Consider the following 69,974-nt stretch of genomic DNA (forward strand, 5'->3'; position numbering starts at 1 on the left):
AAACAGCACGCTTCAGTTTCCACCTCTGGAAAATGGGGAGCAAAGTAGCTTCAACCCAAAGGGCTGTATGAGAATGAAGGAAGACAGAGGACATCTCATGCATGATACACTGTGCGCCAGAAATGTCCAATAATTGTTAGCTGTCCCTATCATGAACGAAGCGTAGGGAGCTGGAGGGCATACAGAGAGAGAGGGGGACTCCCTACCCAACCTGCGGGTGGGAGAGGGGTCAGGGGTGTTTTCCCAGAGAGGTGATGCTTGAGGAGGAGTTGGCCAGTTTAAGTGGCCACAGGGGCAGGAGAGAGTGGGAACCGCTTGGAGCAAATGCTCAATAAATATTTGCTCAATAAACAAAAAATAAAATAAAATAAAAGACTGTGCAAGTCCTGCCTGTAACCAGGGGGATAGAAAAGCCTGCCAGGGCAGACTGGGGGGTCTTCAGGAGGCTGGATCCGGGTGGCTGGCCCCACTGGCAGGCTCCAGACTTTTCTGGAATACAGGACCCTCCTTGGCGGGGCCCAACACCGCACCGTGCCCCGCCCAGTGCTCCAGAGGGGATGTGGACACCCCCAGACCTCAGACCTGGAGCCTGCGGGAGGGGGACCGGTGGGGTGGGCCGGCCAGGCGGGGGTCCTCCGGGCCCTTCTCCCCCTAGCGAGAATGGCCAAGTCCCTGCGAGACGCCTCCTGCGCTCCCGTTGTCCGAGCCACAAAGGGCCCGGATCAATGGGAGGCGGGAGCGGCCGAGGGGCCTCCTCTTTGTGCGGCTGTCTCAGGCCTGTTTGCACCGCCGTCTCCGCGCCCCCATTGATCAGGCATGTGGAAAGATTCCGCCTCCCGGGCTCCCTTTGTGGCCGCGTTGCCAGGCTGCGCCCGGCGTGACTGCACCGCGCTGGGCGCTCCCGCCTGCGGTGGGCACCGGGCTTGCGAGACGGGGCGGGGTCCCGGGAGGGCCGGCTTGCCAGATTTAGCAAATACAAACACAGGACGCCCGATTAAATCCGAATTTCTGATAAACAACGAGTAAGAGCAACAAAACAAAACAAAACAAAACAACAACAACAAAAAACCCCAAAACCAAACACATTTATTTTAGTGTAAGTATGTCCCAAATATTGCATGGGACATACTTATACTAAAAAAGTATTTATTTGGGCAACCGTCTGGGGTCCCCTCCCTCTTTGGGAGCTTTGTACTCTATCATTCAATAAACTTTACTATCGCTCAAAAATAAGTATTTGTTCGTCTGAAAATCAAATTTACCTGGGCGTCCTGTATGTTATCTGGCACCTGTAGGATGGGAACCCAATACGACGGCGCTGCCCAGCACTTAACGCTGGTACTTCTCCTCCCTTCAGTCGCTGGAATTTGTTTGCTGCTGCTTTTTGACCATATTGTCGTAACCTCTGAACTACGACTTAGAGATGCTCTTCCTTTAAATGAATTATTTTTTTTAATTTAAAAATTATTAACAGTGATTTCCTGATGCATAGGTTACATACATTAATTTGAACAAACATTAAGTGTATCTCCGGGTGTATTTTTTACCGCCGCAGACACCTCATGTGACTGCACCCAGATCAGGCTATAACGAATCCCATCACCCCAGAAGGTTCCCTTGAACTCATCCAGACCGTCCCCTGTTGGCAGCCACTATTCTGAGTTCCCTCACCATAGATTAATTTTAGTTGTTCTGGAACTTTATATAAGTGGACTCATATAGTATGTGCTCTCTTTGAGTCTGGCTTCTTTCACTCAACATTATGTTTGTGAGATTGGTCCATGTCGTGGCTTGGATCAGTGGCTTGTTCCCTTTTACTGCCGGCTGAGGAGTGTTCCATTGTATGGCTGTACCACGGTTGGGTCTGCCGTTCTCTCGTTGATGGATGTCTCAGCTGTTTCCAGTCTTTGGCTACTATGAATAAAGCTGCTATGATCAGACTTGTACTAGTCATTGTATGGACTTAAATATATTGAACCTAAGCAATACTATTTGTGAATTCATAGGCTTGGATGGTAGTTTCATTTTTTACCCCTGCACATTCAATATATGACTATTCCACATGTTTATGTGAGCATTTTTATCTTTTTGTTTTTAAAGATTTTATTTATTTATTTGAGAGAGAGCAAGAGAAAGCATAAGCGGGGCAGGGGGGGAGTTGGTGCAGAGGGAGAGGGAGAAGCAGACTCCCCACTGAGTAGGGAGCCTCACTCGGGGCTCCATCCCAGGACCCTGGGACCATGACCTGAGCCGAAGGCAGCCGCTTAAGCAACTGAGCCACCCAGGAGCCCTTATGTGAGCATTTTTATACCAACCAAGCTCACCTTCTGCATGGTCATTGGCCAATGCCGAACTGCACAATAAAGGTTAAGAGAACAGACCGGCTCAGGGAGGATCCTAGAGGCAAGTGAGTTAGCTCCTTTGAGCCTTGGTTTCTTCATCTGTGAAATGGGGCATCTGTGAAAATGCTAATTGCTTCACAGGACAGTTGAAAGGTAAAATGGGATAATGCCGTATAAAAGGGCTGAGCACAGGGCTGGCACGTAGTGGGTGGTCTACGTTAGAGCCCCTATCAGGCTCTGGATTGATGCCTGCCCTCATTCCATCCTCCTTTCCAATCCTTTGAGGCAGGTACTATGATTATCAACCTATTTTACAGATGAGGAAACCGAGGCTCTGGGAGGCAAAGTCACCTGCTCATGATGGCACCGTTAGCAAGAGACAAAACCACCACCCAGTGTGTTTTCCAGAGCTGGGGAAACAAGGACCCAGGAAGGATGAGGCTCAGTGCCTGGAAATGAGAGCTGGGTACCTTCTTCTTCCTGCCTCTGTATCCTCTAATAGCACCCAAGCTGAAGGCAAGCAGGTGGCTGTGGGGCCTGGTTTCTCTTTGGAGAATGGAGAGAGCTGGGTTGGACACTTCTAGGAGAGGCCAAGCCTCCCAGCCACCGGACAGGTGGGAGGACAGGCAGGGCGAGTCTGACGGGGTAGGGGGGGCGGGCAGAGGAAGCAGGAAGCAGGAGGAAAAGCCCAACCCTCTGGCAGAACTGCAGCCGCAGCCGCTGGGCAGAGCCCGGCATCAGCTACCTGCCATCTGAAGGGCACGGGAACTGCTGATCTCAGGCGATTAGCATAACAATCCCCGATCTAGCGTCCTCGGGGCCCAAAGCTGGGTCTGCACAATCCCATTTCAAGCCAGCTCTTTCTTTAGCTGGCTAATTATGGGGGTGGGGGGGGAAGGGGGGGGGGGGGGGGGGGACACGATCTTCTTAAAGGGGCCCCTACACCCAAGGCCCAGGCTGGGGCTGGGAGCAGGGAAAGGTTCCCAACAATACCTTCAGCTCCGGCAAAGTGTGGGTGCCAGCACCCTGGGCCATAGGGAAAGTGACTATCCTCACTAGGGATTTCAAAGGGCTTCCTGTTTCGACCCTTCTTGGCCCCATTAGTGCACAACTCTAGGCTATATCCTGTTCGAAGCGGTATCCTGGTGCTTGGCACAGAGTAGGTGTTCAAATAAGTCACCAGCACAGAGCCTGCGGGTCCAGAACTCAAGACTCTACCTACTGATTTAATGAGGTCCCCTGCTGGGTGCTAATGGAGAGCACTGAGAAAGCCTCACCTTTGCAGGTCTGTGAGGGTCTTCCTTCTGCCCATTCCTACCCCCAGGGTCCTGAACCCCCCTTGCCCCTCCAGCCTCCTGGCAACAGAAGTCAAAGAGAGTCACCTGGGTTAGAATGGGCAGAGCACAGAGATAGAGCTGGGTTTGAATCCTAACTCTGCCGCTTATCACCTATGTCCTCTTAGGCAAGTCTCTTAACCTCTGAGGCTCAGTTTTCTCATCCATAAAATGGGGACAACCAAAACTTGCTTCAAACTTAGTCCATAAGCGTGCACTAAAATACCACATGGAGTGTCTGTCACATGGTTGGGGCTCAGAAAATGGGACTCTTTTCTCCGCCTTCCGTAGAAACATCCACTGAGTTACTGACTACCGATGTGGCTATTGTTTATCAGGTGCCCGTGATATGCCAGTCTGTGTTTAGTGCTTAAATTCTCTCCTCGACCCTTGAAACACCTCTGTGAGGTGAGTTCTACACTGTTTGAGAAAGAGGACATGAAGTCAGAGAGGCAAAGTAACTTGCCCAAGGCCACTCAGCTAGAAAGTTTCAAAAGGAGGCATGAGCCCAGCTGACGCTAAAAATAATGAATCCGGGGCCGGGAAGTGATGGCAGTTATTATGGTCACTACCCCTTTCGCACTCAGCCAGCCAGCCGGTCTCGGTTCTTTCGATCATGTACTGTGTGTTGAGCTTTGTGCCGAGATCTGAGGATAGAGCTGAGTGCAAGATAGACGTATTCGGTCATTCTGCTCTCCTGGAGTTGACCTGTGACAGCAATCAAGTAATTTCTGTGAGTGATAAGGGCCTTGAAGAGAGTAAAATGAGATGATGTGCTAGAGTCATAGGGGTCCAAGGCTTCTCTTGAGGAAGTGCTACTTGAACTTTAGGGTAGCCATTGGAAGATGGGAGGGGGCAGGAGAGCATACCTGAGCAGCAAGTGCAAAGACCCTGGGGCAGGGTGGGGCTTGAAGGGTCTGAGGCACTGAAAGGCAGCTCTGTGGTTGGAGCACCAGAAGAGAGGGTAAGTAAGAGTGGGGTGGGAGGAAACTAGGGAAGGAGGAAGGGCCCTAACCAGGCTGGGCTTATGGGACTCGGGAAGAAATGTGGATTCTCTTCCTTCCTCCCTCCCTCTGACACTTCCTTCCTTCCCTTCCTTCCCTTCCCTCTCAGCCTACTATTTTCCAGGCACTGGGCCAGGGGCTGAGGGCCTGTGAGTTTCTCCACCACTTCTCCCTCTCTCCCCATCTCCCCTTCTCTTCCTTCCCCCTCCCCTTCTGAACAGCTGCCCCACCCCCACTGGTCCAGCTCTTCCCCCTCCAACCCATCCCATCCCCTCCCCCTGACAATGAGAACGAACCCTGAGCCCAGCTCTCCATAGTATCGTCCCTTTAAGGAATCCCTAAATCCGGACACCCCTCTCCTCCCCCACCTGAGAACCAATTAGGGTTCCCGAATTCAAGTAGAGGCTTTTGTGTGTCACGTGTTTAGGGAACAAAGCCCTCTCCGGCAGGAATAAAAGCTTCTATTCAGGAGCCAGTTTGTTCTCATTCTAATCGTTTCCACTTCAGCCTAGCCTCCTTCGCGGGTTCCCAGGGTCGCCCAGCTCGGCCTCACCTTCCCGCCTCAGCACCCCGCATTAGAGCCCTACCCAAAGGCAGGTGGCCACAGACCCAGGGCTCAACCCACCTTTTCTTCCTGAAAGATCATATGATGCCAGCCAGCTCTGAGCTGGGCCCTGTGCTTCCTCCTGTAGGTTCAATGCAGCAGAGGGGGTAGGGAACTTGCCTCAGGTCACACAGCTAGTAAGAGGGGAAGTCTAGACTCTCCAGCATTATGCTTCAGTACCCTCAGCTGGTCCTAGAGTAGCAGAGTGAGGGAGAAGAGAGCTGTCATTTTCACAAAGCCCCTGGGGCCGGGCACCTGCTGAATATTAGCGACTCCTCACAATGCCGTGGGAAGAAGCAACAATGGAGGTCAAAGTCACAGAGGAGTGCGTGGCCCGAGGGGAGTTGGAATTCAGGACTCTGAGGACGGAGACATGGGAGAGTATGGGACTTTCAGACAATGAAGCCATTAAGAAAAATGTATTGATATGGAATGGTCATTGATATATTGCCAAGAGAAAACAGGCAATATGCTGAGCGTAACATAATCCCATTTGTGTAAAAGAGAAAGGGAATATCTGCACATAAATACCCACATACACGTACTGAACATCTCTATATGTATATAGAAAACATTTGAAGAAGAATACATACTAAATTGTAGTATCTGTGTTCATTTCCTTTGGGGAGTACAAATGGGAAGTGGGACGGAGGTCATTTAGTACCATTCTGTGCTGTTTAAAAAAATATATTTTATGTATTCATTTGACAGAGAGACACAGCAAGAGAGGGAACACAAGCAGGGGGAGTGGGAGAGGGAGAAGCAGGCTTCCCCGCAGAGCAGGGACCCCGACACGGGGCTCGATCCCAGGAGCCCGGGATCATGAGGAAGGCAGGCACTTAATGACTGAGCCACCCAGGTGCCCTTAAAAAAATGTATTTTCTTATCATGATCATGTGTTTCTTTCATTATTTTTGTTTCACTGAGGTTAACTTAAGCATTTTAAAGTATACAATTCAGGGGCGCCTGGATAGCTCAGTGGGTTAAGCATCTGCCTTCGGCTCAGGTCATGATCCCAGCACCCCCGGGTCCTGGGATCGAGCCCTGCATCAGGCTCCCTGCTCAGTGGGGAGCCTGCTTCTCCCTCTCCCTCTGCCACTCGCCCTGCTTGTGCTCTCTTTCTGTGTCAAATAAATAAATAAATAAAGTGTACAATTCAGTTGCATTTAGTACATTTACAATGTTATGCAACCATCACTTCTGTCTAGTTCCAGAACATTTTCATCACCCCAAAGTCAAAGCCCATACCAATGAAGTAATCACCCCCTATTCCACTCTCCCCCAGCCCCTGACAACCACTGACCTGTTTTCTGTCTCTATGGATTTATCTGTTCTGGATATTTCATATAAATGGAATCATAAAATATGTGACCTTTTGTGTCCGGCTTTTTTCACTTAGAATAATGTGTTTTTTTTGTTTTTTTTTTTTTTTTAAATTTTTTTTTTTTTTATTTTTTTTTTTTTTGAATCAAAATGAAACAGGGGAAATGAGAGAGAGAGAGCACATGAGAGGGGGAGGGTCAGAGGGAGAAGCGGGCTCCCTGCTGAGCAGGGAGCCCGATGCGGGACTCGATCCAGGGACTCCAGGATCACGACCTGAGCCGAAGGCAGTTGCTTAACCAACTGAGCCACCCAGGTGCCCCTAGAATAATGTTTTTGAGGTTCATCCGTGTTGTAGCCGGTGTCAGTACTTCCTTCTCTTTTTTTTTTAAAAAAAAAAAAAAAAAAAAAAAAAACTTGACAGAGAGAGAGAGATAGCGAGAGCAGGAACACAAGCAGGGGGAGTGGGAGAGGGAGAAGCAGGCTTCCCGCGGAGCAGGGAGCCCGATGTGGGGCTCGATCCCAGGACCCTGGGATCATGACCTGAGCCGAAGGCAGAAGCTTAACGACTGAGCCACCCAGGCGCCCCCACTTCATTCCTTTTTATGGCTGAATTATATTCCATTGTATGGATATGCCACGTTTCATTTATCCATTCATCACTTGATGGGCATTTGGGTAGTTTCTACCTTTTGGCTATTGTGAAGAGTGCTGCTAGGATCATTCATGTACAAGTTTTTGTTTGAATACCTGTTTTCAGTTCTTTCAGATATACGGTTAGTAGATGGGTCATGGATAATTCCATGTTTAATTTTTTGAGGATCCGTCTAAGTGTTTTCCAGAGCACCACACCATTTTACATACCCACCAGTAACGTACAGAAGGTTTCAACTTCACATTCTTGCCAACTCTTGTAATTTTTCTTGTTTATTTTTTTATTTTTTCAAGATTTTATTTATTTATTTAACAGAGAGAGCAAGAGATCACAAGGAGGGGGAGCGGCAGAGGGAGAGGGAGAAGCAGACTCCCCACTGAGCGGGGAGCCTAATGCGGGCCTGGATCCCAGGACCCCTGGGATCATGACCTGAGCTAAAGGCAGATGCTTAACTGACTGAGCCACCCAGGAGCCCTTTAAGTTTTTTTTTTTTTTTAATTATAGCCATCCTAGTGGGTATGAAGTGGTATCTCATTGTGGCTTTGATTTGTGTTTCCCTTATGGTTAATGATGTTGAGCATCTTTTCCTTCATTCTTTCTATTTTTTAAAGATTTTATTTATTTATTTATTTTAAATATTTTATTTTGGGGGCGCCTGGGTGGCTCAGTCCTTAGGTGTCTGCCTTTGGCTTGGGTCGTGATCCCGGAGTCCTGGGATCGAGCCCCGCATCAGGCTCCCTACTCCGCGGGAAGACTGCTTCTCCCTCTCCCACTCCCCCTGCTTGTGTTCCCTCTCTCGCTGTATCTCTCTGTCAGATAAATAAATAAAATCTTTAAAAAATTTTTTTTTTAATTTTTTTAATGTAATATCTACCCCCCCGTGTGGGGCTCGAACTCACAACCCCTGAGGTCAAGAGTCCATGCTCTACTGACTGAGCCAGCCAGGTTCCCCATTATTTCTTTTTTTTTTTAATTGAAGAATAATTGACATACAATATTGTATTCATTTTAGGTGTACAACGCAGTGACTCAATATTTATATACATTACAAGATGGTCACCACAGTAAATCTTATTATCATCTGTCACCATACAGATCTGTTACAGGGGCGCCTGGCTGGCCCAGTGAGTGGAGCACATGACTCTTAATCTCGGGGTTGTGAGCTCGAGCCCCACACTGGGTGTAGAGATTACTTAAAAATAAAATCTTATTTATTTATTTTAATGAGAGAGAAAGGGAGAGCATGAGCAGGAAGGGCAGAGGGAGGAGGGGAGAGAATCTGAGGCAGACTCCCCACTGCGCGCAGAGCCTAACACAGGGCTTCATTCCAGGACACCAAGATCATGACCCTAGTGGAAACCAAGAGTTGGACGCCCAATCATCTGCGCCACCCAGATGCTCCTAAAAATAAAATCTTAAAAAAGAAAAAAACATGGGGCGCCTCAGTGGCTCGGTCGGTTAAGCACGTCTGAATCTTGATTTGGGCTCAAGTCATGATGTCAGGGTCATGGAGCTCTGCATGGGGCTCCAATCTGGGCAGGGACTCTTGCTTGAGTTTCTCTTCCTCTCCCTCTGACCCTTCCCCCCTGCACTGCTCTCTCTCTCTCTCTCTCGAATAAATAAATCTTTAAAAAAAAAGAATTGTGGGTGTCTGGGTGGCTCAGTTGGATGAGCGACTGTCTTCGGCTCAGGTCATGATTCTGGAGTCCAGGGATCGAGTCCCGCATCGGGCTCCCTGCTCAGCAGGGAGTCTGCTTCTCCCTCTAACCCTCCCCCCCTCATGTATTCTCTCTCTGTCTCTCTCATTCTCGCTCTCTCAAATAAATAAATAAATAAATCTTTTTTAAAAAATAAAAAAACAGGGCGCCTGGGTGGCTCAGATGGTTAAGCGTCTGCCTTCGGCTCAGGTCATGATCTCAGGTTCCTGGGATCGAGTCCCGCATCGGGTTCCCTGCTCAGTGCAGAGCCTGCTTCTCCCTCTCCCTCTGCCATTCCCTCTGCTTGTGCTCTTCTGTCTATCTCTCTGTCAAATAAATAAATAAAATCTTAAAAAAAAATAAAAATAAAAATAAAAAAATAAAAAAATAAAAAAACAGAATTGTTACAATATTATCAACTATATTCCCTATGCTGTGTATTACATCCCATGTCTTATTTATTTTATAACTAGAAGATTGTACCTTTTAATCCCCTTCACCCATTTTGCCCATTCCCCCATCCTCCCTCCCCTCAGGCAACCATCAGTTTATTTGGGGCATCTTTTTATTTGGTCAGTAGTGTATCTTTTTTGGAGAAATATGCACCAACTCTTTTGCTCATTTTATTTATTTATCTTTTTAAGTTTATTTTATTTATCTATTTAAGTAATCCCTACACCCAATGTGGGGCTCAAACTCATGACCCCGAGATCAAGAGTTGCCCCTTTTTTGCTCATTTTTATTTTTTATTTTTAAAAGATTTTATTTATTTCTTTGACAGAGAGAAACACAGCTAGAGAGGGAACACAAGCAGGGGGAGTGGGAGAGGGAGAAGCAGGCTTCCCGCTGAGCATGGAGCCCGATGCAGGGCTCGATCCCAGGACCCTGGGGTCATGACCCGAGCCGAAGGCAGACGCCTAACTACTGAGCCACCCAGGCGCCCCTTTTTTGCTCATTTTAAAATGGGTTGTTTGCCAGGGCGCCTGGGACACTCAGTCAGTAGAGCACACGACTCTTGTACTAAGTTCATGCCCCATGTTGGGCGTGGAGCCTACTTAAAAATTAATTAATTAATTAATTAAAATGGGTTGTTTGTCTTTTTATTATTGAGTTATTTTTTTAAAAGCTTTTATTTATTTATTTGACAGAGACACAGTTAGAGAAGGAACACAAGCAGGGGGAGTGGGAGAGGGAGAAGCAGGCTCCCCGCGGAGCAGGGAACCTGATGAGGGGCTCCATCCCAGGACCCTGGGATCATGACCTGAGCTGAAGGCAGACACTTAACAACTGAGCCACCCAGGCGCCCCTTGTTATTGAGTTATAAGAGTTCCTTATATAAATTCTGGGTACTAGACCCTTATCAGATATAACACTTGCAAATATTTCTTCCCATTCTGTAGTTGTCTTTTCACTTTCTTGATTATGTCCTTTGATGCACAAAGGATGTTTAATTTTGATGAGGTCCAATTTTTCTTTTGTTGCTTCTGCTTTGGGCACGTAACTAAGAAGCCATTGATAAACTCAAGGTCATGAAGATTTACCCCTATGTTTTCTGTTAAAAGTTTTATAGTTTTAGACCTTTGATCCATTTTGCATTCATTTTTTAATATGGTGTGAGGTAGGGACCTAACATCATTCTTTTATATGTAGATATTCTATATAATTATTTTAATCCTTGTCTTTACTGTCTTAACCAATGACCTCTAAATTTTTGTGATTATACATCCCTAAGAGGAAACAATCTTTGAGCCCATATTGCTAATATATATAGATTTACCTATTCATATAAAGGTGTCCAATTATGCTTTTATCATAACTATGTTATAAAACATACACAAAAGAAATTTTTAAAAGATGAGATAGAGAAAATACATCTAGAAGGTCTGGTCTTTTCTTGGTGGAACATCTTGAGTGCTCCCAAGGCTCTCAACCCTTTCTGGCACCTGCTGGTCCTGATGACAAAGTGAGGTCAGTAGTCCTTCTAAAGGGACAGCTGGAACTACTGTGGTGTGGGGTGGAAAAGAACGCTCCAGAGTGGATCTGTCTTCCCTCTTCTGGGTCACAAAGTCTGATAACAGAAGGACAAGTGCTGGAACCCTGGCTCTATTTCCTAGTTGTCTAACCTCAGGCGAGCAGCTTTGCCTTCCTGAGCCTCAGATAATAGTCCTTACTTCGTAGCGTGGCTGTGAGGGCTCTGTGAGGGTATACGAAGGAATGTGAGCTCTGGCACCTGGTCACCGCTCAGTTAACAATAACATTGATCATTATTGACTATATCAAGGAGCCAGATCCTGACGGACCTTCTGAGCCTCTTCTGCCAGCTAAAGAATTCAAGGCAGGAACCCCTCCCTGGAGGAACTGAAGGAAGAGACAGGAGAGGGAAGCAGGGATATAAGGGCCTGGCCCCACTCTCAGGGAGGCAGTGTGGTATGGGGGGTGAGTCACACCTGCAGAGGAGAGGCCTGGGTGGAAGCCATGTGACCTTGGCCAGGTGGTGACACTTCTCTGAACCTTAGTGTCCTCATCTGTAACATAGAGATAATAATAATTATACACGCATCATATTTATCTGAGTTAATGCAGTAGCATGTGAAAGTGCTTGCCCTGAAATAAGAGCTCGATAAACAACAGTGATTATTATTATCACAGTCGTCCCCCCGCTTATCTGCAGGGGATGCATTCCAAGAACCCCCAGGAGATGCCTGAAACCATAGATAGAACCCAACACTAGGTATCCTGTGTCTTTTCCTATACATACATACCTATGATAAAGCTGAATTTATAAATTAGGCACAGGGAGAGATTAACAACAAGAATTAATAATAAAATAGAACAATTGTAACAATATACTGAAATAAAAGTTACGGCAATGTGGTCTCTCTGACTCTTAAAATGTCTTACTGTATTAAACTCATCTGGGGCGCCTGGGTGGCTCAGTTGTTAAGCTTCTGCCTTCGGCTCAGGTTGTGGTCCCAGGGTCCTGGGATAGAGCCCCGTGTCGGGCTCTCTGCTCAGTGGGAAGCCTGCTTCTCCCTCTCCCACTCCCCCTGCTTGTGTTCCTTCTCTCGCTGTCTCTCTCTATGTCAAATAAATAAATAAATAAATCTTTTAAAAAAATAAAAAATAAAGAATACTTTAAAAACAAAAACAAAACAAAACTCACCCTTCTTCTTGTGATGATGGGAGATGATCAAATTCCTAGGTGATGAGATGAAGTGAGGTGCATGATGTAGGCATTGTGACCTAGCGTTAGGCTACTGACCTTCTGAGGATGGTCAGAAGGAGGATTGTCTGCTTCCAGACCCACGTTTGACCGGGGGTAACTGAAACCCTGCAAAGAGAAACCACGGATAACGGGAGGGGGGGACTACTGTACTTGAGGCTTAAGGAGGGTAATGTGTCATGGGTGCCTGGGTGGCTCAGTTGGTTAAGCAACTGCCTTCGGCTCAGGTCATGATCCTGGAGTCCTGGGATCGAGTCCCACGTCGGGCTCCCTGCTTAGCGGGGGGTCTGCTTCTCCCTCTGACCCTCTTCCCTCTTGTGCTCTCTGTCTCTCATTCTCTCTCTCTCAAATAAATAAATAAAATCTTTAAAAAAAAAAAAAAAGGAGGGTAATGTGTCTACCACAGTATTTACCTATTTGTTCATTCCACCAAGATTTATAGAGTGCCTACTATGTGCTAGCCAAACAATGGCGAATAAGAAAACAGTCTTTAATTTCAAGGAGTTTATGACCTAAGGATTCACAGACATTAACCAAGCAGTCCACACACACAAACGCATGCCATGACAGGTACTACAAGGGGAAAAATGGGGGGAAGGCACAGGAATAAGGGATCAGAGAAGTGATCAGGGAAGGCAGTGATCAGGGAAGTTCTCATGAGAAAGTGTCTTTTTTCTTTTCTTTTTTTTTTGAGAAAGTGACATTTATGCCCCAATCTGAAAGACGGAAAGGAAGTAACCAAGCATGGAAGAGAGAGGGGGGTGTTCCGGTCTGGGGGACGCATGATCAGGCTGGCGCAAAGAGTCCAGGCTAAGATAAACGTGCTCCCTGCTCCGTGGGAAGACTGCTTCTCCCTCTCCCACTCCCCCTGCTTGTGTTCCCTCTCTCGCTGTATCTCTCTGCAGGCTGGTCAAGGGCAGGGTGCTCCAGGCAGAGGGCAGGGTGCTCTAGCAGAAGAAAGAGTGCTCCAAGCTGAAGGATGGATGCTCCAGGCTGGAGGAAGGCTGTTCACAGGCCCCCAGTTGAGAAAGAGCTTGGTGATTCCAGGCTCTGAAAGGCCAGCTGATCAGAGGGTGGAAGGGAGGTAGGGTGTGGGGGACGTGAAACTGTAGAGAGAGGCAGAGGCCAGACTGTGCAGGGCTTTGAGAGAGCCATTGGAGCTGGGACTGAGGGCAACAGCAGGTTCTGGATGATCAGATGTGCTATTGCAGACATCTTGCTGACGACGTAGTGCCTAGACTTGCATGCTGAATGAGAAGATGGGTACAAGTGATTGAATCCAAGAGTGGTTTAGGGGTGTCTGGCTGACTCAGTTGGTAGAGCATGAGACTTGTGATCTTGGGGTCATGAGATCAAATGCCACGTTGGCGGCAGAGTTTACTTTAAAAAAAGTGGGGTGCCTGGGTGGCTCAGTCAGTTAAGCAGCTGACTCTTGACGTCAGCTCAGGTCATGATCTCAGAGTTTGTGAGAGTGAGCCCCATGTCTGGCTTCTCACTCAGCCCAGAGTCTGATTGTTCCTCTCCCTCTGCTCCTCCCCCCACTCTCACATCAGACTCCCTCTCTCTCTCAAATAAATAAATAAATAAATAAACCTTAAAAAAAAAAAACGAGGGGCTCCTGGGTGGCTCCATCAGTTGAGCATCCAACTCTTTTTTTTTTTTTTTTTTTTTAAATTTTTTATTGGAGCATCCAACTCTTGATTTTGGGTCAGGTCAGGATCTCCTGGTTGTGGGATCAAAACCTGCTCCAGCTCTGCACTCGGCACAGAGTCTGTTTGTCCCTTGCCCTCTGTTCCCACCTCCCCCCACCCCACCATGCTCTCTATCTCTAGCTCCAAAATAAATACATTTTTTTTAAAGGGTAGTTTAGAACCTGCCTGTAGTCAAATTCACCATCTTATATCTTTGCTGTGTGTACCTCAGTTTGGGCCGGGGGTGGGGGTGGGGATGCTAAATGAGTCAATTAATGTAAATTGTTTAGCAAAGCACATGGCACCTTGTAAGCATGTGATAAATGGTCATCATAATTCTTACTCTTACTGTTGTTTTTCTACTATTTTTTTTTTTTAAGATTTTATTTATTTGATAGAGACACAGCGAGAGAGGGAACACAAGCAGGGGCAGGGAGCCCGATGCGGGGCTCGATTCCAGGACCCTGGGATCATGACCTGAGCCGAAGGCAGACGCCTAATGACTGAGCCACCCAGGCGCCCCTGTTGTTCTTTTATGTCAGATAGAGAGACCTGGACCTGGGGACAGTTAGTATATTCGACTGAAGTCCCAGGTAAAGCACTTAGCTTTATGGGTGGAACATAATAGACATTTAGTAAATGTCGAATGAATGAATGAATGAATGCACCCTTCTCTCTACATTTCTTTCTTTTTTTTAAAAAAAGATTTTATTTATTTATTTGACAGAGAGAGAGAGAGCACAAGCAAAGCGAGCAGCAGGCAAAGGGAGAGGGAGAAGCAGACTCTCCACTGAGCAGGGAGGCTGACACAGGGTTCAATCCCAGGACCCCAGGACACTTAACCCACTGAGCCAGCCAGGTGCCCCCTGATTGAGCCTTCATGTAGACCCAGCACCATGCCGGACAGTAGAGGCAGGGCAATAGTTGGGCAGATGGGAAATATACAATTCACCCAACACAGGTGCCCAGTGGCTCTCCTTTGGGGATTACCCACTCCTCTATTTCTGCCTTCCTGATCCAGCTCACACACAAATCTTCCCTTTCCTCTCCAACTCACTATACATTCTCCCTCCCCTGCGCCTCCAAAGCTCTCTTAAGTTCCTCATATTTTGCTTGGTATAATTTGTCCCTTTAGACTGGCAGCAAGTCTCATTCAGGATTGTTTATTTTTATCTATCTATCTATCTATCTATCTATCTATCTATCTATCATCTATCTATCATTTTTCTAAACTCTACACTCAACATGGGACTCAAACTCATGACCCCAAGATCAAGAGTCGCATGCTCTACCAACTGAGCCAGCCAGGCACCCCAGGAATGCTTAGATACTTCTAAAATAATGGGGTGCCTTGCTGGTTCAGTCAGAGGAGCATGTGACTCTTGATCTTAGGGTCATGAGTTTGAGCCCCAGGTGGGGTATAGAGATTACTTAAACAAATAAAACTTAAAAAAAAAAAAAGATACCTCTAAAGGAAGTGACACGGTGGAAAAGGCGTATTTAATTCATTCAATGGAAGTGAAGTTGGAAAGATGGAGCCACCAAGTACGACCCGTGTGACCTTGGGCAAGACACCTCTATCTGATCTCTAAGTTTCTCTCTCTGTAGAGCAAGAAAGGGACATCAGAGGCTCTCCATGGTAGCTGTTCTCAACCTTTTGAAATTGGGGCACTCGGATGAATGGCATTCCCATGTGACGCACGCTTCCATGGACATTCAGGTAAAGCTCTACATAACCCACCTCTTCCTCTCTCCCTCAAGAGAACATGTCTTAAGGCCAGGGAGCAAGAGTGATATTATTTACAGACATCACCTTGAGTCCACTCTTCCTCATCTGCTTATTTCTTTCCCTTCTTCATTTACTTATTTATCTGTTATAAACCAAATAAAGCATTTTCAGCTTTCAGTAGAGGAAGTGGTTAAAAATACCAGACCAGAAGCTAGGGAACCTGTGTCGAAACCCCTTCTTTGCCACTCCTGAGTGGAGTGACCTTGGGCAAGTTAACTGAAGCTTGGTTTCGTGGTCTGTAAAATGGGAGGGTCATAAGGGAAATCAACCTCGATAGGGCTGTGGAGAGGTTTCAATGAGATCATGCCGGAAAGTTCTTAGCACCATCCTAAGCATTTGGCAAGGGCTCAGTAAAGCTGTCAGTACCTAATTTCTGTTATTAGTTACATGTTACATGTAACACACTAGAAAATTAGGACACAATACCGAAGACTGAAGACCAAACTCCTTTTTTTTTTTTTTTTTTTTTTTAGAGAGGTGGGGAGGGGCAGAGGGAGAGGGAGAGAAAGAATCTCAAGCAGGCTCCACACCCAGCGCAGAGCCCAATGCAGAGCTCGATCTCACAACCCTGAGATCATGACCTGAGCCAAAACGAAGAGCCCGACGCTTAATTGACTAAGCCACCCAGGCACCCCTGAGGACCAAGCTCTTGATTAGATTCCACCAACTGACCTTTTGTGGTTTTCTAACCCAGTCTTGGGGATCCTGCATGCTGGTGGATTTTCCTGCTATGATGAGAAACAGATTTATGGATGTAATCCATTCTTTCTTTGCCTGGTTACTCTATCCCCACTCTCTCATTTTAGCACTGATTATTATTATTTATTTATTTATTTTAAGTAAGCTCTACACCCAACGTGGGGCTTGAACTCACAACCCTGAGATCAAGAGCTGCATACTCTACCAACAAGGTGAGCCAACAAGGTGTCCTGATTTTAGCCCTCTTTCAAATTTTAAAATTTGCCTTTTTTAGTAAAGTTTCATTCTCTCTTTTATTGCACTATAATTTATACAAAGTAAAATGCACAAATTTTAAGTTTATGATTTGATAATTTTTTATATATAACCACAACTCAGATTAAGATACAGAGCTGTGCTGTCTACTACAGTGACCATTTAGTACATGGGGCTACTCAACACTTAAAATGTAGCTGGTCTGACCTAAGAAGTACCATAAGCACAAAATATACATTGGATATATAAGATTATAAAAAAATGAATGTAAAATATATCATTAATCATTTTATATTAATTACATGCTGAAATGTAATGCTTTAAATATATTATAAAATTAATTTTACCTGTTTCCTTTTACTTTTTTTTTTTTTTTTAAGATTTTATTTGTTTATTTGACAGAGAGAGACAGCCAGAGAGAGAACACAAGCAGGGTAAGTGGGAGAGAGAGAAGCAGGCTTCCCGCCGAAGAGGGAGCCCGATGCGGGGCTCGATCCCAGGACCCTGGGATCATGACCTGAGCCGAAGGCAGACGCTTAACGACTGAGCCACCCAGGCGCCCTCCTTTTACTTTTTAAATGTGGCTACTAGAAAATTTAAAATTGCATATGTGGTTCACAGCCGTGGATTGCATCTTATTTTATTTATTTATTTATTTATCGAGAGAGAGAGAGAGAGAGAGAGAGAGAGAGAGAGAGAGAGAGAACGCAAGTGGGGGGTGGGGCAGAGGAAGAGGGAGATTGAGAATCTCAAGCAGACTCTGCACTGAGCACAGAGCCTGATGAGCTCAATCTCACGACCCTGAGATCATGACCTGAGCCGAAATCAAGAGCCAGATGCTCAACTGACTGAGTCACCTAGGTGCCCCGCATCTTATTTCTATTGGGCAACACTGGTATAGAACGTTTTCGTCCTCCCGAAAATTCTCTTACTTACCAGTCAGTATCTGCTCCTTTTCCTCCAAAGATAAACACTATTCTGACTTCTCTCTTCATAGATTAGTTTTGCCTGTTCTAGAACTTTATGTGGATGGAATCATACAGTACGTATTTTGTGTGTGTCTGGAGTTTTTTGGTTAACACGTGTTTTTGAAATTCATCCATATACCATTCATTTTTTCCTTTTAATTTTTGCGTAGTATTCCATTGTATGCGTATATCATGGTTTATTCATTCTCCTATTGATGGACATTTGGATTATTTCCAAATTCTGACTCTTATGAATAATGCTGCTATTACTGTTCTTGAAAAAAATCTTTAAATAGTCCCTTTCAAATTATTTTTACTATGTTTTTTTATTGTTAAAATAAATCCATATTCAAAGAAAAAAATCCATACGCATAGCAACATACAATATACACCACCCCCTTGTTAATGATTTGATGTTAATGGTTTATGGTTTGATGTAGATCCTTTCAGACCTTTTTCCTCCACATTTAGAATCATGTACTATTGCCATTAATAAAATTGTCATTTTGGTGGTTCCTGTCTTGGCTGCCTCACCCCTGGAGATGGCTGCATAGCTCTTGATCTCTGCCCCTCTTGTTCTAAAGTTTATAGAAGACCAAAACTGGAAAACATGTAGGAAGAGCCTAGGGAAGGCAAATATATGCCACTCCTTCCACTATTGCCTGATTACCTGTATCCATGGCAGACATCGCTAATCAATCATAGCTTTCTGTCTTTGCCCAGCCCCAGCCACTACTAATCAATAGAAAAACTGAAACCAATTTCCCATCTCTGAAATAATCTGGCCACCTTCCATTTTGCTGATGAATAAACTAGGTAGGACTTAGAGAGGGGAAGAGCCTGTTTCAAGGTCAGAAAGGAGCCCCAGCCTTCTAACTCCCTGTCTAATGTTTTTTTTCTGCTCATGGATTCCAAAAGCTAAATCCCCTGGGATCCTGAAAACCCAGTCTCTAGGGAGACGACATTTTGTTCCCCAGACAGGGCTCCTAAATGGACTCTTCCTCTAGCCAGCTCCTCACCTTTATGCCCTGAGTGTAATCGGAAGCCCCTGCCAACAGACTGGCATCCCCTCCCCCACAGTCACCACTGACAGACCTGCGGTTTCTGTTCTCCAGGTCTGCAGTTTAGTTTCCTAAAATAAACATTTAAAAAATAAATAAAAAATAAAGGAGGCATGCTCTTAGCATCTTTGCCTTCAACCCCAGAGTGGTGGAATTATTAACTGACCAGACTAAATCAAATAGTTAATTACAGCAGAGAGGCAACTTCAGATGCTGAAACCATAAAACTCCGAAAGCATCCCCCCTTCACCGACGCATCAAACCGACTCTGGCTGGCATTGGAAGTGACGGTGAGAAAGTGGGAGAGTCAGCCGGTCTGGACAGACTGTGGGTGTTCTCAGCTGGACGAGCAGAATAGTTTATTTAATTCTCTCCCTGCCTGGGCAAGGGGGGAAAATGGGGACAGAATGTAGCATAATGTTTGAGTCAGGTGGAGCTGGGTTCTTAAGACTGCCCCCCCACCACTTGCTAGCTGTGTGACCTTGGGCATGTCACTTCAGGTGTCTGAGTCTCAGTTTCTCCATCTGTAAAGCAAGCATATTGATAGAACCCACTTTATTGGATTATTGCACTGATGAAAATGCCTTGGTTAAAAAGATGTATGGACAACTCTTGTGAGTATACGTCTCTGGATTGTAAGCTCTGTGAGAGTGGGGATCGCTGTCTCCTTCACCATTGCGTCCTCTAACCCTAGCATGGTGACTAGTTCTAGGCAGACACTTAGTAAGCAACTATTAAGCCCCCAGTATAAAGGGGCGCCTGGGTGGCTCAGTCACTGAGCGTCTGCCTTCGGCTCAGGTCATGATCCCAGGGTCCTGGGATCGAGCCCCGCATCGGGCTCCCTGCTCCACAGGAAGCCTGCTTCTCCCTCTCCCACTCCCCCTGCTTGTGTTCCCTCTCTCTCTGTGTCTCTCTCTGTCAAATAAATAAATAAAATTAAAAAAAAAAAGGGGGCGCCTGGGTGGCTCAGTCGGTTAAGCGTCTGCCTTCGGCTCAGGTCATGATCCCAGAGTTCTGGGATCGAGCCCCACATCTGGCTCCTGGCTCAGCGAGGAGCCTGCTTCTCCCTCTCCCTCTGCCTCTCTCCCTGCTCATGCTCTCTCTCTGTCTCTGTATCTCTGTGTCTCAAATGAATAAATAAAATCTTTAAAAAAAAAAAAAAAGCCCCCAGTATAAGGTATGGTCTTGAGGATGGGGATGGTCATGGAAGAGATTGCAAAAAGGCTTAACACAGGGGCCCTGCCATTAAGAAGCTCTCATTACAGCGTAACAGACAGTCCAGAACCATCTATACTAGTAGGTGGATTGTTATGCATTGAATATATAGTTAATACAATATAGTGGTGCATGGTAGAGATTCTGACATCAGACTTGAGTTCAAATCTCAGCTCTCGTACTTGCCACCATTCTGATCTTTATTGGCAAGTTTGCCTGTCAATGCTTCTGTTTCTGGATTTGTAAATAGGGGCTTACTTTATAGGGTTATTGTAAGGATTGAAGGAGTTTCCTGAAGTGCTTAGTACCATGCCTAGAACATAGTAATTGCTCAACAAATCTTAACTATTGCTTTTCCCATCTACTATGTGACTTTGGACAAATTACTTAACTTCTCTAAGACTTGTTTTCCTGGTCAGTAAAATAAAAATACAACAGTTCCTACTTTGAAGAATTGATGGGAGAATGAAATGAGAAAATCCCTGAAATGTGCTTAGCATGGTGTCTGGTATAGAGAAAGTACTTAATAACTTCTAAATGATGATGATGATGATAAAAACAAAGTGCTATGGGAGAAAAGAGTAAATTCATTTGGATGGATAGGCACTGGGATAAGAGAAAGGTTTATAATAGGTAAATGATGGGGGTAACAATTTTATTGAGATATAATTCACATAAAATACAATTTACCCATTTAAAGTGTATATTTCAAGTTTTTAGCATATTTACCAAATTGTGCAACTATCACCATAATCAATTTTAGCATGTTTTCATCACTCCAAATAGGAAACTATACCCATTCATCATAACTCACTCACTCTCCATCTCCCCCCAGAGTTCCCCCTGACCCTCCCAAGCTCTAGGCAACCACCAGCTTACTTCCCATTTCTGTGAATTTGCCTATTGTAGACACCCTGTGTAAATGGAACCATACAATTTGTGAACTTTTGTTTCTGGCTTCTTTCACTTGGCATAATGTGTTCAAGGTTTATCCGTGTTGTAGCATGGATCAGTACTACATTCTCTTTTATGGCTGAGTAATATTCCATTGCATAGAGTTGATAGACATTTGGGGTATTTCCCCTTTTTTTGGCTATCATAAAACAATGCTGCTGTGAACTTCCATGTACAAGATTTGTGTGGATAATGTTTCCATTTCTCTGAGGGCATATATCTAGGAATGGAATTGCTGGATTATAGGGCAAGTCTATGTTTAACTGTTTGAGGATCTGCTTTTCCAGACTTCATATTCTGTATCATTTTACATTCCCACCAGCAATGTATAAAGTTTCCAATTTCTCCACATCCTCGCCAAGGCTTGTTGTCATCTATCGTTTTGATTATAGCCATCCTGGCGGTCGTGTCGCGGTATATCTCATCAGGGCTTTGATTTGTATTCTGGATGGCTAATGATTCTGAGCATCTTTTCAAGTGCTCATCAGCAACTTATAGATCTTCTTCCTTTGCCCATTTTTTTAAAGTTTATTTATTTATTTATTTAAGTCCTCTTTACACCTGACATGGGGTTCATGATCCTGAGATGAAGAGTCACACGCTCTTCCGACTGAGGCAGCCAGGTGCCCCTCCTCTGCCCATTTTTACTTGACTTATTTTTTTTTTTCATTTTTGGGTTGTATGGCTTCTTTGTATATTCTAGATATAAGTCCCTTATCAAATATACGACTTGCAAAAAATTTATTTGTGTGTAGTTTTTCCACTTTCTTGATGGTGTTCTTTGAAGCACAGAAATTTTTAATTTAATGATGTCTGACTGATCTTTTTATTTTTATTATTTATTTATTTGACAGAGAGAGATACAGTGAGAGAGGGAACACAAGCAGGGGGAGTGGGAGAGGGAGAAGCAGGCTTCCCGCAGAGCAGGGAGCCCAATGCGGGGCTCCATCCCAGGACCCTGGGATCCTGACCTGAGCTGAAGGCAGACGCCTAACAACTGAGCCACCCAGGCGCCCCTGACTGATCTTTTTAAATAATTTTAGATCTTATGGGTACCTGGGTGGCTTAGTCGGTTAAGCATCTGCCTTCAGCTCAGGTCAGGATCCCAGGGTCCTGGGACTGGGCCCCTCGTCGGGCTCCCTGCTCAGCAGTGAGCCTGTTTCTCCCTCTCCCTCTGCCCCTCCGCCTGCTTGTGCTCTCGCTCTTTCTCTCTCTCAAATAAATAAATAAAATCTTAAAACATAAATTTGGATCTTACATTTAGGTCTTTAATTCATTTTGAGTTGATTTCTGTATATGGTGTGAGGTAACAGTGCAATTTAATTCTTTTGCATGTGGACATCAAATTGTCCTGGCATCATTTCTTGAAGAGGCTGTTTTTCCCTGTTGAATTGTGTTGGTACCCTAATAAAAAAATCAGTTGATTGTGAATGTGAGGGTTTAATTCTGGATTCTCAATTCTATTCTGTTGATCTGTAGGTATATCCTTATGCTGGTCCCACACTATCTTGAAGGTAACTGAATTTGAGCTGGGCCAAATTAACTGGACCTGGGAATGCAGAGTCCCAGAGCTTCCTTATCTTTCCATAGTGCTCTAGAACTTTAAGGTGCTTTCATACATATGAGTTCGCCCAAATCTTGCAGCAACTGAGATAATACATGGATGCTCAGAAGGGTGAGTGGTATACCCCTAGAATGACTCAACCAGAAACAGTGGCGGTTCCAGGACCAACCTGTCACGTGCTCTCATTACCCTAGGCCATCGCCTCCTGGTTGAGTCCGGAAATTTGGGAGAAGGAAAAAAAAAAAAACCAGAGACAAATTAGGGCCAAAATGATGGGAAGGGTGCAAAACACACTGATTATAAATATTTGACTCCTAATCAGCTTACGATAAAATTTCCTTTCTCCTGTATGGACAAGAAATGGAATGTTCTGGGTAATCCAGGGTTTTGCTTGGGTCTTTGCTTTTTCAAAGAATGAAAACACAGTGAAATACTCTCAACACGAAAACCACATGGACTGTAATTTAATCTTTAATTTTGTTGTTGTTGTCATTCTAGAAGAGTCTTCAGTATATTTTAAAGCAATGTTTCTTCAAGAGTGGTCTGAAGAAAACCTCAGCTATCAGCGTCATCTAATAGAGGCGCTTGTTAAAAAATGCATTCTTCAAAACTCCCATCCACCGTGTGTCTACTGAAAATCACTGAGTGATTTTTTATGCACATTAGGGTTTGGGAACCACTGTTTTAGAGCAATGAAAGTCAAATTATGAATATCAATTATTATTGCACTCAAGAGATGCAGACATTCTGCTTAAAGGAGAGCTCCGGATCAGAACAGTAGATTAATGTACCCATTCCTACAAGTCTTTGCTAAAACCTCACCCCTCTCTATAAATTTACTGATTTAAAATTGCTTATCACCCTCTTTTCCATGCCTCCCACCCTCCCTATCCCCCTTCCTTTCTCCACAGCACTTACCAACATCTGACATATTATTTATTTACCTATCTATTTATTTATTTGTTATCTGACTCCTGTTTCTAGAAAACAAGTTTCACAAAGGTAGTGCTAGGAATACAGTATTCAAGGTAGTGTCTGGCAGGTAGCGGGTGTTCAATAAATATTTGTTGAATGAATGAATGTGCCAAGTTGCATCTTAGTGCTTGGGCATAATGTCATTTGTCCCTTGGCTTTCTGGAAAGGATTTTTTTTTTTTTTTTAGCTATAAAGCAAATTATTCTTTCATTCTCTGAGTGATGCTCAGTGTGCGTAGTAGTAGAGAGAAAGAGCTGCAACAGCGTCCTCTAATCTCCTAATTCTGGAGTCTGGGCCAGTTGCTCTAAAGATCATTTTTCCTTAATACCACTGAGATCCTCAATTTACTACAAGGATCATGGATTTACAGCTGCATTGTCCTGTGAGGGCTACCCCTACTGAGAACAAAGTGGACTGAAGCAGCTAGGCTGAGATGAACCTATGGTAGGAGGAGACTTCTCTAAGTCCACTGTGCCTCAAACCAGGTAGTGACAACAACTAGATGAGATGCTGGCTCCTCCAAGGACCTGAATGAGAACGCTAATAAATGGATCCTATCTCAATGAACTATATAGGCAGGCTTGGCTGGCTCTACGTAAATGACCCTTACCCATTTCCTACCTCCAAGCCACCTATCCAACAGCATCAGCACACAGATCAATGCTCACTTGCCCCCCACCCCCTCCCTGTACTTCCCCACTGGCCCCATTTTACACACAAGGAACCTGAAGTTTAGATCTACCAATACCCGTGCCCTAACACGGGATTCCCTACCTGCTGACCCTCATCTGTGTCACTCCCAGGACACACCTGATGTTCCAGTTTTACTGAGGTGGTGAAAAATACCCTGGGTGAGGTGCCCCCCCCCCCCAGTCCAGGGGATGCTGAGAAACTGTGGGGTAAGTAGGACAATAAAAACAGGAAAAAGCAAGTTTGTTTCTAGTGTTATGCACACAGGGTGGCAGGATATACCTGCTGAGTGTTCCCAGAAGGTCCCCAAGGAAACCATTAACTTGAGTCTCTCACGTTCTTACATGTGTGGTGGTTGGGGAAGGGGGAGGGAAGGTATACTGAGATGAGGGGGATGGGCACCCTTCCAGAGGTCAGGAATACACCCCCCAGAGCTGCTGTACACATTAATAAAAGGTGGATGACTGAAGGATGGATGTCAAGGTGAGCAGCAAAGGGTTTGTCATCAAGGGTTGTCACTGGGTTCTACAGGGTGGATTTAAGGTTGAGAAGGGGGAAGGAGTGGGAGGTGAGTTGGGAGGGAGGGGCTTGTGTGGCACTGAGATACCCAGCAGGGATGAGGGTGTGGGGGGAGTGGCTGTCTTGGCCTCCAGCTTTGACCCTTTCTTGGCTGGTCTCAGCCAGGGAATTGAGGAGAGGAGATGGATATGGCGAGCTGGGGATAGGGAGGGTGGCCTCCAGCTCCGGAGGTGATCAGAATGGATGTTAGGGTTCCCGGGCTGGAGGGAGGAAGATTTGGGGGAGGGCGAGGTGACTCCTAGGAGCCTAGGGTGAAAGTCCGGGAGGGGCTCTCGGAGACCCAGGAGATGGAGGCGAAGGGAGGAGGAAGGGAAGGCGTTTGCCTTCATGGGGAGTAAATCTCAAACTGAGGCGGATTGAGAGAAGTAACTCCAAATGCAGTGGGTAGGCAGCTGAGGGTCTTCCAATCCGATGGGGTTGGGCTTAGAACTCTGCAAAAGAAGGGGGTCATTCGGAGGGGAAGGTGCACAGCTGAGCCGGCGGCCTCCTAAACTGGAAACGGGAGGTTCTAAGCCGCACTGACCTCTCCCCCAGCCTCGGTGGGGAGGGCCGGTGAGCGTCCGGAACCGGCTTTCCCGAATCCAACCAGAAGTCTGAGTAGGGCTGACAAGTGAGCCAGGAGTGAGAGAAACAGTGAAGACTCCTCACACTGGGGGGTGCGGGTGGCAGCAAACTGGGAACCCGGGCTTGGAATAGGGGGATTCCTCAATAGACCATACAGAAGGGATTTGGGGGAGTTGAAGAGGACAGCAGGGGCTGGGAAGGGATTCAGGAAACTGGCACGGTTTCTACTGGGGTGCTGATGGGAGTCTCCCCATTCGAGACGCGAGGCATTGAAAGGGTTCCCCAAATTGGACATAGAGGATATGGGACACTGGGAGTGGACTCAGGGCTACTGAGGGGGAGCCCTGAATCAGGCTCTGAGGAAATTGGGGGCAGCTTCTCATTCCCACTGGGGGGAATGGAGGGCTCCTCCACCAGTTGGAACGCAGGGGGCATGGAAGAGGGGGGCACTGGGGCTATCCCCCTCCCGACCCAGGGAGATTGGGGAGCTCTTAAATTCTGGATAGCGGGGACCTGAGAGGGAGGACTAGGGGGTCCCCGATCCGGAACCGAGCTACCTTGAAGGCACCGGGAAGCGCTTCATTCCGGGAGGGCGTTCCCACGGCCCGGCCCCGCGCTGGGGTGGGTGGGGGGTGCGGCCGCGCCCTGGTCCCGGCCCGCCTCCGGATTCGGGGTCTCTCTCGCCCTCGGGGACCCGGGAGCCCGGTGGGAGCGGGGTCCAGACGCCGCCGCCTCCGCGGGCGCCCGGGCGCGCGGGCGAGCGCGGGGCTTTATGCGCGCAGGGCGGCGGGGGGAGGAGCCGGCAGGTCGGCCCCCGGCGGGCCCTCCCCTCGGCCGTCCCCGCCCGCCCGCCCGAGCGGGGTCGGGGGAGGGGGCAGCATGGCCTGTCCGTCCGGCCCCCTTCGCCGCGCTCCTCATCTGCCCCGCGCCGAGCGCTGCCGCCGCCGCCGCCGCCGCCGCTCCGCTGCCCGCGCCGCCCGCGGCTCCCGATGGAGACTGACGCGCCCCAGCCCGGCCTCGCCTCCCCGGACTCGCCGCACGACCCCTGGTACGGCCCGGCCCGGCCCGGCCCGGCCTGCCCGGCCCGCGCCCGCCCCGGCCCCGCCAACATGGCCGATCCGGGTCGGGCCGGGCCTCCCCGGGGCCCGGGCCCTCGCCCCCTGCGCCCTGGCGCCCGGCGCTCACGCGGGCCCTTTGTGTCTCTCCTCCTCCCGCAGCAAGATGTTCATCGGGGGACTCAGTTGGCAGACTACGCAGGGTGAGCGAGCCCGGGAGCGCCCGCCGGCCAAGGCAGGGCACCCTGGACACCCCCCCCCGGCTCCCCGGAACCGGACACCCCAGCCCGGCCCTGCGCCCTGCTGACCCCGGGCGCCCCCGCGCCCTCTTTCGCGCCCCGCCCGGGGACCCCGAGAGCGCAGGGCGATCGGCGAGCGCGCATGGCCCAGCGGGTGGAGGGGAGGAGATGAGGGGTTCAGGGGGCATCGGGGGGTGGGCTGGGCCCCCGGGACCCGCCGGCGGCAGCGCCAACTCCGCTCGCACCTGCGGCTCAAACTTTTGTGAGGCGGCTCCCGGAGCGGCGGGAACCCGGCCGGAGCCGTCCCCCCTCCAGCCCAGCTCGGCCCTCGGCTTCCTGGAGCCCCCGTGGGCGCCAGAAGGCTCCACGGGAGCTGGGTGAGGGCTATGGAGGGGGGGCAGTGGAGAGCGCGCAGGCTGCTCGGCGCGGGGGCGGCCGGGCCGCGGCGGGGTCACCGGGGGCAAAGGACGGGGGAGGGGGGGGAAGGGCGCGGGGCCCGAGCTGGTCCGAAGGCGGGTGTGTGGTTACAGAAGGGCTGCGCGAATACTTCGGCCAGTTCGGGGAGGTGAAGGAGTGTCTGGTGATGCGGGACCCTCTGACCAAGAGATCCAGGTGAGCCCCTCACCCCCGCCTCCTGCTCCCGGCTCGCCCCCCTCCACCGCCGCTCACTGCCTTGTAACCATCTGCCTCTCCCTCACTACCGCGCGCAGGGGTTTCGGCTTCGTCACTTTCATGGACCAGGCGGGGGTGGATAAAGTGCTGGCGCAGTCGCGGCACGAGCTCGACTCCAAAACAGTGAGTGGCCCTCTGGGCGTCGGGGGTCCTTTGGGAGAGGGAGGCCGCCAGAGGAGAGGGTCAGGACTCTCCCCAGAGGACAGTTGGACCGGGTCCTTAAGGAAGGAAGGAGTTTTCTGAGTAGAAGGGCTGCCAAGCTCCGAAACTTTGTCACCAGAGTCGGGGGGCGGGGGGCAGAGGGAGGATAAAAATCCCAGGCCTGCGGTGAGATGCTACACCCCCCCAGCCCCTCCCTATACCTACTAATCTTGATGCCTCCCCGGAGCAGCTTGGGGTGGGGCCAGGGCCCTCCCCTAGCCCGAACTGGGTGAGTCAGGGCTGCAGCGACCCATCCCGTGGCTTCTCTGGACTCTAGAATTTGGCTCCCCACCACCACCATTCCAAACCAATGGCAAAGCATCACTGAATTCCCCTCCCTCCCCCCCCCCCCTTTTGGTCTATGCGCTCCCCGCTTTGTGTGGAAGACATGAACCTGCTTTGCCCATGAAGGGATTTATGAGAAGGGAACTAGCGTGCCTGGAAACAACCCTTCTGAGGGCTGGATCCAAGGGGAGGCTGCTTTTCTGGCATTCAAACTCCTAAAACATTTTACTGCTGTCCCACTGCTCCCCAGTGTCTTGGGCCCTCCAGGGGGCGCTGGCCTAGGCCCCTGCTCTAGGGGAGAGGGAAAAGGAGAAAGTCAGAGGAGGGGTTACTCTGTGATGGGGTGACCGGAGGCCAGGGGGCCGGGACAGTGTGATCTCTCTCTCCACACTCCCCCACTCTCCTCCGGCCCCGGGCCTCCCTGCTTGGGTCAGTCACCAGCTCCTGTTTACCTGCAACAATAACTGGTTGTGCCCAAGAATTTGCTAAATTACCGCCTGTCCCCAGCTCCTGTTATCTCTGCCCAGTGGCTCCCACTCCTGCTCGCAGTAATGAGCAAATGAGGCCAGGCCTCAACTTTGCCGGCTCTGAAAGGATCTTCTTGGCGCAGACTGAGTGACCCAAGCCGGGAGTGGAGAGACAGTGCCCTATTGTTTTTGGTGATTATCTGCCATCAAGCTGCCAGTTCTCCTACCATCCCCTGTCCTCAGAATGCACTGATGGCTTCAGCAGAGCTCAGGAAGCTGAGATTTAGGGACTGGGGCTGGGTGGGGTGGGGGGGGGTCATGGAAGATTGATAAGGAGAAGAGAGAAGAGGGGAAGGAGGGTGTGATGGGCATCCTTCTGAGGTTTGGGACTCAAAAAGGCAAGGGCTTTGTGTTTGGCATTCGCTGGCCTGGGAGAGGGGGGTGGGAGGGAGGTTTATTGTGGGGAGTCTATTTTGGGTTTTGACTTTCACCTTTTATTTACTTGTTGGGTTTTATTTATGTTACCGGCTGTGAGTCAGAGTGGAGGTGGGGTGTGTCAGGGATCGGGTGTGCGTGGGTCTGTGGGACGTGGCTTGGGTACCATCTCCCCATCAGGGTCTGCGCAGGGGGACTGTCTGAGGTGCTCTGGTGGCTGGGGAGGCTGCTTCCAGGAGAAAGAGAAGGATGAAAATGTCCATAGAGGTACGAAATCACACCTTCAGACAGGGGAAATGGGCAGTCCTGATTTCCCCTGAAGCCCAGTGGGACTTTGGGAGAGAGGAGACATTGCCCCAGCATGGATTTTAGAGGTTCCTTCTCTGTGGGCAGATCCAGTGGGGGAGCCCAGAGGAGGCTGGTCCCTGGTTCATGCCATTTAGGCAGAGAGGAGCCAGCGCCGGTTGCCCAGAACGAGGCTGAGTTTTGAACGGAAGGAACTTTGGGAAAAGATAGATCTTCCCTGCGATTGGCTGGTGAACTTCTGAGTGGTATCCACCCATGTGGATGGCAAGAAACTCTGGAATGACCAGGCCCCATAGGTCCTGCATTGATCACAATGTCTCGTGCCCTGGCTTTTTCTGTTTATCAGTACCCAGGAGCACCCAGGTGCATCTTGCTTTTCTCCTTTGGTTGTTCACAGCCAAGGGCAAAGGTGGCCCGCTGGTAATAGCACCTTTGTTTGCGCAATGAAGGGCAGTTCACAAAGGGCTGCTTTCACCCGTGTTATCTCATTTGATTCCCCATGGCTGCCCCTGGGAAAGTGCGTGTGATTATCCCCACTTTGCAGATGAGGGAACTGAGGCTCAGAGGGGTGGGCAAGTTACCAAAATCAGAGGCTTGGCCTGGAGCCCAGAGTTTCTGATGGAGTCCAAGTCCCATGCCCTTGCACATTACCAAAGGCTGCACTCTGATTCACTCCAAACCTGGCTGCATTATCAGGGAGCTGTTTGCTTGCAGCCTCAAAGAGGGCTGTTAGATGTCGATAGCATTGGGGGAACAGAACTGAGTCCATTCCTGGTGATTTATGAACTCTTACCTTGAAGCAAAGAGTATTTCCATCCACAAGGCTTCCAAAGTCTGGATTGTATGCCTCCCCTAGACAGGCATCTGTATGAAGTCAGTTAGGTGAGGAGGACCCTCGAGTACCCTGTGCTTGAAGAATTAAGACTTTGCTTACTTTGTTGGGGTTCCTGCTGTGAGCCAGACACCTTGCCAAGTGCTTTGTAAGCATTATCTCAAATAGTCTGTGGAGGACCCCTTTGAGATGGGTGTTACTTTTCGCCCATTTTGCAGGAGAGCTTGGCCCTGAGGCTCAGAGAGGTTAAGTAACTTGCCCAGGGTCTCACAGCTGGGGAACAGTGTAAGTGGGATTTGAACCCAGCAGCCTGGCACTAGGGCCTAAATGCTTAACCACTATACTTTTCTGCCAGAGGCTGGGGTGATTTCTGTCCCCTCTGTGTCACCTCTGTGTCCTGGGATGAGAGAAGTCCTCAGGGCTGAAGGCTGTGTGGTCACCCATCTGAAGTGCGATAACCAAGGCCCCTTTACCTCTCCGTTCTCTTTCAGATTGATCCCAAGGTGGCCTTTCCTCGGCGAGCACAGCCTAAGGTGGGTATGTCTGTGTCTGGGAGGAGCTGTGCTACTTCACGCAGTGATTCCCTTCTATGGGAGATGCTTCTGGAACCTCTGTTTGGAGTTTCTGGAATAGACTGGGATGGGAAGAGGGAGGATTCTTAATGTCCTTGCTCTGTGGGTTGAAGACATCCTGCATCTTTCCATCTGTGCTCTGGGGTGGACTGGGAGGGGGCTGCATGTATTGGGAGAAGGAGGAACCCCTCAGGGGATTCATTGTCCTGTATTTGAAGCCAGTACACTTTGGACCCTAAGTCAAATTCTGACCTCATAGATCACAGTGGCTAAACCCAATGCCCCTGTGGAGGTCAAACCCAGGACAGACACCCCCTGAGGCTGAGCTAGTGTCAGGCCAGGGAGCTATCTCTGACCCCCCAATCACCTTCCTACCTCTGGGGTTCACTGTGTTCAGCTTGCAGAGGGGGAAGGGAGCAGGGAGTAGGTCACCTCTTGTCTTTCAGCTTGGGTGAGTGGCTACCCTCCCAGTGCTCTCTTTCCCCAGGGCTGTGGCAAGTTTTTCTGGGTGTGTGTGCATTCTGAGCAGTTGAGCTATATAGCATTCAAGACTTTTGGTGCAGTGTAGGGGCCTGAGATTTTATTCCAGGCCCCAAGGCAAATAGCCAGATCTTAATTTTTAAATGGTTAAATATAGGGGACAGGAAGGAAGGCTGATTACAGTACAGGGAGCTGAGGACCCCTGAGTCTGCTGACTTAACTTGTGTCTTAGGACTAGGTCCCCCTTCGGGAGATCTGTTTCCCCCTTTGCAAGGGGTTTGGTAGGAACCAGGATGCTTTAAGGTTTTGAGCCAGTGGCTTCCACCATGGTGCCCAGCTCCTGCCACAGCGAAGGGAGAGGGACAAGTTTTAGGAGACAGGAAGGGGACATCTCTAGAAGGATCCAGCAGAGGGCCTGAAAGCAATTATGGAGCAGGTATTCGAAGGAAGCTGCACCAGGGAGCACATGGTCGGAATTGGGTTAATTCCATTAAGCAGTTTGGTGACAGAAGGTGCTTTAGTGTTAGGATGGGGCTGGGAATTGCTGTGGATTAGCCATGCGCTCCTGGGGTAATTAGGACCATGTGTTCTTCCTAAAACAGGGCTGGGGCCACAGGGCTGCCAGAGGTTGGGTTGGGAGGAGGTTGATGAGGAAAATGTCGGCGTTGAGTTCAGGGGAACCCTGTGATGGGCTTTGGTCTCTCCCAGGGGTGCTGGTGGGGTCTCTGAGTTACACTGTAGGTCTGGGTCACTAACGCGCCCCCTTCCCTGTGTTGGTCCTTCTGGAAGGCATTTTCCCCTACACAGACCCCAGGGATGCAGGCGGGAGGAAGGCACACTCAGGCCAGCCAGTGTGTGGGGTGCACAGCTGCCCATGACAGGCCTAGAGGTGGGGGTCCAAGGGGGAGCTGGGGGGGCTTCCGAGTAGCTAGGGCCACAGAGAGCTTGTCAGCTGGTGCCCTGGCAGGAGGGCTCGAGCCCCTGCTGGTGGCAGTAGGCCACAGGACTCATATGCCCACTTTCTCATTCCCTCCCCTTAACAGATGGTGACTCGAACGAAGAAGATCTTTGTGGGGGGGCTATCAGTGAACACCACGGTGGAGGACGTGAAGCAGTATTTTGAGCAGTTTGGGAAGGTGGGTCAAAACTGGGGGTGCTTGCTGGGGGTGCTTTCAGGGGCTGTGGAAGCCCTGTAGCATTCATTGGTCAGTACAAGCAGAGGCCAGCCAGGTCATTCCAATTCCTGCAAAAAAGGTGAAAAGGGGACTGGGTCCTTTCGTGGGTGAGGCCAGGCTCCTCATGGTTCAGGCTCCTTTCCTATCTGTGGGCCTCAGCCTCTGGACACATCCCCAGGGAGAGAAGCCACACAGTAGCTGTCCCTGTTGTTGCCCTCCCCCTGTGTTTTTCTCTTGCTTATCTTCATTCTCCCGAGGGAGGCTGCTCTCCCCTAGCCAGTTCAATCCAGTCACCCCTTGGCCTCCTGGGAGTTTGCACCTGTCCAGGCCACGGGCGGTTGCACCTTCCCCCACTCCTTCCTGGTGAGGATGATAAGGAGGCAATAAATATGATTCCCAATTGCACTCAGCGCCCAGCTTGCACAGGTGGGAGCTGGGGGGGAGGTGCTGATCCCCTAGCTATTTGAGGGGGAGCACTGCGGAGAGCACCCTAAATTCCTGATCAGGTCCAGCAGATTGGCTCTCTGCTCTGAGGTGCATTGAGCTTAAATTTCTGGACCATTTAGTTTACGAAGGAGATGTGGCATCATCAGACAATAGGTTGTCCCCAGAAAGGTGAGTGATGGGAGCATCAAGGTCCCATGGGGCTATGGCAAAGAGGGGGCCAAGTTTTAAGACTGGGGGTGAAGGAGGGCTGCTGTGCTTAGTGCTAGGGTCCCTGGTCCTCGATGACATGAGACAGGCTACAGGCTGGGTCTCTACCTGCCCAGCAAGGCATTTTCAGTTGCCTGCTAGGCAAAGGGCAGCGGCCTTGGGAATGGGATGTGAGCTGGGGACCGGCTGGGCTTCCAGGGCCCTGTCTCTAGGGGAGAAGAGGAGAGGGTGGGAGGTCCCCTGGCCAGCGGCTGCTGGCGGCGTGGGGGCCAAAGGCCTGGGCTCAGGCGCCTCCGTGGGGACCCGGGTACAGGACGGAGGGCAGGTCGGCGGCCTGGGCCCCAGAGGGAAGGGCGCTCCTGGGAAGCAGCAGGCCCGCTCGGCTCCGGCGGGGTGTCTTTGTGTCTGAGCGCCGAGCATTAGAGCTCGCACTAATCTGATCCAGCAGCTGTGATTGGAGGCCGCCTGCCCCCGGGGCCGGCGTTGCCATGGCAACCGGGCCCCAGGAGAAGCCGTCAGCGGCCGCGTCTTTTGTTCGGGCCTAAATCGGCGTTGGCATGTGAAACCGGCCCGGGGAGGCCAGGGGGAGCCGGAGAATAGGCTGCCAGGGAGCGAGGGGGACAGCCGGGAATGCCAAGGGCCCCGCGGCGGGGGGCCCCCCGCCCGGATCGAGGGGCCGCCGCCGAGGGGGGAACAATGGTCAGCCGCCATGGCTGCCACTCAGGCTTAGCGGCCGCCGAACTTGGCGGCTCCCACTGGTCAGCAGGCCTCGGCCGCCTCCCCTCCCCCTGCCGGAGCCCCCCTGCCCCCGGGTTCCCATGGAGACCAAAGCCTATTAAGGACACTGGGCTGGGAGCCTCCCTCCCCTCAGCTGGCCCCAGGAGGGGACACCAGTGGGGGTCCCCTGGACCCCCAGCCACTTCCCTTGCTCCTTGCCCTGGCCTCAACCCCACTGCCTCGCTAGGGGTCTGTCCAGCCGAGGCCCGGTTGAAGGGTCTGGGGGGCCAGGAATGGTGGGAGCTGGAGGGCTGGGTGAAGGAAGGCCAGAACGGCTGTGGATTTGGGCTGAATCACTTTGTGGGTCAGGCAGGAACTCAGAGCTATAGGATTAAGGAAGAGGGTGCGGCTTTTATTCATTCATTAATTCAAAAAATAATTACTGAGTACAAGTCAGGGTGCTCTATAGGATGGCCATCACCATAGCTGGCCTGGGTGCTGTCCTAATGGAACCGTCAAAGCAAGGGGTGTTGGGTTGCTCGCTCTCTCGCTTTGCTTCTCCCCCACGTGACTGTGGGCGAGCCCCTCCATAATAAAGGTCAAAATAGCTGTTATTTATTAAGCACTTGCTGTGTCCCAGGTAACGTGATTTCGTGTTACAGGTGCCATGTCATTTAACTCCTCTATACAATTGATAAACACTGTTACGCCCATTTTACAGACGAGGAAACCTAGTCCAAGATTACCCAACCAGCAAAGGCAGGGATCTTGGATTCCATTTCCAGTCTGTCCTACTTAAAGCCTGTATTTTTATCACAACTCTCCTTTCTAGATTTCTCTTTTCCATTGTTTAAGCAAGGGGGTGGGGAAGATGTGTGGAGCCTAAAGCTTCTGCCCAGTTTGGACGGTCTAGCTGATTTGGGATTGGGATGCAGAGTGGGTCCATAAGGATGGGGGTGTCAGAGGCACTCTGATGCAGGCCCCTGGAGCAGGAAGCTCCTTGGGGAGGGAGGTGTCATTTCCCTCTAAGATCCTCCAGTGACCCAGCTGCCTCCTGACTTAGTGGGGTCCTGGTTCTCCCAGGGGGGCGTCAGAGGCCTGGTGCTGCTTGGCACCTAAGGAGAGCTGGGGGGCCACCCTGTTCAGGGGCTGCCTTTGCCACTTTAATGAGGCAGATGACAGGCTGGAAAGAGAGCCAAGGAGAGTGGAGGAGAGGCTGTACCCCATGGCCTCAGGAAGTTTTCCTTCATCCCTTGGGTGTCTGACCATTTGGGGGAGGGTCAGCGGTTGAAGTGGGATGTGTGTGTTGTGGGGGGAAGGTATCAGGAGCAGCCCTTGATTTCCACTCAGGACAAATCAGACCTTAGCTTAACCCCATGAGGTGGCTGACATTGGCTGAAGAATTAAGAGGACAAGGAGGAAGCACACGCTGTAGGTAAAGGGAGGGAAATGGGACTGCAGGAGCGAAGCTAAGGCCTTTGGCTGTCCATGTATCCAAGGGGATGCCTTGAGGGAGTAGCAAGAAGAGGAGACTGGGGTGCAAGGGAGGGGGGTGGATCATGTAGCCCACCCCCCTTCCTCAGCCCCCTGCCCCTCCCCCAGTCAGTGGGAGGCAAGCAGCCCAGGCACTGAACTCTACTTGCTTTAATTACAGCCTCTAGCAAAAGGAAACCTCAATTAGAGGAAAAGATCTGTACCAGGAGAGGGGAGTCAAGTCTGGCTGGAGTGGCTGCCGTCCTCCTGGCCTTTTGCAAAAAGGGAAGAGGCTTTCATTTCCCCCTTTCTATCTTGCTCCCACGTTGCATTCTTTAGCACCCACTCCGCGCCTCCTCCTCCTCCCAGGCTTGGTCTAGGATTTGCTGTGTGACCTTGGCCTGGTGACTTCACCTCTCTGAGCCCATTTCCTTATCTACAAAACGAGGCGCTTACATTGCAGGGACTGTAGAGAGGATGATGGGGCAAAGTGCCAGGCACATATTTGGTGCTTCATATTTGCAGTCTGGTCCATTGAGAATCTGGTGGTTGGATGGGAGGTGCCTTGGCATCCAGGTGGGGCTGCAGATGCAGATGCGCAGGGAGCAGATTTAAGAGAAAGCCTAGCCTGCACGAGAGGGGCGTGGGCGTGGGAGCGAGCCCCTGCTGCTGTGTTGTGGCGGGTCCCCTGGTTTCTGGTGGGTCCACCATGGCAGGCTCTGTTTCAGGTGGACGATGCCATGTTGATGTTTGACAAAACCACCAACCGGCACCGAGGTGAGTGTGGCCCCCTCCCCCTTTCCAGGCCAGGCTGGGGGCCTGTGGTCAGCCAGGGGGCTGCAGGTCACAGCTGCCCTTTCATCTTGCCTCCTGACATCCTATCCCCAAGGATCTGCATCCTCTCCGGGGCCTGGCCTTACAGAAGGCTTTTGTCCCGCCGTTTCCTGTGCTAGAAACTTGCCCAATTGCAGACACCCGAGAGGAGCAGAGGAGCAACCTCCCCGCTTCCAAACTGAGCCCTCAATGCCCCCCCCCCCCCACCCCCCGCCCGAGCTGGTATCTGCGGGGGCTTACCTTGTCCCTGGTAACCAGAGCTTAGGCCAGGCCGCCCCAGGGTCAGGCTGACTCCACAGTCTGCTCCCGCTCCCACCCCGACCCACGGGCTGAGCCCAGCCCCCAACCCCCTTGCCCCTGAACCTGTGAGCATCTGGGCCACAGTGTGCATTGCCCGGTTGTTTTTCTCCCAAGGGCCTTGCCTTCTGAGAAATCCCATTCCAACCCCTGGGGCACACCCGGGAGGAGGTGGGGTTGTTTCTCCAGTTGCTTCAGGGTGTATTAGCCTGTTTGGGGATTGGGATGTGTGCTGGGGTGTGCACGTATGTATGTATGTGTGTGTGTATTTGTATCTGTGCACGCGAGGGTGTCTGTGTCTGAATATTTGCATGTGTCTTGTGTGTCATGGTAACTCTTCATGTGTAGGGGGGCCTTTGTGAGCGCTGCCAAGTTTCTGTATGATGTATGGGTCCCTAGGTATATGTGTGTGTGTGTGTACATCTGTGTATATGTGTGACTGTGTACATAGGTTTGGGTGTGTACACTTTAGTGTAAATGTACGTAAGTGTTTGTGTGTGTTCTTCCTTCCTTTGGAAAGCATCTGAGAAAGCGAAAAGGCATGTTGAGTGTATCTTCATGACGGCCCTAACGCTTTCTAATTTGCTGTGTGACCTTGGACAAGTCACTTCACTTCTCTGAGCCTTGGCTTTCGCATCTGTAATGTGGGGACTAGAAACCCTGTCTCAGCAGGAGGGGAGTTGAGAGGTTCCCAGGCTGTGGGCGGAGGCTTCCGTTAACTCTCGGGCACTGGCCCGTGAAAGAGGAGTGCTGGTGTGGTATCACTCGGGGCTGGGTTTTGACCATAAACCCTGGCTTTTGTGTCCGCCTTTGCCTTCTAGGGTTCGGGTTTGTCACGTTCGAGAGTGAGGACATCGTGGAGAAAGTGTGTGAAATACACTTCCATGAAATCAACAACAAAATGGTGAGTGGGGGAGACCGGACGGGTGGAGGTGCAGAGAGAGAGACACGGGCACTCGGAGGTTCTGGAGGCAGGCAGAAGGGAATCACAGTCCGCGGGGCAGAGCCAGTTCTCCCACCCCCTGAAGATCTGGACAGGAAGCCAGTGTCTCCTGGTGGTTCAAAAGCATGGCTCGTGGAGTCAGAGAGTCCTGGATTAACATCCTCACTCTACCACTTGCTAGTCTGTTCATTAGGGAGATGACTTCCCCGCGTCTGAGGCAGCCTATGCCCCCTCCTGGGCTTGGTGTAAGCCCTAACTGCCTGCAGAACTGTTTACATGATCTCTAGCGCCCAGCAAGCACGCCATAAATGGTATCTATGAACCTAACAGGAAGGAGGCCGGCTAGGGAACCAGAGGGTCTACGACCCTACGTCCGGAGGAGGGACTGACCATCAGGTCTCATTGCAGGTGGAATGTAAGAAAGCTCAGCCAAAAGAGGTGATGTCGCCGACGGGCTCAGCCCGGGGGAGGTCTCGAGTCATGCCCTATGGGATGGACGCCTTCATGCTGGGCATTGGCATGCTGGGTATGTGCTAGGCCTGCACGTGTGGCTACTTCCCGCCCGCAACTGCTCCCAGGGCTCCCAGGGGCTGCGTACGTGTTGCCTCTCCTCTGTGGCCTGCCCTCCTGCGTGAGTCACCGGGCAGGAGTGGGGACCAAGGATCTCAAGCCTCCAAGCCAACCCAGGGTGGGGCCATTGGGTTGTGGGGTGCTGCCCTCTGGCGGTAGCCGGAAAATGGCCCAGCTGCTCCTTCTTCATTGATCCTTCTGTCCATCTGTCCATTTGTTCATCCATCCATCCATCCATCTCGTAGTTACTGAGCAGCTATAGATGCTAGGAGCTATGCCAGCAAATATAACAGTGACTTTCCTTGGAGCTTTGTGGTCTGGCAGGGAAAACAAGTAAGAATATAAGTAAGTAGGGTTAGGATGGAACAGTATAGGGGGCCAAGAGAGCATGGGCATAGAGAACTGGGACCGAGGTTTGGAGAAGCCAGAAAGGAAGTTACATTTAAGCTGAGGGCGTGGGGTGAGTAGGTGCTAGTTACAGGAGGTCAGGGGAGAAGGGAAGGGTAAAGTGTTGCAGGCAGAGGGAACAGCATTTACAATGACCCAAAGACTTTGGGGAGAGCAAAAAGAAAGCAGCTGCTGCTTGTTCACCCAAATAATATCTATTGAGCAGTTTCTGAGGGGCAGGACCTGCCCTCCTGGGCTTTCCCATCAAGCGGGAGGCAGGAGTCAAAAGGCGATGGTAACATATAGTGATGGGAGGCTGTGGGAGGCCCACGGAGGCACCCGAAACCCACCTGGTGGTCCAGGAGGCTCCCCGGAGTCAGTGCAGGTCGCCATGTGCCTTGGAAGGTGAGTAGGAGTCAGCAATGTTTGGGGCCCACAATCTGAGCTGGGCCGCCCAGGAAGCTCGCGGTCTCCCTGGAGAGACAAGATGCGTACACACAGAAAGAGAACAGTACAGAGGAGTCTTTTTGCCAGGTACGGAGGGAGGGGTGCTCTGGGAATTCAGAGGCAGGAGGTGGTGGGTGGGCATGGCCTGGGCTAGAAGGTCGGGATTGAGATCACAGATAGAGTGGGTGAGGAGAGCAGACTCCACACAGGGCACTGTCTTCTCTTGAAGTTGTCTTTTAACTTTCTATTTGGAAGTAGTTTCAAAATTTCAGAAGACTTGCAAAAATAACATAGTACAAAGAATATCCATATACCTTTTACCAGACTCACCCGTTAATATCATACCCCATTTGCTGTCACGTGCTCTCTCTGTGTATGCGTGTATATGTGTGCACATATCGTATGTGTATTCACACGCACACACACATACTCACACACACAATACTTTGGTGATTTTCTACTGAATCATTTGAGCTTAAGTTAAATGCATTATGGCCCTTAACCCTTAAATACTTCAGCGTGTATTTCCTCAGATTAGGGGTATTTTGCTCATGAAGCCACGGGATAATAATCCACTTCATATATTTATGTCACTCCAATATTTTAATCTATTTTCCAATTTGATCAGTTGACCCAATAATGTTCTTTATAGCACGTTTTTGCCCTCTCAAATAAGATCCGGGCTAGAATCGGGTATTGCGTTTAGTTGTCTCGTCTCTCTAGCCTCCTTCGGTCTGGAACATTGAGACCCGTTTTCTTTTCAAGGTGATTCATTAGCTGGTTTCACCCCATTTAAAAAAATGACAAAGAAGGAAATTACACCAATACAGGCATTGGTGGTTAAGAGACTTGGAACCAGTTAGCTCTGAATGCGAATTCCAGTCTCGTTATTACTATATGATTTTTCTGGCAAAGCTGCGCATTTTATTAGATGCATACAAGTAGCAGGCACCAGGAGCTTGTCCCGGAGATACAGAAATAAGAGATGGGGAAGACAGATAATCAGCTCTTTTAAAAAAAAACCCTGGGAGGGGCACCTGGCTGCTCAGTCAGAGGAGTGTGTGACTCTTGATCTCAGGGTCGTGAGTTTGAGCCCTACATTGGGTGTGGAGATTACTTAAATAAATAAAATTAAAAAAAAAAAAAAAACCAACCTAGGATAAGTTCAGATAATGATCATTGGTGCTGTGGGGTAATTGATAAATATTGTAACTGATGGGAGGGAGGACTCTTATAGAATGACCTCTCCAGAGGCGCCTGGGTGGCTCAGTTGTTAAGCGTCTGCCTTCGGCTCAGGTCATGATCCTGGTGTCCTGGGATCGAGCCCCACATCAGGCTCCCTGCTCAGCGGGAAGCCTGCTTCTCTATCTGCCTCTCCCACTCACCCTGCTTGTGTTCCCTCTCTCGCTGTGTCTGTCTCTGTCAAAAAAAATAAATAAAATCTTAAAAAAAAAAAAAAAGAATGACCTCTCCAAGGAGGTGACATTTGAGCTGAGACTTGTACAACGACAAGAACACAGTCATGGGAAAACCTGGCAGGGGGAGAGTGTTCCAGGCAGAGGAAACAGCCTGTGCAAAGGCCCTGAGGTGGGAAGGAGCTTGGTGGCTTTGAGAAACAGCAGGGAGACCAATGTGACTGCAGGAGAGTGTAGATGAGGACAGGAATGAGGCAGGAGCCAGAGCACGAAGGGTCTTGGTAAGGGTTTGGACTATTCTCAGCCAATATGTCACCTCTCTGAGCCTCAGTTTTCCCCATCTGTGAAATGGGGCTCCTAATAGTACCTGCTTCTTAGGATTCTTGTGAGGCTTAAGGAGAGAATGAAGTATGCAGTGGGCTTAGCCCAGGGCCTGGCATGCAGAAGGTGTTTGGTAAATGTGGCTGTTATCTGCGCTATGAGGTGGGGAGGGAGACGAGTGGCTCAGATCCTTCGAAGCCCACTGAGCAGGGTCTGAGCACTAGGTGAGGCATCTAACACTAGCCCCCTTGCCCTATCAGGTTACCCCGGTTTCCAGGCCACAACCTATGCCAGCCGGAGTTATACAGGCCTCGCCCCTGGCTACACCTACCAATTCCCCGGTAAGTCCTGCTTGGTGTCCCTCTGTTGCCAGCATGTCCCCAGTTCCTGGGCAGTCTGAGTCCTCAGGGCGGTGTCTGGGGGTGCATGGCTGGGGGGGTGGTCTGCCTGCTGGAGGCTTGGAAGGAAGGGCATGTCTGAGGAAGGAGCACCTCTCCCCACCATCCCCTCCTCCTCTCCTCCCCAGAAGCTGGGGATAACCCCCTCCCACCCCCGCGTGGTCCTGCATGGCACGGTTCTCTCCCAGGCCGATCTCTGCCTGCCTCCTGCCTTTCTCCCCTCCTCACGCCATTCCGAGTTGCCACTTCCACCAAAGAAGACATCAGACTTGTGGCGGAAGCGTCCCTGAGGGCCGTCGCCAGCTGTGTCTTTATGGCCACGCTTACAATGACCACGTGCTCCGCTGAGCCCTTTTAAGGCCCACAAGACCTTTTGCGGCCCTGAATGCTGAAAAGCAATCCAAAACCCTGATGATCACCACCCTCATTTGTAATGCAAAATAAAAATAACACTAGACCTTAGAATAAGTGGCAGGAAGCCCAACAAAGTTCTGAATTTTGCCATGATGGCTCTTCAGTGTTGTTTTCTTTGAAATATCAGACGTCAAATTTTTGCATGCTTTTTTTTTTTCCTTTTCTTTTTTGGCCTTTTTTTTTTTTTTTTGAGGGTCCCTAAGCACTTGCGTCCTTGCCTCTTGGGCTGTCCAGCTTGGAGTCCTTTCTCGATATTATGTTGTCTAATCCTGACAACACTCACGGGGGAAGGATGACCATCCTCATTTTATAGGTGAGGAAATGGTCTCCGAGAGCAAAGTGACTTGCTAAGATGACCCATCATCTAGAAAGTGGTGGAGCTAGGAACCCAGCCTGAGTCCGACCTGCTCTGGGGTCACTGTTTTTCATCAATGCCGCCTCACTAGCTCCTCCCCACAAACAAACAAACAAATAAGCAGGAAAAGAGGAGGATTCTGGGAGGTGTTTTGGTGCAATCTCAAATCTTTTCAGAAACCCCAGAACGGTCGCTCCGGCATCGCCCCGAGCCCAGGGTGTAGGTGGCAACTCTCCCTGCTCTTCTCCTCCCTGTCTCTCCTCTGCCTGTGTCTTTTCCACCTTTGCCTGCTGGGCACCGTGCTCTCCCCATCCCAGCTCTTGGGTCCTGTGCATGGCCTGTCCCCCTACCCAGTGTCCCTGTGGGTGCATCCGTCCTCCCTGGGCCGTGCCCCAGGGACCTCCCCTGTACCTTCCTAAGCTGTTTTACGTTTCATTTTAGAATTCCGTGTAGAGCGGACCCCTCTCCCGAGCGCCCCAGTCCTCCCCGAGCTTACAGGTCAGTCGCTCGGATTTCCTACACCTCACAGGCCGCACGGGGAGAAAGAGAAGAACCCAGGGGTCTTCCCCGGGGAAAGCTAGTGGGACCCTTTGCTCCTGTCCAACAGCCCTCTGGCTGTGGGGACACAACGGACTCCGCCCAGGCCCTGGCCAGTCTGTGTAGCTACATGGCCCTGAAGGGTGGGGCATGGGGCCAAGCCCAGCAGATGGAGGAGAAATCACTCATTCATCTAGTTGGCAAATATTTATTTAGCGCCTCCCATGTGCCAGGCACCGAGTAGACTCTGGGGTCCAGCAGTCAAGACGCCAGGGTCTCAAACTCAGTAGAGTGGGCCGGGCGGGGTCCTCGACAGACTGGAGTGCGCACGCGTCCACTCTGTGCCAGCCCACCCTGGCCGGGAGGGGATGCACACCTAGTACTTTGAGATGTCCGTTTCAGAGAGAAGCCAGAAACCCGGCTTTTGCTTCTGAATGGATTTTTCAATCGTTCTCAAATGTTGGCAACAAATTCCAAATTGTTAAACCACTGCAGGCCAAATGAAACCTATTTGAGGGCCAAATCCAGCCCTCAGGCTGCCCACTTGCAGCTTCCCAGCAAGCCGGATGAAGTCGCTTGGCCCTGTCGGGAGCCATCTCTCCAGCTGCAGCCCTTGCTTGGGCCTGTCAGCTCTGCTCCGGACCTGGGGCCCCGCCAAGTCCGAGGGGAGGGGAGGGGCATGTGCAGATGAGGCGGGCTGCAAGGGGTTTCTCTGTTCAACCTGCTTCTCCCCCCACCCCACCCCAGACTCTCCCCCCCAACCTGGCCGTGTGTGGAGGACGTGAGCATGGTTGCTGCTTTCGATGAGACCTTCCTTCCAAGGGGTGCTCAGGGGTCCCCCAAAATGGGGAAGGGGAAGAAAACCAGGGGGTGAGGAAAGGGGAGGGAGTAAAGAGTCCTGTAGGTGGGGGGTGGTAGAGGCCCCTCCCTGAGCAGAGTTGGGTTTGACCTGCCATGGGGGTATTGGAAGGGGGGTTCTTTTCTCCTCATTTAAGAACTTTGTGTTGAGGACCTACTATGTGGGGCACTCTGCCAGGCCCCTGGGGGCAGCGCAGGGACAAGACAGGGCCAGGCCCTGCTCTCACAGGACCTGCAGTCTAGAGAGGAAAACAAACACTTATTATATAAATGAGTAATCCTTTACAGTTGTGATAAGCACTTACTCAGGTTGGCTTAGCTGACTTTGCTTTGTGGAAAGGCCGAACCAGACCAAGAACCAGACCTCAGAGCCCACCCCCTGCCCTCAAAAGAATGAGAGAAGACATGTCCCCTCAGCAGCTAGCTTGGTACAGGGGAGGAGATTTTCCCTGGAGGTCTGGGGTCTGAACTTTTCTCTTGCCTTCAGGAGATGTGGGTGTTTCCTTCAGGCATTCAGTAGACATTTACCATGCCAGATGTTGGTCCAGGTGGGGATACAGCAGTGAATGAGATGGACAATGTCCCTGCCTCCTGGAGCTGATATTTCAGTGGAGAGAGCAGTAAATAAGTAGACACGCAAATGAATAATTGCAGAGGGTGAGAAGTTCCACAAGGAAAATAAAACAGGGAGATGTTCTAAGGCCTTAGGGCCAGGGGCAGGGGGCTGCCTTAGCGGGGGTGGCCAAGGGAGGGGACGTCGGGGTGAGGAGTCAACTATATGGCTCTTAGGCAAGGCTCCTTCATAGTGTGGGAATCATGCTGTCTCCAGACTTTAATCCCCCAGACCAAAGGCCTGGCCAAGAATTTTCTGGGGCCATTAACGGAGTCCCTAGCCCCAAGTCCAGTACCAGTTCAGGGTCAAGGTCACCAAAACAGCCCCCAGAGAGTGCATCTCCTGATGGGAGACTGTATCCCTGAGGGCAAATGCCAACTCGGTTGACCCTGGTTCTGCAGTGGCAGAGCCGAGCAGTAGGGGGCGCTCACCCCACTACCCCGGCCCAAGGGAGCTCCAGGTTCAAGCCAACCACTTATTTAAGAAGAGGTTCCTTTTAGGGGCGCCTGGCTGGCTCAGTCTGTAAAGCATGCAACTGTTGACCTCGGGGTTGTGAGTTCAAGTCCCCCATTGGTTGTAGAGATATCTTTGGGAAAAAAAAAAAAAAGAAGAGGTTCCTTTTACTCCTTCAGCAGCCATTTATTAAACACCTACTGTGTATAAGGCAGGGTGCTGGGCACTGTGGAGGTAGACCGCAAACAAGGGAATACCAATATCTCTGTCTGAAGAGGGGACCAAAGAGAAGGGGCTAGGGGAGTTTGGGGAGAGAATGGTCATTTCCGGTTGGGTGGCAGTCAGGGGAACCCTGAGGCGGGGAATTGGGTGCACCCAATTTACTGAGGGTGTGGCCTCAGGAGAAGGACAGTGAGAGAAAACAGGACAGGCGGAAGGATTGAAGCTGGATTATGGCCTGGATTGGAGTCTGGCTTCCTCCTGATCCCACAGGGAGCTCTGGGACATGCCCTGGTACCTCAGGGTTGGTCCCACCTTGAGGCAACAGGCCCGGCTTCTTGTAGCCCACGTCAGTCAGGCACTCGCTGCCGTCGCCTGGGGTTGGGATGTGGGCCATAACCTCCTGGGGACCTCTGGGCTAGGTGGTCCCATCCAGCCAAGGGCACTCTCTGAAGTAGGGAGCATCGCTCAGAGCAGCTCAGGGTGGGGTGCCCCGCTCCCCACCCTGAGTTTTGTGTTGTTCAAGTGTGTCCCTTGAGTCCAGGGGGGAAACTGAGGTCGAGTCCATTGCTAGGAAGCCATCCGCTCTCCTACCTTTCTCCATCCATTCCGTGGGTCAGGGTACAGCTGGTGGCCCAAGGGAGTGCTTTCTGCCTCCATGCTGGCGCTGCCCCGACCCTCTGGGGGGGGGGGGGGTAAGGCTGGAGAGACTCTGCCCAGAGGGGGCCGCGGTTGTCCACCTCCATCCCCTTGGCCACCACACTGAAGGGCCCATACCTTTCCTTCCAGCCATTCCCCTCACTGCCTACGGACCAATGGCGGCGGCGGCGGCGGCGGCGGCTGTGGTTCGAGGGACAGGTGAGGCCTTCTGGGGTGCAGGAAGCAGAGAAGGGGTGTTAGGGGGCAGGGAAGTCTAGAGGGGAGAGGAGGTAGCCACTGCCACCCTTTCCCAGAGCACCTGGGAGGCCAGCCAGGGAGGAGACCCCGTGTCCTCCTGGGCTTGCAGGCTGGGGGGGGCGTCGGGTGTGACAAAGGACGGACCTGCTCTGCTGGGGGCGGCGGGGGGAGTCAGGTTCCAGAGGCGCTCACAGATGGAGCCTCTCAGGAAGGCTTCCCAGAGGCCCGGCTCTTTAACTTCCGATTTGAAGGCAAAAAAGAAAAGTGTCCCCAGCAGAGGCCAGTTAGTATGGGGGGCGGGGGGGAGTATAGGATTGGGGGGTGGGGAGGACGAGGCAGGAGGAACCAGGTCCTGGGGAGACATGGAACATTGAAGCAGTGGAGCGATGTCGATTTTGGAACATGCACTCGGCTGCCGGATGGGGAGAGAATTTGCAGGGGCTCAGGAGGGGAGGCCTGGAGGTCAGTGAGGAGGCGGCAAAGTGGACTTGGGGAGGCCTCCAGCCGGTGGACCCACAGGCCCCGCTGGGATGTAGGGGTGAGGGAAAGGGAAGGCTCAAGGTCACGGTGGGTGGAACGGGTTCGAGGGGGGTGTCGTGGGGCAGCAGTGGGCGCCGGGGCTATCACCGTCTTCTTTCTGGGTTGCCAGGCTCTCACCCCTGGACGATGGCTCCCCCTCCAGGTTCAACTCCCAGCCGCACAGGGGGCTTCCTGGGGACCACAAGCCCCGGCCCCATGGCCGAGCTCTATGGGGCAGCCAACCAGGACTCGGGGGTCAGCAGTTACATCAGCGCTGCCAGCCCCGCCCCCAGCACCGGCTTCGGCCACAGTCTTGGGGTGAGTGGCCAGTCCTGGAAGACTCAGAAATTGGAGGAGGGAGAGGTTTTGTCTGTTAGCAGGGGCAGAAGGGGGCCGAGGGAGGATGGATGGAAAAAGATGGTCACCAAGGGGGAACAGTGGGGCTCATCATTCATTCCGTGTGCCAGGCATTAGGTGGGCTCTGGGGATACCACGCAGACTCACTGTCTCTGGCCACATGGAGGCTAGATTCTAGCTCAGGAGTGTCCTCATTTTAACCAGGGTACTGGCAATATGCAGATTCCAAGCCCTACCCCAGAGAATCTTGTAGCGCATCTGCAGTGGGGGCGATATGGGCAAGGCTAGAGAACGGTCTGTGCCTCACCTCGGTGTTCCTCCGAAGAAAGGAGCCCCTGGGCCTTCTCTGCGTCCCTAGGAATCTAGGAGTCAAATTCTTTTCTCCCCAGGGCCCTTTGATTGCCACAGCTTTCACCAATGGGTACCACTGAAGCAGGAATCAGGTGGCAGGAGGTGAGGAGGTGGGCCGGGGCCTTGGGGGGGTGGGGTGGCTCTGGGAGGGCTGGCACTGGGAAGCCCCGTCTGGGCCACAGACCTTCTCCCTGCCTTCATGGAGCCCACAGTCCAGGGGGGAGACAGAACTTTCATAACCGCAGTGGTCAGTGAACCTGAAACCTGCTCAGCCTGCTACATCAAAACTAAATGGAAAGCACAACAAGGGGGCGCCTGGGTGGCTCAGTTGTTAAGCGTCTGCCTTCGGCTCGGGTCATGATCCCGGGGTCCTGGGATTGAGCCCCGCATCCGGCTCCCTGCTCCGTGGGAAGCCTGCTTCTCCCTCTCCCACTCCCCCTGCTTGTGTTCCCTCTCTCACTGTGTCTCTCTCTGTCAAATGGGTAAAATCTTAAAAAAAAAAAAAAAAAAAGAAAAGAAAAGAAAATCACAACAAGGCAGTCCATGCCACCTGTCAGACAAAGATTTTTTTTTTTTTAAGATTGCTAATGCCCCACATTGATGAGGGTGTAGGGGAAGCAACATGTAAATTGTCTTTGTCTTGGGGTTTCCAAAGGGCAGACTGGCACTGTGTGCCCAGGTTTTAAACAGTCATGCCCTTGACCCAACGAGGCCACTTCTAGGCATTTATTTAAAAAACTGCCAAAAACCAGGGCACCCGGCTGGCTCAGTCGGAAGAGGGTGTGACTCTTGATCTCAGGGTCTTGAGTTTGAGCCCCATGTTGGGTGTGGAGATTACTTAAATAAAATTTTTTTTAAAAAATTAAAAACTGCGAAACACTGAAATGCCCATCAAAAGGAAAGTGGTTAAGTAAATCAGAGCGTATGCGTACAGCGGCATATTACACAGCCATTAAAACGGGATACTGTCAACATATACTCAGGTCCGGAGAGTGAGAGAGAGAGGGAACTCTGTACACATGGTCACGCGGGGTACTGTGTGGACCCGGGACATTTCGTTTGTTCCTTCCTTCCTTCCTGCATTTATTCCAACGACTATTAGTCAGTTGAGCACCGTTTCAGGAAGGAGGGATGTAGGAGACAGACAAGGCCCCTCTCTCATTCTACAGACAAAAATCAAGTGGACAAATGAGGAACTTCCAAATTATGTGTGAAGGGGCTACTTCAGATTAGAGGTTCAGAGAAGGTGCCTCTGAGAAGGTGCCACATTTTAAATAAATCCAGTCATGCAAAAATCTAGGGAAAGAGCATTCCAAACAGGGAACAGAGCCTGCGAAGTGTGCGAACAGAGCTCTGCTAGGAGAGGCTACCTGGGTTCCGGGAGCCTCCGGGAGCCCCAAAGAGAGGCGGGGGCGGCGGCAGGTGGCCGCAGGGCCTCCCTGTAACCTCCTGCTGTGTTCCAGCGCCCCAGCCTGCAGCTGACTGAGGACCACAGCGAGCCAGCGAGGGGGCGGGGACACCTCAGCCGCAGCCGCCGCCCCCTCCCCCGCAGCGACTCGGACCGCTACTGCCTGCCCCCAACTCCCCAGGCCCGGCCCCTGCCCTGCTGCCCCCGGACAGCGTCTGGCTCCCCTACTAACCTCCCTCTCTTCCGCCCTTGGCTCCCCTCCCCCACCTGCCCCTCTCCTCCCGCTTTTATTTATTTTGGATTAGCCGGTTGGCCCCCACCCCCCTGGTTCTCCCCTCTCAGGTCTGCACCCCTCCCTCCCTGCCGCACCCCCATAGGACCCTCCCCCCCCCAGAAGGCTTTTGTATTTGTGCATAGCTAGAGTGAGGGCGGAGGGGGTCTGCTGCAGGCCGCAAGCCCTATGCTTGTTTTTTATTCTGATTTCCCCTCCTTTTCTCTTTTTTTCTTTTTTTTTTTTTTTAAGAAACCGTTTTTTAAACTATTTCTAGGTTTGTGAATGTGAAGCCCCAGGCCGCAGGGGGCAAGGGGCCAGGTGCCCCCCCCACCAGCTGAGAACAAAATGTCTATGTGGGTGTGGGCCCCTGGCCACCTCCCTCCAGCCCTGGAAAGGAGGACAGGGTTGCAGCCAGGCCAAGCCCCTGGAACCATCCCGTCCTGTATCATATGTAAATACTGTGAGGTGAAGCCCCTACCCCTCTGTAAGACCCCTCAGGGGTGAGGGCATCGCCTCGCCCCACCTGGCAAAGGTGTCCCCCTGTGTTTCTGTCTCCTCCTCAGACACCGTTACTGTAAGCTTGCAGGCCTCAGCTGTGGCCAAGGCAAGCCCGCTCGCTCAGGCCCTAGGGCTCAAGGCCTTGGGCCTGCTCACCCCAAAAACCCAGCATGGGGCCAAGGGGTGAGGAAAGAGAAGGGCTCGCCCGGGGCCACTGCTGGGAAGGAATTAACTCTCCAAAGGTCTCCCCCTGCCCCCTACCTAGGTCAGGCCTTCACGGTTTCTGCTCTGAGCCCCCCATGAGCGGGCATCAAGGGGGTACTTTGGGAAGGGGTGGACCCCAGGGGAAAGCAAAGGGCTTCTCAGGGAACCCCCACATTCTCTCACTGAAGTTTCCCACCAGGATGGTCCCATGGCCAGAGACCCTTGGCAGCCCCGAGCCCCCAAGCCCCCTTCAAAGGAAAAAGAGGCTCAGGGTCTGACTCTTCATGAACAGTGAGTGACCTGGCTGGCATGGCAGGGCTGAGGCCCACCTACCTGTTGTTGTCCCCCTCTCTGTGTCCCTCTCCCCCAGGTCTGAGGCTGGGGACCTAAGCTCTCTCCCCCATCATAGTTCCCATCCCTGAAAACCCCCTTTGGAGAGTTAATTGTCTGTGTGAGGTGCTTAACCTATTAGCCCTGAGAACACAAAGCAATAATCTTTGTTACTGAGATGCGCGGCTGTTCGTGGTTTTGTTTTGTTTTCTTGTTTTTTTTTTTTTTTTAATGTTTCCTAATAAAAGAGAAGCTGCATTTTATTGGTTTTTATTTTTAATTTTCTACACGTTTGAGCTGAGTCATGAGAGACTCAGCTTCCTTCTCCCCCCCTTCTTGTGACCCCCGTCCCACCCCCACTGGGCCCACCCATGGGCTCAGGGCCCTGGAATTCCGTTTTCTGATTTGTTTGGGGAATTTTTTAAAAAGATGTTACACGGTGTTTTGAAGCCAGCAAGTTACCACCCTCCGGTGTCTCTTCTCTCCACATCTGTAACTTCTTTTTCCAGGTTTTATTTTCAGTTTTAAATTCCTAATAAATTATTTGAAAACGGTGCTGGCTTTGTGAGTTTTTTCCACCTCTGTGTACATTCAGGTCTAGGTACCCCAATGACACCCTGTTTTCTCCTACCTTCTGTTCGTCTCCTGAAAGTCTGCACTTTCCATTTGACCAAGTTTCATTTACAACCTCCTGACCAGCCTCAAAGCTTAGCGTTGATGATGAGATACCACTTCACACCCATGAGGATGGCCATTATTTAAAAAAACGGGGGGGGGGGGGGCAGGGAGATAACAAGTGTTGGTGAGGATGTGGAGAAATTGGAAACCCCATGCATTGCTGGTGGGAAGGTAAAATGGTGCATCTACGATGAGAAACAGTCCGGTGGTCCCTCAAAAAGCTAAACGTTGAATTACCATATGATCCAACAATTCCACTTTTAGGTATATACTCCAAGGAATCGAAAGCAGGGACTCAGACACTTACACACCAATGTTCATAACAGCATTACCCACCATAGCCAAAAGGTGGACACAATCCAAGTATCCATCAACAGTTGAATGGATAAACAAAAATGTGCTTTAGCCATACAGCGGAATATTATTCAGTCATAAAAAGGAGTGAGGTGCTCATACGTGCTGCAACATGGATGAGCCTTAAAGACATTATACTAAATGAGGGGCACCTGGCTGGCTAAGTAGGCGGAGCATGGGACTCAATCTCAGGGTCGTAGGTTTGAGCCCCACATTGGGTGTACAGGTTACTTAAAAATAAAATATACTTTAAAAAAGACATTATATTAAATGAAAGAAGCCAGACACAAAAGGACAAATACTGTGTGATTCCACTTACATGAGGTACCTAGAATGGGCAATTCATTGGGACAGAATGTAAAACAGAGGGTACCAGGAGTTGGGGAGGATGGAATCGGTAATTATTTCTGAGCAGTGACAGAGTTTTTCTTTGGAATAATGAGAAAAATTTGGAAATGAATAGGGTAATGGTTGCACAACATTGTGAATATAATTAACGCCACTGAACTGTACACTCAAAATGGTAAAAATAGTACATTTCGTTATGTATATTCTACCACAATTAAAAAAAAAAACTGGGGTGCCTGGCTGGCTCAATCGGAAGAGCCTGTGACTCTTGATCTCAGGGTTGTGGGTTCGAGCCCCACGTTGGGTGTAAAGATTGTTTAAAAAAAAAACGGGTGCCTGGGTGGCTCAGTCAGTTAAGCGTACTCTTGATTTTGGCTCAGGTCATGATCTCAGGGTCGTAAAATTGAGCCCTGCGACAGGCTCTGTGCTGAGCGTGGAGCCTGCTTAAGATTCTCTCTCTCCCAGGACACCTGGGTGGCTCAGTCCATTAAGTGTCTACCTTCGGCTCAGGTCATGATCCCGGGGTCCTGGGATCGAGTCCACATCAGGCTCCTTGCTCAGCGGGAAGCCTGTTTTTCCCTCTGCCTGCCGCTCCCCCTGCTTGTGCTTTCTCTCTCTCTCTCTGACAAATAAATAAAATCTTTAAAAATAATAAAAAATATAGGGGCGGCTGGGTGGCTCAGTCGTTAGGCGTCTGCCTTCGGCTCAGGTCATGATCCCAGGGTCCTGGGATCGAGCCCCACATCGGGCTCCCTGCTCTGCGGGAAGCCTGCTTCTCCCTCTCCCACTCCCCCTGCTTGTGTTCCCTCTCTCGCTGTCTCTCTCTCTGTCAAATAAATAAAATCTTAAAAAAATAAAATAAAAATATAAATATATATTAGTTATTATTGCTATGGTCCAATATTTAAAACAAACAAACAAAACCCTAACTTGGACCCTTTGCTCCGGTTTGCCTTGAACTCAGAGAATCTTAACAGAGTAAGGTGGGGGAAACTGGCCAAAGTCGGGGTATGGGTGTAGCCAAATGGTCAGATGTGGGGATTCCAACACCCAGCTCTTCCCCTCCTTAGCTGAAGGACATTGAACCAGCTCCCCAACCTCCCTGAGCCTCAATTTCCTCATGTGTCAAAGGAGAAGGATAAAGAAGCCAGACTTATGTAAAAGGCCACATATTGTAAGATTCCATTTATATGAAATATCCAGAAGAGGTGAATCTACAGAGACAGACAACGGATTGGGAGGGGCAGGAGGGGAGGGGGAGATGGGGAGTAACTGCTTAATGATTAAAGGCTGGCCTCTGAGGTCATCAATGTGTTTTGGAACCAGAGGCAATGGCGGCACAACACTGGGAACGTACTAAATGCCACTGAATGGTTCGCTTTAAAATGGTTAATTTTATGTTATGGGAATTTCACCTCAATAAAATGAGAGTGCTACCCGTAACTTGGGGGACTGAGAATTAAATGTGAGGGCGAACAGAGAGGACTCAACACCAGGCAAGGCACAGAGTAAGTGCTTGGTGAATAGTAATTACTATTAATATCGGACTGCCCCAGATGCCTGGAAATGTGTGATCAGAGCTCAGCAGCGGCTGCCCCTTCCTGAGTGGGACCAACAGCTGCAGTTCACGCATTCACTCAACAAAGATTCCCTTAGCATCCACTGTGTGCAAGACCATGTGTTAGGCACTAATAGGGTGACCAACTCATCCTGCTTTGCAAACAGGAAGTTCCGAGTCCCAAGAACCCTTCATTCCCTGGAAAACCAGGACAACTGGTCACCTTAAAGCATTGATTTAGTATGGGTGTGTGTGTGGGGAGGGGGGTCAAGGTCAACTGGGATCCAAAAGAAGAGTAAGGGGCACCTGGATGGCTCATTTGGTAGAGCATACAACTCTTTATCTTGGACTCTTGATCTTCAGGTTGTGAGTTCAAGCCCCATGTTGGACATAGAGATTACTGAGAAGAAAAGGGAAGGGGGAAGGGAAGGAAGAAGGAAGAGTAATTAGGAAGTGCACTGGGAGGAGCATACCAGGAGGAGAGACCAGCAGGTGCAAAAGCTTGAAATGGGGAGAAACATGAAGCCTTTAATCACGAGCTCAAAGAAGGCCATCGGGGCTGGAGTAGAAGGTATCCCACCCCACTCCATACTGAGAGGTTAGTAGGGGCAGATGAGTCTCTAGGCTGGTTTTGTTTTTGTTTTAAGAATTAATTTATTTATTTGTGTGAGAGAGAGAGAGCAAGAGCAGAGGGAAGAGGCAGAGGGAGAAGCAGGCTCCCTGCTGAGGAGGGAGCCCAATGTGGGACTCGATCCCGGGACCCTGGGATTATGACTTGAGCTGAAGGCAGATGCTTAACCATCTGAGCCACCCAGGCATCCCTGGTTTTGTTTCTTATATAGAGCCACTGGGAAGGTATGAAGCGTGTTAGGCAATGGGGTGGGAGAGTGATGAATGAGGTTTGCTTTGGAAATACAATGGGGAACAGATCTGAGAGAGGACCTTGTGGAGGGGAGCAGGGAGATATTGAGGAGGCTGCTGTGAGCATGGAGGCAAGAGATGCTGGACAAGGACCAGGATGTTTTAGGTTGAAAGAAGGATATAGCTCGTAATGGGGCTGGATGGAGAAAGGGGTGAGGGGAGGGGGTGTTTGGAGGAGCTCCTGGATTCCTGAAGATGTGGGCTTTGAGGAAGACCAGCTTCCTTGGTGGTTGTGCTCAGTTTGAGAAATACTCTCAGCTGAGCTCAGATGCAGCTGGAGACACAGTTTGGTAAGAGGAGGGATGGGAATCAGCACCTTAGCGAGACCTCTGCTAAGTTAAACCCAGCCCAGTGTTACCTAAGGCCTTCTGGAAACCTCCCAACAGGCCACACAAGGGGCTCAGTGCTCTCTGGGCTGATCACACTAATCTCATAGTTGTTTTGTTTTTCTTTATTTTTCTTCTTTCATACAATATTTGATTCATGTATAAAAATAGGTGTAACTTATTTGGATATAATTTGGAAAAACTAAGTGCAAAAAAAACCATTTTGAGACACTCAAAGGTCTCCAAAAATGGTCTGAGTATTAGATAACACTAAAAAATTGTTATTTTTATTAAGTATGATCATGGCATTATAGTTATGTTTTAAAAAATTTATACTGAGGGATGCCTGGCTGGCTCAGTGTATGGAGCAGGCGACTCTTGATCTCAGAGTTGTGAGTTCAAGTCCCACGTTGGATGTAGAGAGTGCTTAAAAATAAAATCTTAAGGGGTGCCTGGGTGACTCAGTTGTTGGGTGTCTGCCTTTGGCTTGGGTCGTGATCCCAGAGTCCGGGGATCGAGCCCCGCATCGGGCTCCCTGATCGGCGGGGGGCCTGCTTCTCCCTCTCCTACTCCCCCTGTTTGTGTTCCCTCTCTCACTGTGTCTCTCTCTGTCAAATAAATAAATAAAATCTTAAAAGTAAAATAAAATAAAATCTTAAGGGGCACCTGGGTGGCTCAGTCGGTTAGGCATCTGACTCTTGATCTCAGCTTGGGTCTTGATCTGGGGGTCGTGAGTTCAAGCCCAGCATGGAGCCCACTTCAGAAAAAATAATAAAATCTCAAAAAGAATTCATACTCAAAGCTTTTCCTCTTAAATTAGGAGCAAGGCAAGGATGTCCACTCTGACTGCTTCTATTCAACATAGTATTGGAAGTCCTAGCCAGAATAATGAGGCAAGAAAAAGAAATAAAAGCCATCCAAATGGAAAGGAAGAAGTAAACTTATCTCTGTTCACAGATGACATGATTGTATATGTAGAAAACCCTAAAGAAGGGCGCCTGGGTGGCTCAGTCAGTTAAGCGTCTGCCTTTGGCTCAGTTCATGATCCCAGGGTCCTGGGATGGAGTCCCTTATCGGGCTCCCAGCTCAGTGGGGAGTCTGCTTCTCCCTCTGCCCCTCCCCCTGCTTGTACACTCTCCTCTCTCTCTCTCTCGCAAAAATAAATAAATAAAATCTAAAAATAAATAAATAAATAAATCTTTTAAGAAAGGAAAGAGTCCACAAAAAAACTGATAGAATTAATACACGAATTTAGTAAAGTTGCAATCTATAAAATCAACACTCAAAAATCAAGTATGTTTCTACACACTAACAATGAATAATTGGAAAAGGAAATTAAGAAAATATTTCCAATTACAGTAGCATTAAAAATAATAAAACACTGGGGCGCCTGGGTGGGTCAATTGGTTAAGCGTCTGCCTTTGGCTCAGGTCATGATCCGGGGGTCCTGGGATCGAGCCCTTGCATTGAGCTCCCTGCTCAGCGGGGAGCCTGCTTCTCTCTCTCCCTCTGCCTCTCCCCCAGCTTGCCCCCCTCTCTCAAATAAATAAATAAAATCTTTAAAAAAAAAAAAAAGTAAAACACTGGGGCACCTGGCAGGCTTAGTAGGTGAAGCATGTGACTCTTGAGCTCAGGGTTTTGAGTTCAAGCCCCACATTGTATGTAGAGATTACTTAAAAATAAAATCTTTACAGGGACAACTGGGCGGCTCAGTTGGTTAAGTGTCTGCCTTCGGCTCAGGTCATGATCCTGGGGTCCTGGGATTGAGCCCCGCATCGGGGTCCCTGCTCAGTGGGGAGCCTGCTTCTCCCTCTCCCACTCCCCCTGCTTGTGCTCTCTACCTGACAAATAAATAAATAAAATCTTCAAAAAAAAAAAAAAGGATAGAAAAAGTTGGAGGATTCATACTTCTTGATTTCAAAACATATTACAAAGTAAAACAAACAAAAACATACTACAAACTACAGTAATCAAAATAGGCATACAGACAGACACAGACCAGTGGAACAGAGTAGAGAGCCCAGAAATAAACCCTCACTTACATGGGCAAATGATCTCCGACAAGGGTGCCAAGGTCATTCAATGTGGAAAGGACAATGTCTTCAACAAATTGTGTTGGAAAAATTAGATATCCACATGCAGAAGAATGAAGTTGGACCCTTATCCTATGCCATCTACAAAAATGAGCTCAGGGGCACCTGACTGGCTCAGCTGGCAGAGCATGTGACTCTTTTTTTTTTTAATTTAAGTAATCTCCCATAATCTCTACAGCCAGCATGCGGTCTGAACTCAGGACCTCCTCCCACCCCGCCGAGATCAAGAGTCGCGTGCTCTACTGAGTGAGCCAGGCACATGCCCCTAGAGCATGTGACTCTTGATCTTGGGGTCACGAGTTCAAGCCCCACATTGGGGTTAGAGTTTACTTAAAAAAAAAAAAAAAGTTCAAAATGGATTAAAAACCTAAATGTGAGACCTAAAACTACAAAACTCCTAGAAGAAAGCATGGAGGAAAAGCTTCATGCTATTGGAGTTGGTAATGATTTCTTAGATATGACACCAAAAGCAAAGGCAACAAAAGCAGAAAAAAAGGCAAAAGGCAACAAAAGCAAATAGGACTACATCAAACTGAAAAATGTTCGTGCTTAAAAGGACACAACGGGCTCATTCGGTTAAAGCATCTGCCTCCAGCTCAGGTCATGATCCCGGGGTCCTGGGATTGAGCCCCACATTGGGCTCCCTGCTCTTTGGGGAGTCTGCTTCTCCCTCTGACCATCTACCCCCGCCCCCAGCTTGTGCTCTCTCTCTCTCTCAAAGGAATAAATTAAAAATTAGAAAAAAAAAGGGGGGGACACAACAAATTGAAAAGTGACCTACGAAATGGGAGAAGATATTTGCAAATGATCTATCTGATAAGAAGTTACTATCTGGACTACATAAAGAACTCCTTCGCTTGATGGTTTGGCTATGGAAAAAAGGTTTAGATACTTTGGTATACGGCCTCAATGTGCTCATCTGTAATAGTCCTTAATCATAGGGTCTCCTGCGTAAAGTTCTTAGGATCTTTCCCGGCCCAGCGCTCAAGGAGTGTTTGCTGTTGTTGCTGTTTTGTTGTTGTTGTTGTTGTTGAAGAGGGCTCGGGACTACGAGGCAGGTGCGCACAGGTTCCAATCCCAGCCCTACCACTTTCTAGCTGTGTGACTTTGAGCCCGTGACTTAAGCTCTCTGAACCTGTGTCACCATCTGTAAAAAAGGGGAAGATGGTGACAACAAGCATAACTATGTCAGAGGATTGTTGCTAGGCTGGAAAGCCACGCACGTGAAGCTCTCAACACAGTGCCAAGCAAACAGAAGTGCTCAGCACGTGGTGGCCATTAACTGCTTTTAAGCATTTCCTGACAGCAAGAGCCTTGTCTTTCAGGGGTGGGGCAGGTGTGACCTTGCTGGAGTGTGGGTATGCCGTCACCTGAAGGAGCCAAGAAGCTATCCTTAGCTGTTCTTTCCATTGGAGGGTGTGTTCTTCCCAGGCTGGGAGAAGCTGTGTGGTACACACCTGTGCATGATTCTGGGGCAGCCTAAGGTCATGCTACAGAGTGTAGGGGCCTGGCGGGGTGCATTCCTCATCTCACACATCTCTGTCCAGGGGAAGAGGGGTCTGGTAGTAGCCTGACCCCTCCCCAACCAGGGGCTTTGCCTAAGCCCCAGCACAAAATGCACATGGGAATGTGTTCAGCCTGCCTTTGTGGCAAGCCTCCAGCTGGTGGAGGGAGGAGGAGAAAAGGAGGGAAGTAGACAGGACTAACCCTCTTTCCGGCCTCAAGGGGCCTCAAGCACTCTCACCCACCACTACAATTCCCTGTCATGAGGTGATATTGTGCTATCATAAGCACCAGATCCAACTCACATCTTGGTCCTGCTATGGGACACCGGGGCAGTCCCTTAACCTCTCTGATCGTCTTCTCTGCAAAATGGAGTTTTGTAACTGGACCCACCTCGGACGTTTATGCCAGGTTCTTAGCATGGGACCTGGAATAGAGTTAGTGCTCAGGAAATGGGACTTAATACTATTAGCCTTAGAGGATTTCGTAGCACCAGCTTCTCCTCTTTCCTCAGACCCAACAGGAGCAGTGCCTGTTCCTCTGTTTCATTCTGACCCCGGAGAACCCACACAAGAGGGACTTAGCATTTTGTTGGCCAAGTCTTCCCTTTCCTTGGGTAGCCGTCACCCATTGTGGAGGCTAAAGGGGAAGACCCTTTCATCAGGTTGATGTGGGGTCCTGAGCTAACCTTACTTTCTCCCCCAAGGCTCTCCCAGCCTCCACCCACCTCTCGGTGGGCACTGAGTCTCTGTCATCCCAAGCAGCACTGTCCAATAGAACCCTCTGGGACGATGGAAACGTTCTATTTCTGTGAGGCACAGTGGCCACCAGCCACATGTAGCTACTGAACACTTGAAAAGTGGCTAGTGGGACTGAGAAACTAATTTTTAATATTATTTAATTGTGGGGCACCTGGGTGGCTCAGTCGTTAAGTGTCTGCCTTCAGCTCAGGTCATGGTCCCAGGGTCCTGGGATAGAGCCCCGCATCGGGCTCCCTGCTCTGTAGGAGGTCTGCTTCTCCCTCCCTCACCCTCCCCTGCTTGTGTTCCCTCTCTTGCTGTGTCTCTCTCTGTCAAATAAATAAATAAAATCTTTAAAAAATATATTATTTAATGGTAATGGATTTAGATAGCCACAGGGGGCTGATGGCTACCATATTGGACCAATGTAGAAACCTCAGACATATGAAGAGTCGGATGACTTGAAATGATCCCAGCCGAATGCAGGCAGAGTCAGGCCCAAGCAAATAAATCACTTGCTCTTTCTGGGCCTCAGTTTCCCCATCTGCTTACTAAATGCTGTTTCAGTGTTATCTCATTAGCTGAAGGAATTTTCCTGGGGCTCCTGGTTTGGGACAAAACATGGGAGCTCTTCCAGATGGATTTCTTCTTTTTTGGCCCTGGTGCACGCCCAAGGGAAAAGTAGAGAGAGCTGGAATCCTGGAATGCTTGAGCAGAAGCCACCGGGTTAGGATTAGGCCACTGGATTCTGTACTGACTCGGACATGGCATAACCATGCCAGGGTGGAGGGAAAGGGTTCAGTGGGAAGAGGCAGGTATGGGTTCACGTCAGGGTGTGGCCACTTCCAGCTTTTCCTCAGGCTGAGCCTGGGATCATGACCTGAGCGGAAGGCAGACACTTAACAACTGAGCCACCCAAGTGCCCCCTTATTTATTTTTTTATTTTTTTTATTCTACAAGTCAGATCCAAGCTTTTGGAACTCCAAAGCCCCTTACAAATCCACATTGGGGAAAGGGGGGAGGGGGCGGTATTAATGTGGTGGGGAAAAATAAAACATGTGCCTTAGAATTAGACATGCTTAATAAAAAAAAAAAAAAAGAAGAATTAGACATGCCTAAGTTTGGGCCCCTGCTCTGCCATTTGCTGGCTGCGTGACCTCAGGCAAGTCAACCTCACCTCTCTGAACCTGTTTACTCATCTGCCAAATGCATGATTGGTAGGGACTACTCACTGAGACCCACAGCTGAGACCCAGGCCCATGAGAAGGCGTGGAGGCAATGATAGAATTAGGCTGAGTGCAAAGGGGGTGGGGTGAGGGTCAAGGTTCCAAGCCATGCAACCTCCAGAAATAATCTCTTCCATTAAAAGGTGCTAATGCAAATACATACACCACTTCCAAGATCCCTTGCTCCCAGGGCTTGCTTGTTGGTAAAGGTTATTCCGGCCACAGAGTCAAGGCCAACTCAGAGCAGGTTTGGAGCAAAGCAAACACTACAGCCTTATCTTGGGGACACAGTGTGGGTATAAAGCAGGAGGCCATAAGTGACTTTAGTCCTTCCTCTTGCTCACCAACTTGACAACGAAATGAAATTCCTTGTATTGGCTGCTCTACTCATAGGTAAGCAAGTCTCCCCGGTCCCATCCCTTCGGTGCTAAGATCTCACTCCTCGGGACTGGGGGCTACAGCTAACAGGGCTGGCTGGACCTGGAGCTCTCTATCGGGCTTAACAGAACCCATGCTGGGGTTCCTTCAAGTCCCCCCACAGCTGGCACCTTTTCAGCCTTAGGTCCGAACTCAAGACGATCCCTCTCAGGGGGCCTACCAGCCCACCTGAGCGAAGAGAGACCTTTCTCCTTTCTGTCCACCGCATGGCCTTGGTATGGAGTCTTCCCAGCACCTACCTTTGCCTGCAATTTGTATCTTGTTTCTTGTTGATTCAGTTCCTCTTTTTAAAGCTTTACTTAAATTAAACTAATTATTTATTTATTTTTAAGTAAACTCTACCCCAACCTGGGGCTTGAACTCAAGACCCTGAGATCAAGAACTTCATGCTCTACCAACTGAGCTAGCCAGGTGCCCCAATTCCTTTCCTCTTTATTCTCCACCCCCACAGAAGCCTGGGCTCCATGAGAGCAAGGATAGAGCTGTCGGTGCCATTTATTGAATGAATGAATGGAATCAGATACTTTGGGATTCAGATCCCACCTCATTCATTCATCATTCTTTCATTCATTCCACATTGATGTATCAGAGGCTCCGAGGTGTCAGGCTCTGGGTTGAGACTGAGGACTCATAGATGAAAAAGCCATGCTCCTTGCCTAGGGAACAGACACGCACACACACACACACACACACACACACACACACACACACAAACACATACAAACATGCACACATACACAGGCGCACACATGAGAAGAGCCGTGTGCAGGTCTGGCCTGTGCAAAGAGCAGAGCTGGCTGGATCAGAGACAGAGAAAACAGGGAGGCAGGAGGGAGGTCTGGAGATGGGCCAAGGTGGCCAGGCCACTCCTGTCTGCTGCCAGTATGGAGGCTGCTCATAGGGGAGAGTGACCAGCCGCCACCCTTACTTTGCCCTGGGGTTTAATTGTTTTTTAAGATTTATTTATTTATTTGAGGGGGGAGGGGCAGAGGGAGAAAGAAACCTAAGCAGACTCCACCCTGAGCACGGGGCTCAATCTCACAGCCCTGAGATCATGACGTGAGCCAAAACCAAGAGTCGGACGCTTAACCGGCTGAGCCACCCAGGTGCTCCTGCCCTGGGGTTTAAACGTATGGAGCGGCTCCAGTGCGCACAACAGATCAAAGGAAGAAAGGGCAAGGTGTGGGGCAAAGAAATGATACTGGCAGCCGATTGAAGGGGACCCCAAAATCATATAGTGCCCTCTTCTCTTTAGGGCACCAAATTTCACAGGCTATGGCTCTGAAAATGAAGTAAAGGGGTCCTGCTTCCTGAGTCTGCTGTGCCAAACCTTGTGCTACAAGCAGACTGCTTAAAAACATATTCATTAGATATTTATTGAGCACCTACTATGTGCCGGGTACTTTCCTTAATTGGTGTGTTGATTATTTCATTCGTATAACTCATCATATACTTACGGAGCGCCTACTATGCATCAGGCTCTGGGGAATAAAAGCCCTGAGGCCTTGAGTTTATGGTCCAGTGAGCGGGAAGCATTAAATAAATAGATGGAGACAGACTGCTAGAGGTACGAGAAGCAAAGGACATAAAGAAAAGTGATAGCAGAGGGCGCCTGGGTGGCTCAGTCGTTAAGCGTCTGCCTTCGGCTCAGGTCATGATCCTGGGGTCCTGGGATCGAGGCCCGCATCGGGCTCCCTGCTCCGCGGGAAGCCTGCTTCTCCCTCTCCCACTCCCCCGGCTTGTGTTCCCTCTCTCGCTATCTCTCTCTCTGTTAAATAAATAAATTTAAAAAATCTTAAAAAAAAAAAAAAAAAGAAAAGAAAAGTGATAGCAGAAGAGCCACTTGGCTTGGGTGGTCAAGAAAGAGGAGGTGGCATTTTTTTTTTTTAAGATTTATTTGTTTGAGAGAAAGAGTGAGAAAGCAGGGGGAGAGGCAAAGGGAGAGGGAGAGAGAATCCCAAACAGACTCCATACCGAGTGTGGAGCCCGGTGCAGGGCTCAATCCCATGACCCTGGTGCCCTGAGGAGGTGGCATTTAAACCAAGATCCTCCAGCTTTTTGAAAAGTGAGATGACACGCATGCTGGGCAGAGGAAACAACAGGTGCATGGGCCCTGAGGCAGAAAATAGCTTGTCCTGTTGAGGATGGTAGGCCACCCAGGTCTCCTGACTACTCCTTATACTCCTGCCCCATCTCAACCCCACCATTCCCCACCTAACCCATTTTATTTTATTTTAAGATTTTATTTATTTATTAGAGAGAGAGACAGCGAGAGAGGGAATACAAGCAGGGGCAGAGGGAGAGGGAGAAGCAGGCTCCCCACTGAGCAGGGAGACCGATGCGGGGCTCAATCCCGATCCCAGGACTCTGGGATCATGACCTGAGCCCAAGGCAGACGCTTAATGACTGAGCTACCCAGGCGCCCCCCACCTAACCCATTTTAGATCCCACTTACCATGTTCCAATTTTTCCACCCTCTAACACAATATCCAATTCCCTTATTTATTTCATTTATTGCTTATTGGTTTCTCCCCCAACTAGGACATAAGTTCAATGATGTTATAGATTTTCTATTTGCTCGCTGATGTATCTCCAGTTCCTAGGGCAGTGACTGGGCCATTGTAGGTGCTCAATAAATATTTGTTGGATAAATAATGGGGACCCCACTGAAAACATATGTTCACACAAAAACTAGGACGCAACTGTTAATAGCAGCACTATTCATAAGAGCCAAAAATTATAAACCCAGATGTCCATCATGTGATGAATGGATAAACAAAATGTGGGTCTGTCCATACAGTGGAATACTATTCAGTTATAAAAAGGAATGAAGTACTGTTATATGGTACAATGTGGATGAACCTCAAAGACATTATGCTAAGTGAAAGAAGCCAATCACAAGAGGCCACGTGTTGTATGATTCCATTTACATGAAGTGTTCAGAAGAGGCAAATCCATACAGACAGAAAGCATTTTGGTGATTGCCAGAGGAGCACGGGGAACAATCGCTAATGGGTACAGGGTATTCTTTTGGGGGTGATGAAAATGTTCTGGAATGAGTGGTGATGGTTCCACAACTCTGTGAGTATACTAAAAACCACTGAAATGTACATTTTAAGTGGTTAAATGGTGAATTTTATGTTATGTGAACTTTATCTCAATAACAAATTATTTTTTAAAACGTTTTACAAAAAGAAAAAAATCCCTACTCACATTACCGGGTTCCTGCATCCAGCTCTCTTCCGAGGAGGCAGCCGGTGGGGTGCGGGGGGCAGCGTGGGGCCAGAGAGCAGGCAAGCGGTGAGCGGGGCTCCTGGGCGCTGGCGGAGCTAATCAGGACGTATTTAAACTCTGGCTGTGTCTTCTTGCAGTGGCCGCTGCCGATGAGGGCATCAGCCCGCGAGCAGTGTGGCAGTTCCGCAACATGATCAAGTGCACGATCCCCAAGAGTAACCCCTTGCAGCAGTACAACGACTACGGCTGCTACTGTGGCCTGGGTGGATCCGGCACCCCCGTGGATGAACTGGACAAGTGAGTGATCGATCGGCAGAGAGGGCGGAGTGACCGTGGGGTGGGGGAGGGCACAAGCCAAGGATCTCACGAGGAGGCACAGAAAGGGGATTTGCATATTTGCTAAAGATAACATATTTTCACCTCTTGTCATAAACAAACATGCTCCAAGAGGACCCTGAATCCAATGCTCTATCAGGAGGAAAAAGCGAAAGGTTGGAGATTTAAGTAGTAGCGGGTGCTGCTGCCCTCTAGTGGCAGAACATCGCAACACAAGACACTGCAGAGAAGATTCAATTGTCCTCTTCCAGCAGTGGTTAAGACTCTCACTGCATCTTCAGAATATATGATTGTACTATATGCCTGCGACCATTTTTAAATCGCCATAAATAAACATGAAGGACTAAAGTTTTTTCAAGCCACAGGACCAATATCTTCCGGAGCATGTCAGCTAAATCATCCCTACCTGTTCCCGAGGCTGACCTGCTTCCCTGCCCCTCTCCAGGTGTTGCCAGACGCACGACCACTGCTACTCAGAAGCCAAGGAACTGGACAGCTGTAAATTCCTCCTGGACAACCCCTACACCAAAACCTACTCATACTCATGCTCTGGCTCTGAGATCACCTGCAGCGGTATGTTTAGTCTCTTGTTGGCTTGTCAGCCCTCAATAGACAGGGGAGGAAATAATAGTAATGATATCCACCATTTATCAATCACTTCGTTGGCGCCAGGCTGTGTCTCCTTGAATCCTGGCAAAAACCCTAGGCGATCGGTATTATTATTATATCCATTTAACTGATGACAAAACGAAGGCTCAGAAGGCTGAGCCAATTGCCATGGGGCACACAGCTCATACATGGTGGTGTTTGGTTTTGAACACAGGTCTATATGACTCCAAAGTCTCTGCTCTTAACTGCCATGCTATACAGCTTCGTTATTTCATAAAAAAGAGTTTAGAACTACCATTTATGAGTTTCTTATTACCTCCCAGGTACTAGGCTAAGATAGGTTTTAACAACCCCATTTTCCAGGTGAGGAAGCTGAGACTCAAAATAGCTACTTGCCCCAAATGACACAGCTTCTAAGTGGTAGGGCCAGCATTTGAACTCAGTTATTTCTGATATCAAAGGTTCTGGTCTTAACCACTAAGTTATGCAGAGCTCCTGGTGAAGTATGTCTGTCCAGGAAGGTAGTTCTGAAGAGCAGACGATTCAGAGAGGTGAAGGGTATTGTCATGCTAGGCCAGCATCTGGATTTGCACTACTCTCTACTACGCACCCACAGATGGGTCCCATTTTTCAAAACTGTACATACAATCTTGGAATAACCACAATTCAAATCCAGGAGGCCAAGAAAAAAAAATTTTTTTTTAAATAAAGATTTTATTTATTTGACAGAGAGAGACAGCAAGAGAGGGAACACAAGCAGGGGGAGTGGGAGAGGGAGAAGCAGGCTTCCCGCGGAGCAGGGAGCCCCATGCGGGGCTCGATCCCAGGACCCTGCGATCATGACCCGAGCCGAAGGCAGACGCTTAACGACTGAGCCACCCAGGCGCCCCGGCCAGGAAAAAAATTACCAGGGGGCGCCTGGGTGGCTCAGTCGTTTCACATCTGCCTTCAGCTAGGGTCATGATCCCGGGGTCCTGGGATCGAGCCCCACATCAGGCTCTTTGCTCAGCGGGGAGCCTGCTTCTCCCTCTCCCTCTGCCTGCTGCTCCCCCTGCTTGTGCTCTTTGACTCACTCCCTCTCTCTCTCTCAATCTGACAAATAAATAAAATCTTTTAATAAAATAAAAGATTACTGAATGTAAGTAGAGGTACATAATTAAATTATGGGTAACAAAATCAAAACTCATTTTAAAAGTTATTGTTGTTGTTTCTTTTGGTTAAAAAGGTAAACAAGGCCAAAGTAATGTAATTTCAAACTCTTCAGAAGTGTATCATAGAAAGGAGAAGATGCCTATAATCCTACCTCCCAAAATAACCAGTTGGATATATTGCCCTTCATTTTCCTTTAGTAAAATATCTTGGAAACATTTCCACATATGGGTATACTTAATTATTTTAAATATCTGTATAATATTCTACTGTAAAAACATTTTGTAATTTTTTAAATATGTGCTATAAAGTAGAGAAATTGCCTTGCTAAACTTCACTAAGGTGAGATGTACAATATTTTGCTGCCTTGAGTATATGTTTTAGTGTTTTCCATATTGCTTTAAAGTTGCTTGCCTACGTTATCAGAGATCTATAGCTATATGAGTTTTAAGAGCTCATTTTTTTTAAAGATTTTATTTATTTGAAAGAGAGAGCACAAGCAGGGGGAGGGGCAGAGGGAGAAGAAGCTCCCCGCTGAGCAGGGAGCCCGATGTGGGGCTCCATCCCAGAACCCTGGGATCACGACCTGAGTCAAAGGCAGATGCTTAATTGACTGAGCCACGCAGTTGCCCCAAAAGCTCATTTTAAGTCAAATAGGACTTCCCAAAAGGCACCCATCACACGTAGGATTGCCAGATTATACACACGTTGCCCAATTAAATTTGACTTTCAGATAGACAATGAACATTTTTTTTTTATTCTACATTCCAAACATTGCATTTATTGTTTATCTGATAGTCTGGTATTTTTATTTGTTAAATCTGTCAACCCTAAATTTGTATCAATAGAATGGCTACAAGATTATTCCAGCTAATTCTTCCCGCCCCCAGATTGGACAAAGCAGGATCTACCTTGGCTCAGTCCTCTCCTCTTGCTCTTTTCCAGACAAAAACAAAGAGTGCCAGGCCTTCATCTGCAATTGCGACCGCAATGCTGCCATCTGCTTTTCAAAGGCCCCATATAACAAAGAGCACAAGAACCTGGACACCAAGAAGTACTGTTAGTGAATGAGTATCCCCCGGGGAAAGCATCATCCCTATGTACCTCATAGCCTTCACCTTACCCTGTCTCCTCCAATAAAGCACTTTGTTGAAAGGCCTCAGGTTTGGAGACTGTTTTATTCTCTGTCTGTGTCTCTAAGTCTCTTCTTAGTTCTTTGTGAGCATCATTCCTTCTAGCCTTGGAAGTTGAATTAGAGGGCTATTTCTAGGGAGTGAACACCATAAGACCTGAATGATTAACAACTGATTATTTACTCTGTGCCAGATTGAAATGCATAATATATCTTCTGAGGTAAAAACCTACCTCTTTTTCATTATCCCCAGGGCTGGGGGAGAGAGAAAACTAATCCCTTTAACAATTTTTTTTTAAAGATTTTAGTTATTTATTTGACAGAGAGAGACACAGCGAGAGAGGGAATACAAGCAGGGCGAATGGGAGAGGGAGAAGCAGGCCTCCCGCGGAGCAGGGAGCCTGATGGAGGGCTCATCCCAGGACCCTGGGATCATGACCTGAGCCGAAGGCAGACGCTTAACGACTGAGCCACCCAGGCGCCCCCTTTAACAATATTTTTTAAAAGATTTTATTCATTCAGGGGCGCTTGGGTGGCTCAGTGGGTTAAGCGTCTGCCTTCGGCTCAGGTCATGATCCCAGGGTCCTGGGCGAGCCCCAGTCGGGCTCCCTGCTCTGAGGGAAGCCTGCTTCTCCCTCTCCCAGTCCCCCTGCTTGTGTTTTGACAGAGAGAGAGACAGCGAGAGAGGAAACACAAGTCGGGGGAGTGGGAGAGGGAGAAACAGGCTTCCCGCTGAGCACGGAGTCTGATGCAGGGCTCGATCCCAAAACCCTGGGATCATGACCTGAGCCCAAGGCAGCCGCTTAACTGACTGAGCCACCCAGGCGCCCCCCAAATTAAAAAAAAAATCTTTAAAAAAAAATTTTATTCATTCATCCTACAGCAAGAGAAAGCACAAGCAGGGGGAGCAGCAGAGGGAGCGGGAGAAGCAGGCTCCCCACCAAGCAGGGAGTCCCATATGGGGCTGGATCCCAGAACTCCGGGATCATGACCCTAGCAGAAGGCAGATGCTTAACACACTGAGCCACCCAGGCGCCCCCCTTTAACAATCTTTCAATGAGCATCTGATGGGTGCTCATTAAAAGAAATGGAATATGGGAAACACTAGTACAGTGGCTGAGACTTAAACGAATAAATAAACTGAATTGTGAGTATTCTGAAGTAGCGATTACATCCCAGCAGCCACAGTATCTTCACAGTGCTTTGCACATCGCACACGCACATTAAGTGATTGTTCAACGAAGGTACATCTTGGCGCCAAGGTTTGCTGCAGTTGAGGAAAAACCACGTGGCTATATTTACCTTTTCAGATCACGTGATCCTGAGCCCAACCCAGCCAGGGATTTCAGAGTAGGAAATGTGATTGGGTATCTTTTGGACACGTGGTCTCCGGGTCCTTTTTTTTTTTTTTTTTTTAAACTGTTGAAAAGCGGCCCAGCCCCCGGGCGACCTCGGCGCCTCCCGGGCTCTGGCCCCGCCCCCTCGCGCGTCGGCCCCAGCTGGCGCAGGCGCAGTGGTTGGTAACGGTTGCTCCAGCCGGCGTCAGGGTGAGGTGGCGGCGACGGCTCCGTGCGCGGCTTCCTGGGTCCTTGGTGCGCGTTTCTCCAGGGTCAGACTCCTGCGGGAAGGAAAGAGTGGGCGGGCCGAGTGTGAAAAAAGAGCGAGCTCACGTGGGTATGACGTTGGGGCCCACCTTCCTGCGGTGCGCGTGCCCGTCTGGATGTCTCGGCCCCACACACGCCCCGCCGCCCCCAGCCCCCTGCCAGTTTCCGGTCGGTAGCTCCTCCGGGGCTCCCATCCCGGAAAGGGACGAGGGGGCCGGGAAGCTGGGGTGCAGGGAGCCAAACTGGCGCGAGGAGAGAGGCGAGTGGATGTGGGGCGAGCCAAGGGCTTCTGCGCCCCAAGTCCACACTTTCAAAGAGGGGAAACAAAAGGTGGAGGGCTTTGCAGCTCTGACCTCCGGTTGGAATGCTCTCCCTTTCCCCGCCTGGTGCTTGCCTGTTCATCCCTCAGGACTTAGTTGGGGTCACCTCAAGAAGTTTCTTGAGTCTTGCCATTCTTCCCTCCCAAAGTGCAGTTTTGCGCAGTTACCCCACCGGGCTTCTATAGATATTAAAGAAAGGGAGTTCAGAACTGGATGGACTGGCTTTGATTACTGGCCTGGTCATCCCAGGTGACCTTAGGCTAGTTACATAAAATCTCCAAGCTTCAGGATCCTCATCTTTCAAAAGAAATAATATAGTATGCCGATCATAGGGTTGTGGGAATTAGGTGAGCCAGCGCCTTGTAAAATGCTTCCTACAGTGCTTGTTGTATAGTAAATGTTCCATAAATACTATTTTCCCAAGGGGAAGGAGAGGGAAGGATACTCTGTTTTCTTTAGAAAGGCTTTATTATATCAAGCAAGATTTGGCTTTTGTAATCTTTTTAAAAAAAGGTACACAAAAAGGAAATGGAGCTCTGGAGAAGATACATGCGAGTCTAGTTAAAGGAGTACTCAGAGGACAAAGGTTTAGGCTAGTGATAATGGCTGACATTTGCTTACTATGTGCCAGGCACTGTGCTAGGAGCTTGGGATGCATCACTACCTTTTTTTTTTTTTTAAGATTTTATTTATTTATTTGACAGAGAAAGAGCACAAGTAGGCAGAGAGGCAGGCAGAGGGAGAGGGAGAAGCAGACTCTCCACTGAGCAGGGAGCCCGACGTGGGGATCAATCCCAGGACCGTGGGATCATGACCCAAGTCGAAGGCAGCCACTTAACCGACTGAGCCACCCAGGCGCCCCGAATCACTACCTTTCTTAATCTTCCCTAACAACCCAATGAGGTAGCTACTAGTATCCTCATCTATAAAGAGATTGAAGATTAACCACTTGTCCAAATTCACATAACTAGTAACTAGCAAGACAGGATGGAGGGGCGCCTGGATGGCACAGTCGTTAAGCGTCTGCCTTTGGCTCAGGTCATGACCCCAGGGTTCCTGGGATGGAGCCCCGCATGGGGCTCCCTGCTCATCGGGAAGCCTGCTTCTCCCTCTCCCTCTCCCACTCCCCCTGCTTGTGTTCCTGCTCTCGCTGTCAAATAAATATATAAAATCTTAAAAAAAAAAAAGACAGGGATGGAAATCCAGGTCTGTCTATATCCTAAGAGTTTCGATTCCATGCTATAATCCTTTCTAATAAATTGAGAAAAAAAAAAAACACTCTCCTTTCTTGGATGAGATTAACTTTTTTTTTTCCCTTCACAAAGTGGAATTTATCTGTTTTGTGACCTAAAGATTAAATAAAAAATCTGGATCTGAGCACCATCTTGAATCTCAAGAAGGACAATGTATCTGGAATTAATTAATTCAGATTAACTATTCCAATTAACTATTATACCCCGTTCCTAGGAGCAGGGTAACCAATTCTTCCTGGTTTTAGCACTGAAAGTCCTGCAACCCAGGAAACTCCCTCAGTACTGGGCAATGTGGGACAGTTGGTCACCCCACCTAGGAGTGTTGGATTTCCCATTGGTCCTTAAATACATCCTCTCAGGAAAAGTTTGGCATTCACTGAAGACTGACCCTTATGCGTGGCCAAGCATTTCTTACGGAGTTAATTTATTAAGTGAGCTAATGTGTTGTAAAATACTTTGCATAGTGTTTGTGATATAGTGTGCTCAATAAATGCTATTATTTAAGGGAGAGGTGAGAGACATACTCAATTTATGACACTGTAAAAAGGAATATGAGTTAGTGGGAAACTGGTTTTGAGTGTTACGTACTTGTTTGCCTTTGTGACTTTTACTTACCACAACTGTGATAGCAGAGCAGAGCCATGGAAGCAGTTGAGGAAGTCATGCCCAAAGCTGAGCTTATGCAGTTAGAAGCCTGTAACCGGGGCAATGACAAACTGATAGCACCCACTAGTCAGTTTGTTATTCCAGCAGAGGGCACTTACAGTGGGTTGGGAACTGCCATGCTGGTAAAAAGCAAAAGATGTAAAGTGAGGAGACAGCAGAGTTCCTCTTGGGACAAATTTTTGGGGAGGAATTCCATCTCAGGAGAAACTATGAACAAAACGAACATTCCTAAGGTCCTGAAGACTTGGTTTCATGAATCGTGCCAGCATTAGGTGATAGAAAGAGCCTGCCTCCTTCCTTGGCAACCTAACCTGCTCTCCACTGCCCACTGCATCTTAACCATTCCTGGTCTCCTTGGCCAGTTGTACTGCTGGCTTCTACTTCGGGCTTCTTTCTAAGCATAAGCCTCAGACAAATAGGAAGCAGTTGTTTAAAAAGAACAGAACTGGGAGGGAAGTCTTGGATTCTAGTCCTGGCTCTTATACTATGTTGTATGGCCTTCAGTAAGTCTGGATCTTAGTTTCCTCCAAAATAACATGGGGGGGGATGCATTTAATTTGCTCTCATTCTGTCATTCCATGCATGAATCTGTGACATTTTGTGGTATAGAATAAGGATGGGGAAATAGCACATTCTCTGTGAGCCACTTGAAGCCAAGAGGTTGTTTGTTTTTTAAGATTTTATTTAGTCATTTGAGACACAGAGATACAGACAGACAGAGCATGAGCAGGGGGAGAGGCAGACGGAGAGGGAGAAGCAGGCTCCCTGCCGAGCCAGGAGCCCGATGCGGGGCTCGAGCCCAGGACCCTGGGATCATGACCTGAGCTGAAGGCAGATGTTT

General features: G+C 49.6%; 2 protein-coding genes across 5 annotated transcripts; both read left to right on the plus strand.

Moving 5' to 3' along the window:
• The first annotated feature begins 26,127 nt into the window (after window positions 1-26,127).
• Window positions 26,128-47,592, plus strand: MSI1 (musashi RNA binding protein 1). Of its 4 annotated transcripts, none has more exons than XM_032431537.1 (15): window positions 26,128-26,231; window positions 26,401-26,441; window positions 27,008-27,089; window positions 27,188-27,272; window positions 30,167-30,208; window positions 31,771-31,863; window positions 35,475-35,523; window positions 36,699-36,781; window positions 37,229-37,346; window positions 40,221-40,301; window positions 41,569-41,625; window positions 44,597-44,665; window positions 45,354-45,541; window positions 45,970-46,033; window positions 47,395-47,592. In XM_032431537.1, the coding sequence occupies exons 1-14, from the start codon at window positions 26,173-26,175 to the stop codon at window positions 46,009-46,011; spliced, it is 1,089 nt and encodes a 362-aa protein (XP_032287428.1). In that variant the 5' UTR covers window positions 26,128-26,172; the 3' UTR covers window positions 46,012-46,033; window positions 47,395-47,592. The 4 variants fall into 4 exon arrangements, with proteins under 4 accessions (XP_032287428.1, XP_032287429.1, XP_032287430.1 ...); XM_032431538.1 differs by having other exon boundaries at window positions 45,387-45,541; XM_032431539.1 differs by lacking the exon at window positions 41,569-41,625.
• A 14,223-nt stretch (window positions 47,593-61,815) lies between these two features.
• PLA2G1B (phospholipase A2 group IB) lies at window positions 61,816-65,316 on the plus strand. Its single transcript, XM_032431428.1, has 4 exons — window positions 61,816-61,911; window positions 62,202-62,361; window positions 62,846-62,973; window positions 65,104-65,316. The coding sequence occupies exons 1-4, from the start codon at window positions 61,896-61,898 to the stop codon at window positions 65,220-65,222; spliced, it is 423 nt and encodes a 140-aa protein (XP_032287319.1). The 5' UTR covers window positions 61,816-61,895; the 3' UTR covers window positions 65,223-65,316.
• The last annotated feature ends 4,658 nt before the right edge of the window (window positions 65,317-69,974 follow it).

This window comes from Phoca vitulina, unplaced genomic scaffold, assembly GCF_004348235.1.
Source record: "Phoca vitulina isolate PV1807 unplaced genomic scaffold, GSC_HSeal_1.0 scaffold46, whole genome shotgun sequence".
Classification (NCBI taxonomy): domain Eukaryota; kingdom Metazoa; phylum Chordata; class Mammalia; order Carnivora; family Phocidae; genus Phoca; species Phoca vitulina.

Excerpts from the sequence above, each read along its gene's own strand:
- PLA2G1B (XM_032431428.1), top strand. Across the intron at positions 62,362-62,845 it reads CCCGTGGATGAACTGGACAA|GTGTTGCCAGACGCACGACC; the intron begins GTGAGTGATCGA and ends GCCCCTCTCCAG. Across the intron at positions 62,974-65,103 it reads CTCTGAGATCACCTGCAGCG|ACAAAAACAAAGAGTGCCAG; the intron begins GTATGTTTAGTC and ends GCTCTTTTCCAG.
- MSI1 (XM_032431537.1), top strand. The coding sequence starts at position 26,173 with ATGGAGACTGACGCGCCCCAGCCCGGCCTCGCCTCCCCGGACTCGCCG. Across the intron at positions 26,442-27,007 it reads CAGTTGGCAGACTACGCAGG|AAGGGCTGCGCGAATACTTC; the intron begins GTGAGCGAGCCC and ends GTGTGGTTACAG. Across the intron at positions 27,090-27,187 it reads CCTCTGACCAAGAGATCCAG|GGGTTTCGGCTTCGTCACTT; the intron begins GTGAGCCCCTCA and ends TACCGCGCGCAG.